This window comes from Chlamydotis macqueenii, chromosome 2 (genome assembly GCF_036417535.1).
Source record: "Chlamydotis macqueenii isolate bChlMac1 chromosome 2, bChlMac1.mat, whole genome shotgun sequence".
Lineage (NCBI taxonomy): Eukaryota > Metazoa > Chordata > Aves > Otidiformes > Otididae > Chlamydotis > Chlamydotis macqueenii.
The window spans coordinates 132,404,738-132,476,063 of NC_141557.1; the positions used below are offsets into that span (position 1 = coordinate 132,404,738).

The 71,326-nt window shown below is 40.0% G+C and overlaps 3 protein-coding genes across 7 annotated transcripts in view; 2 read left to right on the top strand and 1 right to left on the bottom strand.

Annotated features, from left to right (window-relative positions):
- Positions 1 to 7,455: 7,455 nt before the first annotated feature.
- On the top strand, positions 7,456 to 40,154 carry ZC2HC1A (zinc finger C2HC-type containing 1A). 2 transcript variants are annotated; one of them, XM_086740950.1, is made up of 10 exons: positions 7,456 to 7,506; positions 21,420 to 21,493; positions 21,876 to 21,992; positions 22,204 to 22,339; positions 26,164 to 26,312; positions 27,327 to 27,435; positions 28,365 to 28,473; positions 33,679 to 33,801; positions 38,673 to 38,780; positions 39,198 to 40,154. In XM_086740950.1, exons 1-10 carry the CDS (start codon positions 7,491 to 7,493, stop codon positions 39,382 to 39,384), a joined length of 1,128 nt encoding a protein of 375 aa, XP_086597076.1. In that variant the 5' UTR covers positions 7,456 to 7,490; the 3' UTR covers positions 39,385 to 40,154. The 2 variants fall into 2 exon arrangements, with proteins under 2 accessions (XP_086597076.1, XP_086597077.1); XM_086740951.1 differs by lacking the exon at positions 33,679 to 33,801.
- A 7,975-nt stretch (positions 40,155 to 48,129) lies between these two features.
- IL7 (interleukin 7) lies at positions 48,130 to 58,770 on the bottom strand. 3 transcript variants are annotated; one of them, XM_086742430.1, is made up of 5 exons: positions 58,639 to 58,770; positions 56,350 to 56,492; positions 51,546 to 51,632; positions 50,611 to 50,763; positions 48,130 to 49,159 (listed from the first exon to the last, which is right to left on the bottom strand). In XM_086742430.1, exons 1-5 carry the CDS (start codon positions 58,646 to 58,648, stop codon positions 49,007 to 49,009), a joined length of 546 nt encoding a protein of 181 aa, XP_086598556.1. In that variant the 5' UTR covers positions 58,649 to 58,770; the 3' UTR covers positions 48,130 to 49,006. The 3 variants fall into 3 exon arrangements, with proteins under 3 accessions (XP_086598556.1, XP_086598558.1, XP_086598557.1); XM_086742432.1 differs by lacking the exon at positions 58,639 to 58,770 and adding an exon at positions 58,398 to 58,456; XM_086742431.1 differs by lacking the exon at positions 58,639 to 58,770 and adding an exon at positions 56,606 to 56,886.
- Positions 58,092 to 71,326, top strand: part of LOC147601830 (uncharacterized) — a 22,555-nt gene continuing 9,320 nt past the window's right edge. The window contains exon 1 of one of the 2 annotated variants that reach the window (XR_015257868.1): positions 58,092 to 58,493. Coding sequence is in view for 1 of the 2 variants with exons in the window: in XM_086742433.1 (XP_086598559.1) it covers positions 58,696 to 58,892 (197 nt within the window). In the remaining variant the exon portion in view is untranslated. Of the gene's footprint in view, positions 58,494 to 58,695; positions 58,893 to 71,326 lie in introns of those variants that run through there. The other variant, XM_086742433.1, reaches the window with a different exon arrangement.

Here is a 71,326-nt window from a genome sequence, read left to right on the forward strand (position 1 = left end):
CCCTGTACTCTGGGCAGTATGAGGTATTTCGAGGAGTGGAAAACAGGTGTTAGGAGAACATCTGGCAGAAGCAGAAGCAATTTGGGAAACCAACTTCTCCAGAAGTTCCCACTGTTCTAACAGTTTAGCATTTTTCATAGCTGCTATTTTAGGCCAGTCTCTAAACATTTATCTATCCGGGGGAGCAACATGTCAGAATTTTTTGAAAACACAAGGAAGAAGAAAGGGTAACATCCAACAGTTTGTATTTCAGCCAAACTGAAAAGGAACAAACAGGAATGCCTGTTTTTCTCATTTTGTCCTTTCTGTTTTTGAAATGGCTGCTACAAAACCATGAAAGGATTTGAGCTCATTTAAGTAATAAAAAAATTTACTTCTCTGAGACTTGTTTAATGGACCTGTTAGGGTTTCATATAGCACCTTAGAGAGAGCACAACCCCATCCTACACACAGGGCTGTATGTCAAGTGCTGAGGTTTTTGTGCTTTTGGATCAGAAAAAAAACATGAGGCATTTTAATGGGCACGGGATATTTAAAAAAAAAAAAAGCACAACAAAATCAGAGATCAGGAAGGCTATTTAACATCAGAGGTGGGAGATTAGAAACTCACAGTCTTTTCACAAATCCCCAGGCTTATTGCTGGAGAAAAACCTTCACATTTTGTCATTGTCTCCAACAGGCTGACCCCCAGTGACTCTCAGTTTTATCTGCTTTTTAAACTAACACAATCTACCAATGGAAGTGCCAGTTCTGTCTTGTCCAAAGACTGGCTACCCATTCTGGTTTTGATGCAGACACCTTTCCCTGTCCTGGCACAGCTGTTCATATAGCTGGCAAGATGCACAGATTGGATAGGGGGGTGTTGGAGCTGGGTAGATTCCCAAACCACCTGAGCACGTGAACATCTGGGTCAGCACAAGGAGGAGGACAAGGAGGTGAGAGTTTAGAGCTGAGAAACTATGGTCATTGGAGAAGGACAACTGGTTTCGGTGGCAACAATGGTTTACTGATCATGAAGGTACGGCATTACTCCAGCAATAGCGTGTCCAATGGAAAAAAATAAGTCTTTATTTTGTTGTTTTCTATCCAATTGAAGAATTACAGCCTCAGATTAAGTCACAGTCCCTGGCCTCCTTCTATTACTGGCTATTTGCTTGAGAAAATATACCTACAAGCATGGGATCCTAGAATTCAAACTCTTTTTTTTTAATTTGTGTTTTGGGCATTATTACATCTAATTTGCTCTACTACTTCCAGTTTAGACTCAGATTTATAAATTGAACAATTTGTGTTTGGAGAGAGCAAAAGCTGTTCACTCCAGCACTACTCACCAATTCTCATTGTGGCCTCTGGTCTTGTTCTGTCTAATCTGGGAGACCCACAGCAAACAAAACTATAAAAGTGTACTGAAAAAAAACCTGGATTGCTAAAAAGATTGATCGCAAAATCACAATACTCTAATCCTGAATATAAATTGGAACTACAACCCACAAAAGAACAAAAGCCACTCTTGTAGTAATTCAATTGAGGAATTATTTTAGAAGAAGAGTAATCATTCTTGTCTGTAGTCCTCAATAAGTCTTAATTGTAAGAAAAAGCTTATTAGGAATATTTAAATTGTAAAGTCCCCCTGTGTGAGCATATCTGAATTCCCAGAAGCTAGTTATAGTGCAAAGTGTATTAATTAAAATGCCACTTTGGGAAATCCTTCTTTATTATGTTCATTATTAACATGAAAGATAGTGAACAGGTTTTGATTTTCTAGAAAGATTTTAGTCATTGTGACAGGGATTCAAATGGTGAAGGAGCATTTGAAATGTTAAGGAAATTCTGATTATTTTACAGAACTTAGTCCCTTTATGACACTTCTGCCCCAAATGAAGGATTTGCACAGCTTTGCAAAGATCCAGGGCAATGCATTGTCAAATTCTAGATCCCAGAGTCACTTTCGAGAGTGACTAAAGATTTAGAGCGCTTCAGTTTAGGGCTTTTTCTATACTGACACATACAGTAAGCCGTATTTATTCCACAGCTGCTATTGGCCTGTTTAAACTGTTTATAAGCCTCATAGCCCATTTCCTGCAGCAGCCCTCCTTACCTAAGTTGACTGTTGGCCATATGAATATTTCTAAATGCCAGAATCCTCTCCCCATTGCATTTTACTAAATATATCCTGTGACCAACATGTGCCTTTCAGACGTTCAAAATCCAGGTATTTCTGTCACATGAGGAGCTGCATGACAAAGAGGGCTTACACAGAAGAGATGGCTTGAGTTTACTGTGTGACCAGCAAGCTCTGCCAACCATCATGTCCAGAGAAAGAGACAACCTTACGTATCAGTAATACACCTAGGACCTGTGGGTCCTCCAGTTCTTCTGCAAGAGGCCTTGACAAATTCTGGCAGAAATATCTGGTATCACTGCTTCCCTGCATTTTGAAATTCAGGACACTTTCAAACTTTAGACTGCAATTTCACTTCTCTAGACAATTTTGAAGATGATGTCTTATGCAACCAAAGATCCAGACTAATCTGTAACTTATATTTATGCCCACAAACCATAGGGAAAATGGGTCTTTGTAATTTATCACCAACTCATAACTTATCATTCACAACTTATCTCTGTGGGCAGACTCCTCTTTTTTACCAACAGAAAGTGAAAAATCATTTCTTTACTGACCAGCAGAAAAAGACCTAAGTCTTTCCGGAAACTGTGTCATCTCTATACTCCTGCCTAATGTCTGTGCTTACCACAGATTACCTTTTACCTCTTCTTCGGAATTCCTTCTGGGATTTGGTGATAGGTAGTCATGTTTTTGTTAGTGTTTGTATTTCAATTCTTTAAAACAAGTCTGAGCAAGGAAGATGTGACTTTTGCATTTAGGGACACATTTTCTTGGTCCTTCTCAGAGATGCTGAAGATTCTGAACAGAAGGTATTCAGACTGTATTACTCCTTAGAGGCAAAAATTCCTATCACCATTGCTGCCTCTGCAAAACACCTGAATGGAAAATGAGCTAAATGTATACTGGTGCCTGCAAGCTTACCAGAACATAGCAAATGTAACCTAAGATGCATTAGTAGAAATATTCCCAGCAGAGGCAAAAAACTGTAAGTGATGCAGTAAGATCACCCCTCAGGGACAGTTTAAGATTCTGATCATGTATGAAGTATGAACTAACACATAACACGTGCAAATAAAGGCTACAGAAATGGAAAGCATAGTTTCTGAGGATAGTGCAGAAGAGCTTTATTTTGTTTAGGCTAACAAGCCAAATACTGAAACAGAATGCATGCTTATTGCCTATAAATACACCAAAGAGATAAATAATAAGGAAAATATTTAAGCCAGAAATCAATGTTGGCACAAGCATACATGGTGCAAACTAGCAATTAATAAATTTAGCACAGAATTTGGAAAAAAATAATCCTAAATGTTTTAGGAATGTCATTGCAGAACAGACTTGCATTTGGAGTAGCAGGTCTACAGCAGAATAAAACAGGCTTAGGTTGTTTTTCAGTATGGAGCTATGCTAAATTTATAAAGGCATTCATGTAGCAAAATGGCTATGGTAACAGAGGACTAGTCCACTGTTTCCCATATGGACACCACAATTAAAAGACAGCTACTTTTCAGCATCAGCAGTCTTTTAAGGTATGCTGTCCACATGCATTGTTACGCAATTGAATATTCACACAACGGTCACAAAAGCCAGGAAAACTTTTTAGCTTTGCAGAATGGCCGCTTGCCTATTCATTTTATAAGCCAGCTCTTATTTCTTTCACTTCTCAGATGAGTAATGGGATGACAAAGTCAATCAATGGCATCTTCGCAGAGCAAAACTCAGCAATATGTCTTTTCAGTACAGGATTCAGCCTGAAGAAAGTTAGAGTAGGATTTGACTCCTGTAATGTGAGTGTTGAATATTACCTGTCTCTGATCCTGAAAAAGGTGCTACATTTGGCAGATTAAGTACCCTCAAGCTTGTAGACTATATTAACTACAGTGACAAATCTCTATAGACTGTATCAGGGAACTTGACAGGTAGCTCAGATGTGCGCACCACATTGTAGGCTCTTGAAGACAGGTGAGCTGAAGTTCATAGAACCATTTAGGTTGGAAAACACCTTTAAGATCATTGAGTCCAAACAGAAGCCTAACACTGCCAAGTCTCACTTATCTTTTATTTTAGTTTTTAACAAAAATAACCACAAATTTCAAAGAGAAACAACAAAGCAAACAAAATGCTCCTCTAATTTGAAATCCTTCAGTAAACTGATAAAAAGATAAAAAATATGTGTATGTTTTTGTTATAAAGGATTTGCCTGCTGCGAGATGAAATGATCCTAGGCCTCTGCAAAGCAGTGAATGTTTGATATTCTACCCTGATGGGTTAGGTCAATGTAATAGTTTAGCCCTGCTCGCAAGCAAGCTACATAGTTTTTCACTCACTCTCCCCACCCTGTGAGAGAATGGAGGAGAGAAAATATAACAAAAAGCTTGAGGTTTGAGATAAGGACAGGGAGAGATCATTGAAGTTACTGTTACAGACAAAACAGACTCCACTTGGGGAAAACTATTTATTTATTATTAACAAAACAAATCAGGATGATGAGAAAGAGAACAAAAAACAACATCCCCCACCCCTCCCTCTTCCCAGGCTTAACTTAACTTCAAATTATCTCTACCTCCTCCCCACTCCCTGAGCGGCACAAGGTGGGAACAGGGAATGGTGGTTGCAGTCAGTTCATTACATGTTTTTTTCTGTCACTTCTTCCTCCTCGGGGGAAGAACTCCTCACATTCCTCCCCTGCTCTGACATGGAGTCCCTCTGGAACAGCTGCCTCCACGGGCTACAGTCCCCTTTGGCTGCATCCGCCTGCCCCGGCGTGGGGTCCTCCAAGGGCTGCAGGTGGATCTCTGCTCCACTGTGGACCTCCATGGGCTGCAGGAGGACAACCTGCTCCACCATGGTCATCACCACAGGCTGCAGGGGAATCTTGGCCAGGAGCTGCATTGTTCCTCCCCCTCTTTCTTCACTGACCTTGGCATCTGCAGCCGTTCCTCTCGCAAGAAATTCTTCACAATCAGCCTCAGGCAGACGCCCCTCAGGTTCTCTTCACATCTCATCTCCTCTCCACTTCTTGCAGCCGGGCCGGGCTGAGCTGGGCCCAGTCAGCCGCCCAGCGAGAGGCCAGAGGGTGAGGGCTGCAAGGCCCACAAGACTCGTGTCTCCCCCTCTCTGCCCCTACTTCTGCTACTTCACTCCTTTTTTTTTTTTTGTAAATTTATTTTATTTTCCCCTTCTTAAATACGTTATCACAGAGGCGTTATCACTGCTACCAATTGGCTTGGCCCTGGCCACTGGCATGTCAGCCCTAGGCCCAGCCGAGCCTACGAGACAGAGAAGAAACTTCTGGCAGCTTCTTGCAGAAGCTGCCACTGTAGTGTTCACCCCCCGACCCCGAACCAGGATAGTGAACAGCAAATGTTTGCCAGATACAGGCTCATTTAAGTTTCATGTTAAAGATTTAATGGATAATTTGCAAAGTTTAGGACTCTGCAACATGGTGGCAAACTAGTTCCTTCTGGCATGGCCTGTAATTTTATAAGCATAAGCTCTATAGATCACAAGCAAATCTGAAATATATTTTTAGTATGGTTCTAAACTACCTAGAAAAACTGCAGCTAGAATAGCATATATATTCAGGCTTTTGGTCTCAAAGTATGATTTTAACAATATATTAATCATGATTTACATGCTGGCTATTTGGCATGCAGCATCTGGATCTTTGTCCCATGCTAAGGAGATGCAGAAAGACAACACAATCATAACCTCCAATTTAATTTAGGTTTTATGTATTTATTTCGCTTTCTTTGAGTTGCTGTGTTTGGGAGAGTAACTGTGATTCTATGGACAAGGAAATCTGTATCAACAAATTTGTCTAGAACAAGAAAAGAAATTATTTGCATGTGTCTGTAAAGACAGTAGTAATTTCTGTAAGATTTATTGTAGCTTATATAGAAAAACTTTATTAATTGCTCACAGCATATTGACACAAGGAAGCAAATAAAAAATCTTAAGAATTAATTCTAAAATAATATATTGAAGAAAAAATCTGGAAATGCTTTTTTTTTGCTAAAAACATGGAGAACTCTTGTAAAAGGAACAGAAGAATTTCAAAATCTATCAGGCATTATTCAGATTCACTAGTCAACAGCAATTTAGTAGTACCATTTTCCAAAAACATCCCTTACTCAAAAGGTATCCTGTAGCAAGAGATATCCTCAGAGATTAATTTCATATTAGTATCTCCTTCAGTTAAGAAAATAACAGGAGTAAAAAAGCAGAAAGCATTCGTTGCCTGCAATTATTTTCAGGACATGAACCTGAAACCCATTTTTTGTGTTTTTCCTTTGATTGTCCACAGTTTTCCTGCAAGCAAGGGGGCCCTGAAAAGGCACACGCTGCGCTGCACGCCAGCACCCCTCTTTTTGGCTCACTGGCACTGAGGGCAACAGGCTGCTGGCACCATCTCAGTTGCTGCCCATGTCCACCCAGAGACTGACAGCTCTGTAACTTTTTCAACGGCACAATTATTTTTTCCCACTTGGTTTACTTTGTACTTCATATAAAGCACTACTCATGGAAGAAAAAGATCCTGATCATAGCATAACCTCAATGTATGGACTGTACATGTCAGATTGTACTGGAGTTGGACTAAGACAGTAATGACTTTAAACTGGAAGAGGGTAGGTTTAGATTACACATAAGCCAGAAATTCTTTACTGTGAGGGTGGTGGAACACTGGCACAGGTTGCCCAGAGAGGTGGTGGATGCCCCATCACTGGAAACATTCAAGGCCAGGCTGGACTGGGCCCTGAGGCACCGGTCTAGTGGAAGGTGCCTCTGCGTGGGGGTTGGAACTGGATCATCTTTCAGGTCCCTTCCAACCCAAACCGGTTTGTGATTCTATGATTCTAAGACTGGGTTTTGCAGGAAGACGCTCAGACCTGGTGCCCTTCTCCCCGAAGGGCGGGCGGCACCACCCAGGCCTGGCGGGGCGCAGCAGGCCTCGGAGCTCCCCGCAAGGGCCCAGGTCGGTAAAGTGGGGTGGGGCAGGCTCGGGGCCGGGGCGCTGAAGCAAAGCGGGCAGGGAGGAAGGCTCGGAGGGCAGCGAAGCAGCGGCTGTGGGCACTGAGGCAAAGCGGGCAGGGAGGAAGGCTCGGAGGGCAGCGAAGCAGCGGCTGTGGGCACTGAGGCAAAGCGGGCAGGGAGGAAGGCTCGGAGGGCAGCGAAGCAGCGCCTGTGGGCGCTGACCGTGGGCGGGGCCGGTCCGCCCGCCGCGGGGCTGTGCCCGTGAGGGGCCGCTCGGGCCCGCCCGCACGCGCCGCCCGGCCAATGGGAGCGGCGGTTGTTAGCGGGCCGGGAGGTGGCGGCGTTGCCACAGCAGCAGCGGCGGGGCCGGAGCTGGTGGTCGGCGTTCGTCATGGAGGTGCTGGAAGGTGAGGGGCGGCGGCGAGGGGTTTCCTCTTCGCCAGGGGCAGCCGGTGGGCGTCTGGGCCGCCCCGCGGCTTTGTGTTGTGGCGGGGCGTGTTTGGGCGGCGTCGGCGGGAGCGGGAGCTGTGGCCCAGGCGCCCCTTTCCCTGTTAGTGGAGCCCCCGGAGGCGGCGCGGCGGCCTCGCCTCGCTCCGCGGCCGGGAGTGCTGGGGGGCGACGGGGCGGAGGTGGGGCAGTGCCGCAGGAGCGGGGCGGCGAACAAAGGCGGGCGGCAGCGGGGCCCGTGCACGGAGCCCGGCGGGCCGGGCCGGGCCGGGCGGGGCAGGCCCCGCTGCGCCGCGCCCTGTGCCGGGCTCTGATCGGCTCTCGCAGCCGAGCCGCGGGTTTGTGGCCGTTCCCCGCCGGCCTCTCCCTCCCGCTGCCGAACTCGAAGGACGGGGAGCCTGCTCGGTGATCCGCCGCTGGCGGGGGGTGCCCTGGAGGGAGGGTGCGGCACCGAGTCGTGCGGGCGTCTTTGCCAGGCATCCTTTTTTTTGCAAGCAGATGGCTAAGGTGGGTGTTAGGATACGCTTATAATGCCAAGGAAGTGTTCAGCGCAGGGAAGACTCGGTGTGTATTTGCTGAACAGAGTATTTGCAACTTTATCCTGTGGCGGTTGCATTAATGAAGATATCATTACCCCACAGAGTATCCATCATAGCGCAGATATCAGCTTGGAATTCATGAAGTTACAGCTTGCTATCTGAGCATTTGGGGAGGCTTACCATTACTATTTTGCAAGCTCCTTAAAACATATTACTTAAGAAATAACCCAGACCTATTCTGAGTAGCTATCACAAAACAGTAATTTAGCCTTCATGCTTTGCTTCACCAGAGGTAACTGAGTGCTTACATAGGAGTGAGCACAAACTAACCTCTGTTCTTTATCCCTTCTAGCACAGTTGAAGAACAGATTTAATTCTTACTGAATACCTGTCTTTAGTAGATTTTACAGTCATCAGACACTGTTCTTAAGCTTAGTGACTTCATCAAAATGATAAATTTGGCTATGATTTGGCATTAAAATCCCAGGAGGTTCTCTTTTATTTGATTTACTCATTATACTTTGCTGACATTTAATGTCTTTTAAATTTGAAAGCTGGTGTCCAGTGTTTATCAAATAATGCTTTATCAGTTGCTCTGACTCTCATGGCAATCCTGTGAATCCTATGTTGCCTGTTCAGAAAGGGAAAACTTGCTTTTATTTTGAGTAAGCTATGTGTTTGACTGCAGTTGGGACTGCATATCATCTGCAACCCATCCATCAATTTATTTGTCTGTGAGCTAACTTACCAAGGCCAGCTGTGCCAGCTGTGTTGTATAAGCCCTAGCACCTTCATAACAGAGGGTGGGAAGAAAATAGATCTACAGATAACAGCAGAAGCCTGGAAAAAATGTGTAATTTTTGCAGTAGAATTTGTTCGGCTTCTGACCTTGCTGGAAATGGTTTACGTTTTGTTTCTATTGCAGTAAGTACTGGGAGTGGTGGGAGGAAGAGCTGCTAAATCATAGCCGAAATCTCATGTTTACTCTGTGAACCTTTTTATTGAAAGTATTTTCAAAAGCTGGAGCTTATCAAAGCATTTTTCCATAGTGTGAAATGTTCCTTCAGAACACTTGAGATTAATTTGAGAATAGCATGGGTAGTAAGCCATTTCTAAACTTCAGTTGTCCTTGCTTTGTGAACGCTCATATCCCACACTGTTATCCAGGATCCTTGAATGCTAAAGTTCTTGAAACTGAAGAATATATTATTTTGTATTTTTGTGGGTAACTTTGTGCTGTGTTTTTCTTTCTCTAAACAAATTACCACAACATAAAATACTTCCTTTTTTTTGCCTGAGGACACTTGAAGCAAGTGGTTTTGCTTTTATTTGCAGTTTTTCAGTTTAAGATGTTTCTTGATGGACATTAGGTTAGGCTCAAATGAAGTTTCTGTAGAAAGGTGGCCCTAAGATAGAAAAAATGTAGGCAAAACCAATAACAATAATACATTAGTTCATTGGGTATTATGCTTTTTTTCCAGTTGTTGCTCCACTGACAACTTGGAAGAACGTTGCTGCTTGCCATTTTAGATTAAATTTGTGTTTAGAAGCATAGTCGTATCCATCCAATGTGGAAGTATGGGCTGCTTCTGAAATCTGGCTCAGCTGCTGCCTCTCTGTATTAGTGCTTAGCAAAATCATTTCCCAGAGCTGGTTTGTACCGCAGGTCCTGGCAATTGTGTGTGTGGGGGACGTGATTATGGTGGAGGGCAGGACTTTGTCTTTTGGCAGCAGTCTGTTGGTGTGTTTTTATGACTATGGAAGATCCTCTCAGGCTCAGATTGCTTGGCCTTGACTTTCCACCCTCAGAAGCTGGTGCTTTGCTTTTCTGAAACTCAGCATTATAGATGCAAGATCTTTTTTATTTCTGTTTTTTTTTTAAGCATGCTATTAATAAGGAATAACTCTACTCAATTTATAATAATTCCTTCCATAATGTGGAGAGTTGAGTGTGTATTAGTTAGCTTGTGGAGCTGCATTAGTGACCTTTAAAAAGCTAAATAATATTTCTAGTGTTGCAGTTGCATTTTCTCACTGTGTGCAAGTTTAAATGTTCAGTGAAATGACAAAGTAGGTTTCTGTGTGAATTAAATGTTTCTTTTAAAATGTACTTTTGTTACTTTAAGTCTGTTGCTTTATTATTTTATTTGTATATCTATATTACTAGATTTTTTTACTGTAAGTCAAATTTATAACTTTCAAGTTTTGCAGAAGTGTGCACTTACATCATTACAAGTGACAAATTTGATGTATACTTTGGAAGTTAAATCTAAAGTCGCTAGCTCAGCATTTGTTACTTTGCAGCCTGTGTGCTGTTTGGCTGTTATTCTATTTTCATTTAATTTACTGGTGAAAATACTGAGCGCAATGGACTGTCTGTGCCTCAAACTGTAGTGATCTTTAAGATGAGTTTAAAAATCTTTTCCTGACAGTCAACTGTGTGCTGAATCTCAGGACTGTTTTCGAAGGGTTTAACATGTGCTGGTTGTTTTCACTGCTGGATGGCAAGAAAAAAGCTGTCACATTGGCATGTGTGTTGCTCTCTGTTTTGCTGAAGGAGATGGAGGAGGGGATCCAAGCATTGAATTCCTGACATCATTTTAGCTGGAGCAGTCCAATGGTGGCATTTGATCGGCTTCTCTCCAGTCTGTTGTTTTTTTCTGGGAGGATGCCGGCAACAGCTGCTTGAGCCAACTGAGTGCCGCTTCCCACACTTGTTCACAGCCCATTCCAGCTGGTCGGGACTGCTGCTGCCTGAGGAGTAAAGGGCAGAGGGGCAGCTGTGTTTGAGGGCAGAAGTCCAGCTCTCTGTGGTAGGTAATGGCAGCGCTTACCCAGCCCCAGCGTTCTCCTTCAGCTTGTGCTCTAGCAGCCCGGGAAGGCTGGTTGTGGTTGGAAAGGGATGGGTGGCTGCTTGCTCAGGAAATAGCCTGCAGTCTCAAACCCAGAGCTTTCACTTGCAGATGCCAAGTAAGAACTGCTGTGATTAAGCATTTAGAGTCTGAGCAATCTGGGTGTGCCCTCCAGGTCTCCTAAGAATAAGGCTCACTGTAGAGCATCTTCTGAGAGCTGAGATATGTGCTGTAATAGTGTTTGTCTGTGGCCCCTTCACTGGCACCGATAATGTCTGAGACACTCCACCCCAAACAGTGCAAGCATTCGAGTTTTAGGTTTTGTATTAGTAACCTGACTGTTGAAAGCAAGTGCTTATACTTGTTCTGACAGAATTTCTGAATAAGCTAATAACCAGTCTTTTTTCCCCCCTGATGGTATAGGATGTTATTTCTGGTTTGGGGAAAAAAATGTTAATGTGAGTCTTCCTTTCCCTTTACTGTTCGTCTTTGTCTTGCCTCACTGGATACATGCAGGAGCTTCCTTACTTTGGCAGCCATTTTCTTAAGCTCCATTTGAGAGACTCCTGCCTTTTTGTAACACTTCAGCTTTTGTTGTTTTCCCCAGCTATCTTTGTCTGTCCAACAGAAGGAAGAAGTAGTTTGATGGTAGTGTTCTTAAATCAACAAGTTGGAAACTATTGAAGATTGAAATGCAAAACTAATATTAATATATATTGTTTTTAATAAGTTGTTTTTCTCTGGTAGCCATTAAAACACAATGATAAATATGAGTTTGTGTTGAACTGCTGTGTTTCACTAGGCACACTCACACCTCTGTTAAGTGATCTGTTTTTGACATTTAAAACACTGGATAATTGTGGTAACATGTTTGCTTTTTCTAAAGCAGTTATGCTGTTATTTTTTTATTAATGCTTATGTTTTGGGGAAGAAATTGAAATTAAATGTTTTACTGAAGGAGAAATTCTGAAAACTATGTTTAGGCTGATACGATAGGGGAAGTACACTATCAATATGCTTCAAGTAATATGTGTAGACAGGAATTTGAGTGTGTCGGATTACTTTCTTCAGCGTGTTAGGACAAACAGATTTTACTCCCCTTTCTACAGCTTTTGTAGAATTCTTGCATTTTTAACTTGTATTGCAGAAACTAGACTGATCTAGTAAATGAATTCAGTTGGTTGAATATAGTGGAAAGATGAATGTATTTTACCTGCACACACACTTAATGTCATTATTATCAAAAGCAGTTGTTGCATTTCAGTAAAATCTGGTTCCAGGAGTCTGTTAAACAGTTGACTAGGGGGTGAGGAGTTGTCTGTCTTTGTAAAGAAATGCTGGCGTGAGAGAGCAAACTAAGTATCAATATATTATAAATGAAGTTTATTACCAGAGTTGTTTTTAACACATTATTTTATTGTTAGCCAAGTAATGTTCTGATACATTTGGGTAGTAGAGTATATAAGTTCAGGAATTGCTTTGGGGGTCAGTGATGCAAAGCAGTCTTGGTTTAAGGCAAGTGTGAGAAGGCTAATCTTCGCTTGACTGCCTGCTTACAGTCATCGTGGTGCCTGTAGCCTAATACAGAAGAATAGGGAGGTTATGATGCTAAAACAAGATTGTGTAACGTGTACATAGATTTTTGCAGGTCACATACTTCCTAGTGGTTTGAGCTGGTCTTAAAGCTGATTAATAGAAGATCAGGTAACGTATTGGGAAGTCAAATCGATCAAATAGCGCTGCGTATTTGCCTTTGGTTTTGTTGTGTTTCCGTATGCATTACAGGAGGAAGCTTTCGTAGGTTTTTCTGGATAGTCATCACGACTGAGTGCTTTTCTGAAGTGCCTGTACATTAACACTCACAATATGGGAACAAATGGGAGGAACTGGAGGTCTGCACGTAGTTGCAGAGCTCCGATCTTGTTGAAATCACGCTTAAGTGGTAGGACAGCTCACAGGACTGCAGTGTTGTGGTGGATTAATACAGACTTTTCAGGAAGAACCAGCTGGACGGCAAGAGAGGAAGTTGCCCTTTATGTGGGAGAGCAGCAGGAAAGCATGGAGCTGTGGAGCCACCTGGCAACTTACGGATCAGGGTTAGCAGGCAGACCAATGTGGGAAATGTTGTGGGTGTCTGCTACAAGCCACCTGATCAGGAAGAAGATGAGGCCTCCTTCAAATAATTGGAGGAGCCTTGTATTCAGAGGCCCTGGTTCTCAGGAGGGATTTTAGCTACCCCAATACCTGCTGGAGGGAAGAGTCAGGAAGGCACAAGCAATCTAGGAGGCTTCTGGTATGCGTTGATGGCAAATTCCTGACCCAGGTGATTGAGGAGCTGACAAGGAGGGGTGCTCATGCTGGACTTCATGCCTACAAACATGTGAGATGTGAAGGGCAGGAGCAGCTTTACCTGCAGTCACCATGGCATGACTGAATTCAGGATTGTGAGAGGAGGGGGCTGGGCAAGTAGCAGGATCTCAGCCCTGGACTTCAGGAAAGCAGACTTGGGCTTGTTTAGGGATCTGCTTGGAAGAACGCCATGAGATACGGCCCTAGAGAGGAGCCCAGGAGAGGTGGTTGTTTTTAACAATGTCTAGTGTGACTTTGGCATGTTTTCACATTAGAAGTTACACTTCATATGAGGAAGGGAAGAAAGAAGGACGGACAGTTATAGAAAAGGGGAGGACACCATGATGCGAATTGTGCATATGCTGCTATTACAACTGTTCTTGACTGTATGCGATTTATTTCTCAGTCACAAAAAAAAAAATCCTCCTCCAGGTTGTCACTTTGAGGCAGTGGTACTCTCCTTGATATGTTATTTTCAAGGAAGTAATACCAAACTCGCCATCATGGAACTCATGTTCAATGCAATAACAGTAATTTTGAGAAATATAATGCATTTTCATTGTCAGGCTGGAGAGCTGATACAAAAACATGCAGAGCTACTATGAAAGTCTTACTGAAGCTTTTCAGCTTGAAGGAATGGAAGTTATGCTGCTCTTTATCTTTTGGAAGCAAAAGTGACAGGTTTATACAAGATTAGACTGCTTTGTCAATACAGAAGTAGAAAAGAATTCATGAGGCTTTCCTCTAAAATTAGGGGTAGATAGATAAAAGTAGATTTGTTTGCTATTAGTTACACCAATGTGAATAACCTAATTGTAGAAAAAATTCAAAGTATGCAAATGATTGAATGTGGAGAGAAAGAGCTTACTATGATTTCGTCTTCCTTTCTCTAACTCTTCCTGCAAACTGCTGAATAGCATAGGTGAGAAGGAATTTGCTTGGCGGGGTAAATCATGCACGTCGTCAGTTATCAAGCAAACTTTGATAAAGTTCGGCAAGTACTGCCTGTTGTTAAGCAGTATGGTGTATTTGTCTGACTTTTATTTGCATTTCAGAATTCATTTTGGCAAAACAAAGAAAACTTGCAAAACTTACACCATGTTTTTTCAGTCATTGGTATACTTTTTTTTCTAGTTTTGTATGTTCATCTTTTCATTATGTTATTTAATGCTTTTTAAAAATTAATGCTCTGAATTGTATTTGACTATTCAAAAAAGTGTTCCCTACCTATGTCATTGCATCAGTTTCATTTTTAGGTGACTCTTGTTTATGCTATTTGTCATTAGTCTTTTCAGACTGTTGTTAGTTAACGTGTTGATTAAAAAAATATAACCTGGTCAGTATTGATTAGTGGACATACATTGAAAGAACTAGATGTTGTGGCTCAATGATGTAGTATCCAGTTAATGTGGGGAATGCACTGCATTTGTTTCAAACCTGAAGTATATGGAACTCTTAAGTGGAAAATACCTTGCTTTTGGAGATGAGAGAGGAGTTATGCTAAAAGCAGTAAGTACAATTTTGCGGGAGAGGTATTTGGCAAGCATTGTTGAAGTAACAACTTTAAACAGTTGTAGATGACTTACTGGTTTCGAATTGGTACCTAGTCTCAAGGCTGGAAATACTAAGAGTGTTTCTGTAAGTTTGAATTCGGTGAGGCTTGGTGGTTCTAATTATCACAGTTATCTGGCCAAAGTTGTTTAGTACTGTCACTGCTGCAAATAATTAAAAGGTTTTGAAGGGTAGTCAGTCAGATTTTACAACATGATTAAATACTGTCACTAAATGCAGTCTTGTTTCTTTGAAGTATTCTGTACTTTATATCTAAGTGCAGACACATATCTGGGTATACGAAGATCTCCAAAAGAGAAAACTGTACTAAAACTTCAATTAATAGCTGTTTAGCAGTACTGAAAAGTTCTGCTCCCTCCAGGTGTGGAGTCTGTTTACATGACTGCTTAATTTGTGAACATGACAGCACATTGTGACTGTGTCAGATTGAACTTGTATTGATGGGTCCACACATTGTACTGAGAAAAATCTGCGAACTGTCAGCTTGCACTCTCCACTGTAAATCGCTTAGTGTATTTGAACACAGAATCATAGAATGGTTAGGGTTGGAAGGGACCTTCAAAGGTCATCCAGTCCAACCCTCTTGCAAGGAGCAGGGACATCCCCGACTAGATCAGGTTACTCAGAGCCTCATCCAGCCTGGCCTTGAACGTTTCCAGGGATGGGGCCTCCACCACCTCTCTGGGCAACCTGTTCCAGTGTTCCATCACGCTCATTGTGAAAATTTTTTTCCTAATACCTAATCTGAATCTACCTCCCTCCTAGTTTAAAACCATTACCCCTGTCACAACAAGCCCTGCTAAAGAGTTTCTCCCCATCTTTCTTGTAGGCCCCCTTGAGGTACTGGAAGACCGCTATAAGGTCTCCCTGGAGCCTCCTCTTCTCCAGGCTGAACAGCCGCAACTCTCTCAGCCTGTCCTCATAGGAAAGGTGCTCCAGCCCTCTGGAGCCCTCTTTGTGGCCCTCCTCTGGACCTTCTCCAACTGGTCCATGTCCTTCTATGTTGGGGCTCCAGAACTGGACACAGTACTCCAGGTGGGGTCTCACCAGGGCAGAGTAGATGGGAAGAATCACCTCCCTCGATCTGCTGGCCACGCTCCTCTTGATGCAGCCCAGGATGCATTGGCCTTCTGGGCTGCAAGGGTACATTGCCAGCTCATGTTGAGCTTCTCATCCACCAGCACTCCCAAGTCCTCCTCAGGGCTGCTCTCAATCCATTCTCCACCCAGCCTGTATTTGTGCCTGGGATTGCCATGACCCACATGCAGGACCTTGCACTTGGCCTGATTGAACTTCATGAGGCTGGCATGGGCCCACCTCTCCAGCCTGTCAAGGTCCCTCTGGATGGCATCCCTCCCCTCCAGCATGTCGATAGCACCACACAGCTTGGTGTCAATGGCAAACTTGCTGAGGGTGCAGTCTATCCCACTGTCCATGTCACCAACAAAGATGTTGAACAGGGCCATGCCCAACATGGACCCCTGAGGAATGCCACTTGTCGCTAGTCTCCACTTGGGCATCGAGCTGTTGACCACTAGTCTCTGAGTGTGGCCATCCAGCCAATTCCTTATCCACTGAGTGGTCTGTCCATCAAACCCATGTCTCTCCAGTTTAGAGAGAAGGATGTTGTGTGGGACATTGTCAAAAGCTTTGCACAAGTCCAGGTAGATGATGTCATTTGCTCATCTCTTGTCCACCGATGCTGTAACCCCATCATAGAAGGCCACCAAATTGGACAGGCATGATCTGCTCCTGGTGAAGCCATGTTGGCTGTCACCAACCACCTCCTTGCTCTCCATGTGCCTTAGCATGGTTTCCAGGAGAATCTGCTCCATGACCTTGCCAGGCATAGAGCCCTGTAGTTGCTCGGGTCTTCCTTGTTCCCCTTTTTAAAAAGTGGGGTTATGTTCCCTCTCTTCCAGTCATTGGGGACCTCACTAGACTGCCATGATTTCTCAAATACGATAGCCAGCGCCTTGGCAACTTCCTCTGCCAGTTCCCTCAGGACACATGGATGGATCTCATCAGGTCCCATGGACTTGTGCACCTTCAGGTTCCTCAGATGTTCCCAAACCTGCTCTTCTGCTATAGTGGGCAGTTCTTCATTCTCGCAGTCCCTTCCACAACTTGGGTGGTGCGACAAGAGGCCTCACCAGTGAAGACTGAGGCAAAAAAGTTGTTAAGCATCTCAGCCTTCTCCATGTCCCGGGTAACCAGGCCACTCATTTCCTTCCAGAGGGGGTCTACATTGTCCCTGGAACTTCTGTCTCCGACATATCCGTAGAAGCCTTTCTTGTTGCTTTTGACATCCGTGGCCAGATTCAATTCTGTCAGGCTTTAGCCTTCCTCACCTGATCCCTGGCCACTCTCACAGCCTGTCTGTAATCCTTCCAGGCTACCTGACTCCGCTTCCACCCTCTATAGGCCTTCTTCACTTTCAGTTGGTCCAGGAGCTCCTTGCTCATCCACGCTGGCCTCCTGTCCCTTTTGCCCAACTTGTTCTTCATCGGGATGCACCTCTGCTGATCTTGGAGGAGATGCTTCTTGAATATGGACCAACTTTCCTGGGCCCCTCTTCCCTCCAGGGCCGCCTCCAATGGCACTTTACCCATCAGGTCCCTGAAGAGGCTGAAGTCTGCCCTCCTGAAGTCTGGGGCGTGAGAGGAGAGAAAGAAAAAAAAAGTTGTTCCCTGGAAATCTAGGTTTCCAAGAAGTCTAAACTTATCTGTAAGAGTATTGAAAGCACTGCTACATCTGGGAGGCTGACCGTACAACTATGCTGTCAGACTTTGAGGTCCACCCAGACTTTACAGCTGAAGTTCAACTTCAAGAACAGAAAGTATAGGTAACTAGACTGTAGCCATATTCAAAAGTAACATGTACAATAACTTATGTGTAGGTAGAAAAAAATAATGTGGAAGCTGGTTGTACTATGGAAGTATCTGACAGGGACAGTTTAGAAACACAAATGATGAGATTATTGTAGTGCTGCTAATAAAGCTTCCAGCCTAGTTGTTTAATTCAGATACCCAGCATCTTACTAGGTTAAACTGTTTTTGCTTGAGACCTCGTCTCAGGCAGACAGTAGGTGAATATGGTGTAGAGCTGTATATCGTGGTTTTGGCATCATTTCAATTGAAATACTACTTCTTTTAGTATTCACATAACCATTTTGAACATATTTCTCTTTTCCCCAAGTGTGTTTAGATTAGATAAACAGTAATAATTATGTCCATCCTTTTCCAAGTTAACTATGTTCATTCATGTTTAATACAGGCATGTAAACTACTGGTGAACAGTGGTATTAAAGATAGTAAAAGGAAAAAAGAAGTGTAGCTGCTGAATCTTTGGGTCTTCTATGGTTGTGTAACCAAAATTAGGGTAATCCCTGCATTGTTGCTAGACTTAAAGAAGACTGAAGAAAATTGCTACGACACGATCTTACTGTTCTCAGTTCTCGGACTCATTTACCAAGCATATCCTTCTTCTGTTTCTTGATATGAGTGTTGACTTTTTTAACCTTCCCCGCCCCCTTTCCAATAAATCCCAATTTAACAGCCGTTTCTGTTAACTTTTGTTCAGGAAAAAAATCAGTCAATCCATGACTGAGTGCATTAGATATCAAGCATGAATGTCTTAAAAACAACAACAAAACAAAACCAACTCTTTTCCAACTTTCATAATTTTATACCCCAATTCTTAAATTATCAGATTTAATGTTGATGACATTTCTAACCCCTCTGTAAGGGCATGCTCATGGGCTCCGAGGGAGAAATGTTAAGGTTTTGTGAGTTTTGTTTTGTTTTTTGGTTGGGTTTTTTTGTTTGTTTGTTTGTTTGTGGTTTTTTTTTATTGTGAGGTTTTTTTTTTTGTGGTTTGGGTGGGGGCAGTTGTTCGGTGTTTTAGGATTTGGTTTTCTTACTTTAAAGGTGAGGAAAATCACAGAGGAATGATTAAAACATTGAAGGGATAAGTGTACAAATTTGAAGGACTGTAGGCTTCTAATTTTCAACAAAACTTTAGGAACTTTAATTTTAAAAATAACTTCCTTTTGTGTTTTGGGTCAGTGATTTCTATTATGGGAAGGAGGTGTTGTCAGTAGAAATTGCTCTTGGCAAATGTGGTTGAGTACCTGCCAGTAGCGAAGGAGGGTAGAAATGCTCTCAGGAAGTCAGCTCAGTAACTGTAGCTGCAGTGAGTGCTAATTGGCATTTGTTATGCATTGGAATGTCGTATGTAAACACTACTCAATCAGGTGAGCATCTATGAAGTCTGCTTCTTGTAAAGCTGAATTTAAACACAAGCTCGAATTCCAGACTTCAGTGAACAGAAAAAAATGGTGGCAGGTGGAGCTTTTCTTCTTTTATTAAGCCAGATGCTTGAAAGAATTCTTCTCTTGGTCAAATCCTTAATCTTATACTATACACCTGATTTCAAGATCACTAATTCTGATTTATTTCAGCTAACTTCTTAAAGATGCAAACAATGTCACTTTTTATTTCCATGAAATGCCTCTCACTTGTTTCTGCAAAGCTGAGGGTTGTACTAGGTTAATGTGACAGAAGGAAGTTGAACTCTTTAGCAGAACTAAGTTTGCAGTGATGTCTGTTAGCATTATTAGGAGTGCTGAGAACACTGAAGAATGAGGTAATGAAACAAAAAAACAAAGTAAGTTTGTGCATACCTTGTATTTTTGAGTGGGAGAATTGAGAAAAGCTTACAACTGTTGCTTCTTGCCCTTGAGGAAAATGGTGAGGGCATGTTCCAGCCATCTAAGCTATCTATGACCAGTGTGCACGTTATTACTTGTGATTAATGTTATGCTGAGGCTTGTGGATTTAAGAAAACAAGCCTATGGTAAAATTTTCAGACATGATTGTTTAAAGTAGAGATTAAAGAAATACAGCTAACAATAAAAATCAGTTCATAGTAAGTATTGATAACGTACAAGTAAAATTCAGATGCAAGAATAGAAGAAAACAAGATTTACACGCATGTTTTCTATCTTTCCTACACTCTCCTGCCTATGTACATCTAAACACACAAACATTTAGATGACACAGAAAGAAGCTTGATTGACTTCAGTTGTAACAGTTGGTTAATGTCAGTACAGTACTGCTGTGCTGTGACAAGGGCCTGTTCATGTCTACATGGAACAGGTATATAAATTAATTAAACATATTAATCTACATGTTTTAAACTGCAGAACACTTCATATGATTTCTGATTCTTAAAATGGATTATGCTTTGTAGTATATTAATACAATTAATATGTTATACATAGTTACATACTGATGATGAATTTCATTCAAGTAATTGAAAAAGGTAGAAATAGACCTAATAGTTACATATTGATATTAGAAATCTCACTCAATTTTAGTTTTTACATTTGGAAAAAATGGTTTTTGGTGGGAACCATGACTGCTTGAATCTACATTTGTTTGCCATGAAACACTTTGTCAAATTACCCATTTTCTTTAGGACTGGCCCTACAGTTACTTGACAAGTATGTATGTTTAGATGGAAAATTGTTTTCCACTGGAGAACTGGGAACAAAAACTTGTCAAATCATTGAATATTGCTATGTTCATAACTTTTTTAGATTAAGCCACGGGTTTGCCTAAAGTACAAGTCAATTCAAAGTGGGTTTGTTTTAACTTTGTATAAATAGAGGGAGCTGCATTGTCTGCAATAGTCAAGCTGAATACAGAGAAAGCAATTATTAAGTCTCAAACTTAACCTGAACTTACTTCCTCTTTATTGATATATATGTGATATAAAAATATCCCTCTATCTCAGGTTCAGTATTAAATGTAATAGTTGCCTGTTATTGGGAAGCCTTGTGGAGTTTTTAGTCTCTGCCGTGTCTCCATTGCATAATGTGTACTGTATGAATGTATTTGTTTGCATAAGCTTGGATACTTTGATTTGTTGGTCTTTTGTCTGGTTCTGTAAGTCTGTTTTATGTCAAGTATACCATTTACATTTTTGTTACCAGTGCTTGAGTAGTAACATCAGAAATGCTTTTGTAAATGGTCAGCAATAATCCGAATAAAATATATAGTAAAAACAGTATTAAAGATTTTTTTTTCTTTGCAAGAGCAAGTGGACTAGTTTAACTTAGTAGAGAAAAATAAGTGATGGAATGTGACTTATATTCGATACTATAACAAATGATTCTATTCCAAAGACAGTTCTATCCACTAAGTACCCCCTAAGTCATTATTCTTGGTGTGTGTTTGGGATGTCATTGTGACTTACAGTGAATCTGTCATTTGTACGTTGACCTACAGACATCCTTTTAAAGGTGCAGTTTTATATTGTAAATTATCAGACACGTTACTGAGCCTGTCTGCTTCCAAAGCTACATAAGGACTTGTGTATCATCATTTCCTTTCTGATACTTACGGTCTCTGCACAATTCAAAGATCATACGCTTTTACAGTAACAGCTGTTACTATTGCTAAGTATATGAGATAAGCAATCTAGGAAGAAATATTTGTCATGACATTAAACAAATTTTCTTATAGAAGGTTGTTTTTTTTTTTTTTTTTTTTTAAGGTGAGGTTACAGTGCAAACTGGAGATCTGTTGCCATGTAGGATTTGTGGAAGGACTTTCTTTCCAGCAGCACTGGTAAGTAGTATGAGCACTGTTGGTGTGTCCTTAAATATGAACACAGATCTTGGACCTCCGATTTGTCTTGCCACTCCATGCAAATGCAGCCTACCTACAATCGATTTTTTTATTTGCAAGGAGCAAATACAGGTGCCTCCTATTTTTCTTGTTCATCTCACAAGTTTTTGTAACCATGTATATGGATTTGTGGATTCATAAAGTTCCATTCTAAAAGTAGTGACTGGTGTAAATGTTTGAGTAAAAGCAGTCTGATCTTAGTCATTGAGAATTGGGCCTTGTTTACTGATTGGCATTTCAAGAAAGAGGAAAGAACATGTCAATGACTTACGTTTTCAAAACTAAGTTCTGTATTCTGCTTTTGTTCTTCTTCTGCTTGTAGAAAAAGCATGGACCCATTTGCCAAAAAACTTCTGCCAAGAAAAGGAAGACATTTGATTCCAGCCGACAGAGAGCAGAAGGAACTGACATTCCCACAGTAAAACCTCTTAAGCCGCGGGTATGTTATAATTTACTCTGCATATGAACATTTTAGGCAAACTATATGTGCATTATAATAAGGCTTATTTCTGCTGGCAATTTGTGGTAATTAGATCGACTGGGATCTGGAAGAAATCTAAATATAATATTGTCTGCTAAAATAAGGCATGTACTTAGCTTGAAGTAGGAGCTTCAAATGTATAAAACTCCTTCTTTTTTTGACTTCTTAGCCAGAACCACCCAAAAAACCTTCCAATTGGAGACGAAAACATGAGGAATTTATAGCAACTATACGAGCAGCCAAAGGACTTAATCTTAAAGATGGTGGAAAACTCCCTCCACCACCTCCACCATCCTATGACCCTGGTATGTATAACAGCTAAGCGCTTTAGAATTTTTTTTTTAACTTAATTTGTAAAAATTTAAATTGGAAAGGAATTTGTTGGAATGCAGTGTTGACAATTTCTTGAAGATGACTGTCTGATTATCCCTCTTCAGATGTTGGTTTGTGACTGTGCATCTGGCTGGCTAGCATCCTGTGTAGCTTTTGATGCCCAATACTTCGGTTTTAATGTATCAAAAAGTAGTTGTAGCCAACTTGCAGATTGCTACCATGTTGTAAACCGTAGGTTGGACAAACTGTTTCAAAACATTGGTTTTGTCCACAGCACCAGAACTACGCAGAAAGGGCAGACTACCTTTTAAATTAGCTGCCGATGCTGGACACTGACAGCCTATGTACGTTGTAGGAATGCACGTCGACTACGTTCTTCAAATGTAGTCCCTCTCATTTCTTGCTGAATTCACATTTAGTTTCAGGTATGCAGTGTATCCTCTAGAATGCATGTTATCCTTCCTCATGTAGTGGGAGTACTTGAGTTTTGGGTATGTGAAATACTTGGGATTTGTATTAAAAAGGGACTGACAGTCCTTAGATGCCTTCAGAACTGAGGCTGGGTAAAGTGTTGAAGCAGTCTGTTTTGAGTGAAAAGGAAACAGACTTTTCAGTTAACTTCTGTGGTGTGATAATATGTTGGGCAATATATTTCTTCCTCTTGTCCTACGAGCTAAACCATTTGATCAGCTCAGTGGCTATTTTCAGAAAGATCAGGGAAAAATGGAAAAAAATAATCTGTTTGCTGCTGCTTGTCAGTGGTTAAGTGAGGATGGGAGTGTTCCCTGCCTTGTTTCTTGACAGGAAACATGTTAGTCCAGTATTAGGATTGTAATTGTGCATTTACAGAAGGAAGTCAAGTTGTATTATTCAGCATTCAGTACACTCCAACTTGAAATGCTATATGCGTTTTAAAGTAAGGTAAAAACAATAGCTAACGCTGTGGATAAGAAACATAAGGCTTGATCAAGGAAAGGATCACTAATAATGTAGTTGTATAGGTTCTGAATTACAAGCAGAAGGGCCCAGAACTAAATCAAGCTTGGAAAAGCTACTAAAATGGTGTTCCCTTGGTTCCAGAGACTGCAAATGAGTTTCAAGCAAAGGAAGTAATTATTTAGCCCACTTGAAAGCAGATAGGAGGTGAGGGGAAGAGAAAGCCTCTGTTTCTCCTCTATTTTTTACTTTTTCCAAGCTGAATCTTACTGTCTGTAGTCTCTTGGTTTCATCCTTCTGCAGTATGTAAGACCTAGGAGGAGGCAACCAGGAATGAAAAGTTGCATGGATTGATCAGAGGATTTTCTTCTCACAAACAGAATGAAACAAAAATAAGAGCAGAGGCAGCTACTGGTGCTCTTTCCTACTTTATATGTAGGAGAAAGGGAGAATTATCCATGGTATCATGGAGTATATCCATCCTCTCCTACTCAGCTCTGCCTTTGGCATGCCTATTCCTAACTAGCTGCTAGTCTTTTTCCTTTTAAAAAAGGAGTTTTATATTAATATTTCATAGAATCATAGAATAGTTTGGGTTGGAAGGGACCTTCAAAGGTCACGTAGTCCAACCCCTCTGTAAGGAATGGGGAGATCTCCAACTAGATCAGGTTGCTCAGAGCATTGTTCAGACTGGCCTTGAATGTTTCCAGGGATGGGGCATCCACCACCTCTCTGGGCAGCCTATTCCAGTGTTCCATCACCCTCATAGTAAAAAAATCTTCCTTATGTCTAAATCTACCCTCTTTTAGTTTAAAACCATTGTCCCTTGTCCTATCACAACAGGCTAAAGAGTTTCTCCTCATCTTTCTTATAGGCCCCCTTTAAGTACTGAAAGGCCACAATAAGTTCTCCCTGGAGCCTCCTCTTCTCCAGGCTGAAGAACCCCAACTGTCCCTGCCTTCACAGGAGAGGTACTCCAGCCCTCTGATCATTTTTGTGACCCTCCTCTAAACTCGCTTCAACTGGTCTATGTCTTTCCTGCTTCATAGTTTGAGTTTGCAAACAAGCAGTTATTACTTGTTCTTTGATCTTTTGTTCTACCTTTTCCTCAGAAGTGCAGAATAGCCTCATGATATTAAGGACCTTTAGTCACCCAATTTGCTTTGAACTTGACTGCATGTGTGTGCTGCCCACTTAATTTGATTAGTTTGTGTTCTATAAAGCTTATATTGAATCCTAACAGTTCTTTTGGACAGTACAAACAGTACTTCCAGATAACCAGGTGGTGGACTTGTGAAGCCTTTTACAAAGGATAAAGATAAAATCCCTGATTCTTAAAAGAGTGTGCATTAATCCTCTACAGTCTGATCCATTTACTTTAGTGGGCTTTGAAAGTCTTTTGTGGGAACTGAGCTATGCCTCAGCTAGAAATGTATTTTCTTATTATCTAGGAGCTTTATTAATCTTTATTAAAAAAAAAATAAAAGGCTAAGTAGATTAACTTTGTTTGCGCCTATCTTGGTTTGACCATAGAGATATTATAGTTCTTTTTCTTCTGAGTTTCTCTTAAGGTATAGTTTATGTTTGAGTATTCTGACAGTAGTAGAGTTTATGTAAAATAAACAAATAAAAATTCATCATTGTTATCATATCAGATTCCCATGCTGTCACTTGTCTGAAGGATTCCTGTCTTCTTCCTGTGTCTTTTGCTCACACTTCTTGGGTCACAGTTTATCGTTTAGTGGCCACTACATCATTTGACGTACTCAAAATTGATTGTTAATTTAAAAGGATAACTTCTTAAGCCAGTTCTGCTGCATTTGGAGTAGGAACATGTCATCCAAATTTTAATTTGAATTATATAATATCTAACTATAATCTTGAAGGCAGTGACTGTTAGATCTTCCTTTTCTTCAATACATTTCTAAAATTACCTAGGAACAAACTAATTTAACCTGCTTTACCAGTGTCCAGCTCTTCTGAAGTAGATGTTTACATAGTTTTGAATATTGTAATCTGGGGAATACAGCATCCGTATATCTAGACATGAAAATGTCTGTCTGAAACTGCAGTACAAATATTTTACTTTCCAAGGGCAGTGTATCGTAAGGATTATATTTCAGCATACTAATGAGGAATTTTTTAGAGTTTTAAATGCTTAAAATAGCCTTTCTATTTTTTTCACCAATGTAAGTAATATTTCCTACAAGTAGTGTTGTTTGTAATGTGACTAAATTAATCTTGAAAAATAATATAGGCACCAATTACTCTGACTTGCATGGCTTTATACATAGCTCCTAATTTTGGCTGGATTTCTTCTGGTTGTTTTTTTGTTGTTGTTGTTGGTGGTTTTTTTTTAAAAATTTCCATTGTTTTTTTTCTTTTGGGTTTTTTTTTTGTTAGTGATAATTTTCAGTATTGCAGTTAGTATTTCTCAGTCCTTTCAAAATTGCCAGACGAAACAGATTTTGTTGTCTTTTGCTATTTTTATGGGGAAGGTTTTAATGCATTTTCGTATCTTGAAAAAACTGAACTGTGTGTTGTTTACCCTCTTCTCCACTTCCTTCCAGCTGATATCCCTACCATGTCCGTATACCTCTTTGGCCACCTTCTCTGCTGAATATCATCTCTCAAAGTGTTTCTGATTTCATTTAGGTTATTTCTGATCCTCAACCACTCTTCTCATTCTTATCCGTCAAACAAGAAACATCTTTTATGTTACATGTGGACAATATTCTATTTTCAGATTCAAGAAGCCTTAATTTTCTCTGGAGCTGGGGCTGGGGCTGGTCTTTAAAGGACTGTAAAGCACTTCATTTTTTAAATCATGTTAGTAAAGTTAGGTTTTTATGTTTTAAAGATTACATTCAGTGTCCATATTGTCAGAGGAGATTTAATGAAAATGCAGCTGACAGACACATCAATTTCTGTAAGGAGCAAGCAGCGCGTATTACTAATAAGGGGAAGTTGGCAGCTGATACCAAAGGGAAGCTTCCTACTCGACCACAGGTGAACTATAACATTTTTCTTAACTTGTAACTTGTGTTTGACATCAAATCAAGCTTGTTAATGTGTGTGTTGCTCTTAAGTAGAATTAACTATTTTATTCTGTAATTTTATTATTTATGTTAGATGGAAATTAGACACTAAGCATGGAAGAGATTTTTTGCTTTCTTATGACAGTTTCAGAGATCCATAAATCAGATGGCACCAGTTGCAAAGCCAAAAGCAGTCATAAATGTAATTCAGAGATTTGTGGAAATGACAGGTAAGGGTAGCAGCAGGAAGTAGAGATGCAATGTTTGTAAAAAAAGTTGGATTTGTTGTGCAAGTCTTCTGAATCCAATTCAAGACTTTTCCTTAAGTGGGCAAATAAAAGTAGTTGACTACAGGGCAACTGACAGCAATATTTTGGCTAATTAGAGGCTTAAAGGAATTCAAGTGTATTAAGGTAAGCACTGTAGTAGTTAACTTATGATGGAAACAAATGAAGGATTAAAGTGTGTATGTGTGTGTGTGTGTTTTTATTTGGTGGTAATGCTCTTTTTTTCTGGAACCTGTGAAGACCTAAACAGACACAACCAGTTACCTAGTGGTTCTTGCACTGTATTCCAGATTAGTGCTGGGACTGGTCCAGAGTATAGAGGTGAAAGTAGGATTTGAAAGACAAATGTGATCCTGACCTTGAGTATTCTTTTTAAAGTTAGCTGGTAAAGAGATGATAATGTTAATCTCATGAGATAGCTATGGAAAAAAATGAGGAAAGCTGTAGAAAAGCAGATGTACAGTTAAACGAAACAAACAAAACCACTGAGTAAAGTTATATAATCTTTCCTACTAGCGTCATCTGTATGTATAAGAAAGCAGACTAGCGGAAACTATTTGCATGATCCTGTACCAGAAACAGTTTACCTAATAGGTAATCATAGTCTGTTTTCCCACAGTACCTCAGATAACTACCTATGGTGTTATATAGATAGTTTGATTTAATTGCTTAAATTTCTAGGTTGTATTTTGTTACAGTGCAAACCTGCTGCAGTTAAGAAGATGCCTTCTGTAGGATCAGCAGCACCATCATCATCATTATCATCACGCTTACCACAGCCAAGTGGTGTTAGCAAAACTGTTGTAGGTATGAAATGAATGTTATGAATTTTCCACTTCCTTTCTATATTAGTTCTCAAACTATGCAGTAAAAGTAGTATAATTTTAATAGCTGAAAGGATTTCTACAGCATTGCCTAGTTATTTAAACTGATGAAGTAAAGAAATCCATAGGAGTTCAGTGTTACATGAGTAGATAAGATGGTGTCTGTTTTTCATAATACAATTGTTTATCAATGTTTATGTGACTTGATTTTTTTATTTTTTTTTTTACTTACATATGTGATGGCTATGTACTTTATTGTTGAAATTGATATAGTAGTTCATAAAAACTCATTTAAAGTAAAGGTGGAAGGGACACTGATTGTCATCTGTCCCACAAGACTCTTGAGCACACAGGATTCTCTTCTGTTTTGTATATCAAGTCCATTTTTTTTTTTTCTGAATTGAACCTGCAAAATCATTCTGGGTAGTAAGGTGTAATTTTATCTAATACTGATCTCTCACCTGAGGTTTTTCTGTTGCTTAATTCTGTAATTAATTTGTATGCTGAATATTACAATGAGTTGGTGAAAATACATAGTCAAGCCATGTATATAATAATTATGCAAACACTGGTCTTACTCTGATTTCAGATATCATCAGATATCTGAAACATGTTCTGTTTGTACATACTTTGACATTCCAGACTTCTTTTCTTTCCTTTTCTTTCTGAAGAAAGTAAATGAGATCCAGTATTTTTATTAGAATAGAACATTATGTCCCAATTATGTATTTTATGTAAATTTCTGGAAACATACTTGCTTTTTCCTCATATCTGGGCATTTGTTCATATCTTGATATTTCTAAAACTCTTGTTTTGAATTTTACAATTAAAAATAAACGTAACGAATTGTATCGTTCCAGCAGGAAAATTTTACGTTTTCTTATATTTCCATGCTTGCTTTGTACATGCAAGGTACCTCTTCAAATAAAGCACTATCTTTGTCTGGATCCAGTGGGAGCAAAATTCGGACACTATCACCAGCTCATAAAAACTCATCGGGAATGGTGAACCCGCAAGCAGGGTAAGTTTGCATTTAATATTGTCATTTTATGCTTTATTTCATATTTATGTTGTGCTGGTTCTAAAGTCTTTGGTCTTTTTCACTTGTGTGTTTGTTTTTTGTTTTTTTTTTTTTTTTTCCTCTGAGCTTCAGAAGTGCAGTATTTTGAATTTATCCTTTATTTATAAACAAAATTAATGTTTAAGGAGCATTGGAGTAGGCAGTTTTCCATTTCCTCTTCCGAAGCTTGGAGAAAGAACTGTGATGTGACTGAGCCAAATAGCAGTTAATATATGGAGAGATGTTTGCACAGGTTCTTTCTGTTCACACATGCTGCTAACCACAAATAGATGACTTCTGATTGGCATGGCTCTCAGATAATGATCCTTGCTGAGACGCGGTGAATGTTAGCGTGGCTTATAACCTCATTTAATTGCCTGCACAATTTCAATTTTTAAAAATATGGATGTGATGAGAGTGTTTATGCCTTCTCACTTCTCTGTTCTAAAAAAACTTGTTCTCTTCTTGTCTCTGACAACCACTTGTTATGATTTCTTGCTAGTCATGCTAACCAGTCTTCTCACAGATGGCTCTTAAATGTGTCTCTTTCAGCCTGAGACCTAGCAATTCTTTTTTTCCTTTGACTACTTTGTGTTCACTTCTGAGAACAAATTTGTTAGGAGTTACGTTGAAGCAAGGAGTTGTAGGAGCAGTTAAAAGATGGAAGAGTTGTATGCCTCAGATTGGTCACTAGTGACAATTTTTGCCTTATTAATCTCTGCCTTAGTATTGGAGTGTGAGGGGTAAATATGTAGGGCTCTGTTGAAATACCTACAAAACTATACCAGAGCAGGAACTGAGACACCAACAGTCAACATCTGAAGTCAGAGGGTGAGGTCTGTCTCTGTAGTGACACAGATTTTAAACATTAAAACATCTTATAATTTAGGCTGTAGAGAAGGCTCTTGGGAGACCTTATAGCGGCCTTCCTATATCTAAAGGGGGCCTGCAGGGAAGACCAGGAAAAACTCTTCAGTAGGGCCTGTTGTGATAAGATGAGGGGTAATGGTTTTAAAATAGAGGGAAGCAGATTCAGATTAGATATTACGGAAAAAAAAAATTACCATGGGAGTGGTAGAACACTGGCACAGGTTGCCCAGAGAGGCAGTGGATGCCCTATCCCTGGAAACATTCAAGGCCAAGTTGGACAGGGCTCTGAGCAACCTGATGTAGTTGGGGATGTCCCTGCTTCTTGCAGGGGGGTTGGACTAGATGATCTTTCAAGGGCCCTTCCAACTCTAACCATTCTATGATTCTATGATTCTAGTTGCAGCTAGAATTATTTTATAAAATGAAAGCACTTTTAAAATTGAGTTGTTAGTGAACTGATTTACCAGGCGCAGTGTTGCACATGTATTGTTTTCAGAGCAGTCTTTCAAGTGGAACATTAAGAGATACGTCTTTTTTTTTTCTCCCTCTCCGACCTTGGCAAATATTTAAGAGCCTACATACTTTTTTTTTCACCAGGTTAAATTCCAGTTTTTGCTGTAAAAAACAAGCTCCTGCAGTTTTTCCTTAGGCAAACTGTAATTTTTTTTGTGTTTTTTACATATTAGTTAAGTGGAACCTTCCATTTTTGCATAGATTGTTGTAATTCCAGATTTGGCAGAGAAGTATTGAGGCTTAATAGTAGAGTTACAATTATATTGTGCAATATAAAGGATGAATTATATGGATATTGGAGGGGGGCAGTTTAATCAGACACTTCTTCTTTCTGTAGAATCTTGGTACCTGTTCTCTGTGATGAATATGTAAAGTGGCAAGAAACTACTATCTGCTGGCTAGTGTAACAGCCAGAAGTGATTAAAATATACAGGCATGCAGTTTCCTTCTTGCTCTTTAGGTGGCACTCTTGAACTGCTGCCTGAAACTATTGTGACAGGCACATGAAGCTGATTTGTGCTTTTTTGTTACAGGTAGAGGCTAAAATGAACTATATCTCTAAGGTGTTTAGTTCTGTAAACGAAAGATTCTTGAACTTCATTTCATATAAAGTTCAACTTCAGTATCACAGTATAAATTTTTATTTAGTATGAGCAAAAATGCAGTAGAATTTTATGAACTCCCTTATTTTAAGTATTTTTTGCTATACTAATTCTTTTTTAAATTTGAATTCTCTTCTTGTGCTCACCAAGCAACAGACTACTGAGAGATCACACCACAGCATCATCAGCATAGGTTAGTGTTAGTGAGGCTTACTGTGTTCACATAGATCAGGCTGTGTCAGCTGAGCTCTGCTCTGAGTTTTGTTTTTCTGCCTGGACAGAGTAAGAGCACAGCCAGTTATAAGCATGAATGTAAATGTAGCATAAGGGCATCATTTCTGAGTCCTAGAGAAGCAAGAGTGGAGTGTGACTCTGTATTGGAGTCAATAGGAAAAGCTTCATTCCTTTACCTGAAAATAGGGTTTCATCTTTTTGATGCTGAGGAACTGGGAAAAGGAAAACTAATTCTACAGAAATTGCAGTTAGGCCTAAATTTTGATAGTGAATCATGTTAAGATCCTAATTTTAACATGTATTTTGTCAGCGTACAGAGTTTAGCACAGTTTTACATTTCTTGGTGGGTAGGGCAGTTCTAGTAAGCTGTAGATCTTCAGGAGAAAAAAAAAAAGGGTGAGTGGTTCTTCCTATCCTAAGGCTAAGCAAACTCCACTCCCACATGCAAACTGGTTTGCGTAGCAGAACGCTATTTGTGGCCAGCCAGAAATCTTTTGCATGTACTGAGTAATTGTCTATGCATGTTTCATTTATGAAACATATTTTATTTTTTTTTTTACTGGAACTTGGAAAATTATGTGATGTTTTTCAGTATAGCAAATGAACCTTTAGAAATTACTTTGTAATTTTTATTTTATTTTGAGGATAAAACATACTATTTAACATTAAGCTGATCAAAGTTACGCCTTCTGGGAATCATGTCTGTTAGTGACACATCCAGTACTGTCTTATGGCTGAAATGCAATATGAATGGCACACCTAACCAATATCAGTAAATTTTAAATTCCACATATATTTGCCATACAGCCTTTAAAAACATTGTATTTTTGAAATAGCTTGTTCCTTTCATTAAGACTATAGCTTACACAGCTTTGTTCAATGAAATCAAGGTAAATAAGAAGTTGTCTTGGTGGTCTTTGCATTCCAGAAGATTTTTATGATTTGGCTCTTTTTCATTAGTACATGAAAGGGCTGTCCACTGTGGGGTTTTTTTTTTGTTTTGTTTAAGTGTGGAAGAATACTGTAGTTCTTTATTTTGGCAGTATCATGACTGCTGCTAGTTTATTGTCTTTGAGAATCTAAGCTGCAGGTGCTTGGAGTTCTCAGATTATGTTGATAAATTGGTAAAGGTTCAGAAATGAGCTAAGAAAATCATGGGTTGGAATGTGTCTTGCAGTGTCAAAGACTTCCGTCTTGCTTCTCAGTTCTTGGCAAATATGTAAAGAGTATGTTTTTGGTCCAACAGGAATTGATTAAGCATTTCCTGAGTTAATTAGTTTGAACTACAACATCTGTTTAGGGGGAGGAGTGGGAAGAGGAACTTATGTTACAGCCTGTGGTATTTGGAGCTGAGTTGTTAATACTAAAATCTCCATGTTTCCTGCTGACTTTGTAATGAAATAATATCATATAGTGTTGTTGAAATTCTGTTCCTTATGGGGAGATTTCCTTTGATGCTTTACAGATGTAATGTAGATTGCAAGATTCACACCAGAAGCTTCCCAAAAAAACAAATTATGTCGCAAACTTTATAGGTTCTGTGCCTTTTAATAGAGGGTATCATAGGAGGAGTATGAAAAGTAGTATGATATAGGTGTTGGAGATATAAAGTATCTTCAAAAAGCTCTTGTATATGTATTAAAAGCTATATCAATAATAATATACTTCCTTGACAGCAATTAGCTGTTTAGTAATTTTTCTGGCATTGTACGTTATTAAGATTGTATGACAAGAATCAGAAAACCATACAGTAATTTTAAAAAGAAATTTATTTCTGTGTGGGGATGTGTTTTGTTGGTTTTCCTTGTTTGGTTTTTTCCTTATGATGTCCCTTTAGGGATGGGAAGCTTACAGAAGAGCTAACCTTCAGCTAGCCAGACATTTCTTGCTTGGTTTGTTTCTTTATAGTTCTTTAATTTCAGAAAGATCAATGAAAATACTTTGCCATCATTTTCCACTTAAGACATAAGTTACTAGGCTTTTTTGAGAATAAGAAGAAACTTCTGTTATATTATTGAGGTAGGGGTGGAGATATAATGGGCTTCTTGCAGCTTTTACCCTGTGATTTTAAGATAATAAAAATGCAGAACTTTACTTGAAGACCTAATTTTTCTAATACAAATTGTGATCTATCAAAAGCTACTGTTCTCTTTATGTTGATATATGGGAAGGAGGGGTGGTGATGTGTTTTTATTTTGGTGTGGGTTTTTAAAATTATTATTTAATTAATATGTTTACGGTTTGGATTTTGGTTTATTCTTTTTGGTTTGGAAATGTTATTGTAATAGTAAAAAAAAAAAGTATTAAAGTATTGCCTGTGTGTATAGTACAGTCTGTTGTGAGTGGGGTTTTTTTAAAATATTAAAAAAAAAGCTGGTTTTGTTTCAGGCTTTCCTTTTTTCTCATCACCATTAAAGAAAAGAGAATGGAAGACCTCTTATTCTCTCTGGGCACAATGTTCATCCTTTACAAAAAAAAAAAGTGGAAAAAGAAAAATTTTCCTGCTTACTAATTCTTAAATTAAGGAGGCTTGTACTTACATTATTTTCTAACCTCTTAATAAAGCTACTGTCACTTGTAATTATGAGCCCTCTTTTGCAGATGTGATAAGTTTGACATTATGAAAGCTATTTTTAAAAGAAAAAAGGTCAAATGTGAGTGCATTGTGCAGATTGTGAGGATAACTGGCACTGGTTTTTTTGTTTTGTTTAAAAAAGAATTAAAAAAAATGCATTGGAAACCTAATGCAAATATAAATCTAGGAAATGCTCTCCTCTTTAAAGAACCACCGTTCTGTTTGCTGGGTTACTAAAGTCTGATTTGCACATTTTTATAATGGTATTCTTTGGGAATATAAGTATTTAATTGTGAATACTTTTTTTTTTTTTGCTATAACTTAAATAGCAATCTAGCAATCTCCTTATGAGTACTCCTTTATATATTTTAGTAGTCAGATGGACAAGTTAGGCCCACCACTGCAAACTGGAAGAGATGTGCAAAGGTTTTATGACACTGATACAAAAACAGACAGTACCGTCAAAAGACCAAATGAGTTGTTGCCTATGAAGAAGTAAGTATTACAAATCAGCGTGGGTTATCTGTTTTGCAGAAATGTTGCTCCAAAGCATTGGAATAGTAAAAGTGTGATCTTGACAGACATCTGAAGTGTGTCTTCAATATAAATGCTGTGGGAGAAGAGTATAGAATATAATTAGTATAATTAGTATATATAGGCTGTTCAGTAGGGCCTGTTGTGATAGGACAAGGAGTAATGGTTTTAAAATAGAGGGAGGTAGATTTAGATTGGATATTAGGAAAAATTTTTTTACAATGCGAGTGGTGGAACACTGGAACAGGTTGCCCGGAGAGGTGGTGGAAGCCCCATCCCTGGAAACGTTCAAGGCCAGGCTGGATGAGGCTCTGAGCAACCTTATCTGATTGGGGATGTCCCTGCTCCTTGCAGGGGGGTTGGACTAGATGACCTTTGAAGGCCCCTTCCAACCCTAACCATTCTATGATTCTATGATTCTATAAGTGTCTGTTGCATGCTAGGTAAACAGCTTCATAGTAGCACAGGAAAGGTGAAGGCTTTTCTCAGATTTTATTTTTTCTGCCACTTACTGGTTATGTACTAAGTGTAATGAACTTCTGTCTTGGTAAACCTGAGATAAAACTGAATTTGTGATGTAAACCTGAAGTAAGCATTTAAGCCTGACAACTCTAAGAGAAGAAAATTACTTTGTCATAAAATATTTGCCTGTAAGGCAGATATTTGTAAAGTCAAGTATTTATTTCCTACTTATATAAGGTAGCTGTGGTGGTCTAAGAATGTAAGCAAGGCAGACTTTATGATGAGAGGTGAAGTCTTTTATTTAGTCCAACTTATCTCATGTAAAGACTTCTAAATATTCAGCAAATTTAAGATCTAAGTTTGGAAGAAAGGGTATTCTGATCTTTTAAAAAGAGAACAGATACTGTATTGTAGTTAACCATTTGGTATAATCTGGAAGATGCCAAATTCAGATGAACTGATTCTTCATAAGCAATACCTTAAAGCATATTGCAAAAGAGAAATTAGTAGTGAATTGTGTGGCATATACATGGAATGCAATGCTTTAAATAGTAGAAATACGTCTAAATCTCCTAATGCTGTTTTAGTGTTGTAACCAAAGCTGAAGTATCTTTGAGATAGGGCCAGGATATTTTAACTTGAGTTTCTAATTGAAGGAGCAAAAGGAATGAAGAGGGGGGTAAGCTCTCTTTAGACAAACAGATTTTTTTTTTTTTTTTGTTATTGTTACCTTGCATACTTGGTTAGAGCTATAAATCCTGTGCATTATCAAAAATTAGATTAGTTTTTCATTTTATAATACATTACCAAGATGTTTAAAATCTGGCTTAGTGAGTTACTAAACATGCTTACAGTAGCCCCTATCCGTAGAGCAGTGATTTGATTTTTCTTCTTGAGACAACTTCTTTAAGAGTACAGTCGTTTATTCTGCTCTCCATGTTTTTATTCAAATGTCCACTGGGTTCATAAATAAAATTTACCTTCCTTTGTAGGAAGTTTTTCAATGTTGTGTGCCAACAGTACTGGACAAATGTGAATAGCTACTAGCCCAATATTGTTAAATTCAGCATAGCAATGTGGATGGTTATAGTTTATGGCAAAGGTTTCTGGACTTTGGCATGCATGCTGTTAGTCAGAAGGAACGTATTCATAATTTTCCACAGAAGTATGAGCTGTTGTGGGTGACTGATAGCTGCTGAGAATATCTCAAAACACCCTGTCTTGGAAGCAAGCTTGATACTTCAGTGTTCTGTAGCAAAATCCAGCCACATGGTGAATGAGTAAATAGAAAAAGGCAAGCTTCTTGTAAAAATTTCTTTCAATTTTTAATTTTGCAAGCAGTGGTAATTCAACTAGATGTACAACATGAGCTGCTTTAGGAAGGGAGGTCCCCTACAATCTTATTTCTTTTGAAACTGAGAATGGATAATAAACATCTTTAAAGGTATGTCAAGATTTTAAGAGTGCCAATTGGCATTGGTACACAGCCTCATCTGCTGTCAGGCTCCATTAACACTGCACATGATACAACTTAGAACAGAGATTTATATACTTTTGCAAAAAGAAAACAAACAAAAAAATCCAACCAAACAGGTCAAAACAACAGAACTGGACAAGTATATAGAAATGGCAGAGGTCGAACAGATCGGAACAGACCAAGCTGCGGTGATACAAGTTCAGATAATCAAGAATGTCTGACTTTGTTGGAAGATATGTGTCTCTAGAGACCACATTGCAACTTAAGGATGCAATTTCAAGATTTGTCATCAAATATACATGAAACATGATGCTAATTACATGTCTAGATCTGGGATGAATAAAGTTGTAGACAGTGGCAGCCTGCTACTTCTGTTGATTTACTCATCAAAATGGCAGAAATCATTGCAGTTAATTTTAAGGCTCATATTAAAGTTTCTAGTCTGAAAATAGATGTGAGGTTTTTTTCTGCATTTTTAGAAAACTAACTGGGAAAAAGTCTACAGAAATTATGCAAAATGCTAGATTTAAACACTTCAGAATTAAGATGTCCTGTTAAACCTTTAATGAGTGATGATGTTATCTGTTCATGGGACTCTGCCTCCCTTAATAGACTAGGTGGACAGTGCACTTTCAATGTGGCTTTTCAATATTTTGTGGGGCTTTTTTCTGTGTTGGTTAAATCAGTGGCCTCTATGTTGTACTAGACACCATATAAATAATGTTTTTAAGACACTGCTTTCTGGGAAATTTCTGTAGTATACACTTAGTGTTAAAGCATCAGGTGACTTTTCAGAGTACCTAGCAGGATGAGGGTATATTATACATATTTTAGAGAATGGAACAGTTGAAATACAAGAAAGAATGGTAGACAATTTTTCATGTTAATTTCTTTCAAATATCTAGAACTCTTAGCATTATGTTCAAAAACAATTGATTCAAAGTACACCCTGAAGAGACTTCAGTTTAAGAAATGAATGCTGTTAGTTTTGAAAAATTAGTATGTTGGTCCCAAGTTGAAGAAACAGACAAAACTGAGTCAGTAATACTTTTGAAAAATTTGTTTTAAATTACTTGGAGTTGTCTGAACAGGAATTGAGCCACAATTCTGTTCTTTACATCATTGTGTGGTCATCCCTGATCCATGATGATCCATACCATTTCTGTGTCTACCGCTGAGTTTTTCATTATATGCTTTCCTAGCTTCCATAACAAGTAAAGTAACAGTCCAATATGTTCTTTCTGCTATTGAGCTCTCATGAATTTTACTCAATTATAAGGAAAGGGCTCTCTTCAGTGTAAAATGAGATGAGGGAAATAACACAAGGTAATTTAGTATCTGTGCATTATATGCACTGTTGTGCATATTTGTAAGAGTGTAATTTAGGTTACGTTTAGAACTTTTATGCTGGAATTCTGAAACCTCTGACATAACTTTTAATAGGTTTTAATTCTGATATAACTTGCTGTGCAGACTGAAAAGCACTACACTTTTTTTTTTTTTTAATAAAACCATCTTTAGAATCTCCTTGCTAAATGAGAGGGCAGATAGGAAAGCTAACAGAGAAGATTGGTGTTCTGCCCAGTGAGGCAGAATCTTTGATGGTTCCACTCTACCTGTTGCCTGTAGAAGCCATTCTTGTTAAACTTGAATACTTTACTTAAATTACATCAAGTGGAATTATATCTTAAGTTTAGTTCCTGATTTCCACTTTTGTGCTTAATCTTTTGATCACTTTTCCACTGAAGTGTTTAAGTGATGGAAGGAGCTGAAAAGCCATCTTTAGTCTATGTTCATAGCATGAAGGAAGAAATGTTTTATGTAACATGTTTAAAATGCAGGAGTTACTACGTTGTTCCTCAGTTGTGTCAGTGTTGCTTTTTGAAGTCACTGGAGTTGAACACATTTGCTGATACAGTCTTGGTTTGGTTTTCAAAGTATAAGTTGTTTATAATTCTGAAGGGAGCAGTTAGGTTCATCTGAAGAGAAGAAAAAAAAAATCACTTTTGGGTTTTTGTTGCTGATTGGGCTCTTGGTGACTAATTTTTTAAATGGAGTCTTGTTTTAATTTTTTTTTAATGTCCATGAGCCAGTCCCAAATTAAATTTCATTTATGCATCTGTGTTCAAGAACAAGAACAGAAAAACTTTGTGGGTCATGCACAAGATGTCATAGTCACTGAAGTCTTGCCAAAGAACCAGAAATCATGGTGAATGATAATTCTTTTGAGTAATGAAGAAAAATTCTGTCCTTAGTCATTGCTCATAAAAGGGTGTCCCTTCCTATCTCTTTCTTAGTGTTTCTCATATTTTTCAGGGGATTATGATGTTTCTCTACTCACCAAAGCAAGCAGTGAGAATATTCTATATGTTTAGGATGTTCTATTCATTGCAGACTGGCTTCTCATAAACCGATGAGTCTTGACGAAAGTAGTTTTCACAGCGATGTAGTCATAGTGTTGAAGCCAACTTTAAGAACACTGTGACAGGCTAGAAAAAAAAATAGGCCCTAATGCCCAGCTAGATTGACTTTTCCCTCTGCCAGTCCTAAAAAGGGACTTGCAGTCTGTCAAGGTAGACGTTAGAACATGCTACAACAACTAGCAGTGCAGGAGCTGCCTGTATTTTGGTAGCGATAGCAGGTGAAACACATGAACAGGAAGGGACTGGCTGTTCCATTTAGCTTGTCACTCTAATAATCAAGTCATACACAGTCCAAAGTATGTGAGTTCATGTCAAAGCTCTTCTGTCTGCTCTTGGTAGGAAATAAGTTATATTTTTCATACAATTAATTGATGTGTAGATTATTGAACTAATTTTTAATAAATCTGTAAATGCATATTCTTGGCTATATTTCTGTGCAGATAATTAATCAGATATTTATTCTGTTTTAGAGGCACAACAAAAACACGGACTTCGACCCCTCCTAGTGTGGCAAGAACAATGAGCACGGGTGCTCTAACAAACAAAAGAAAAACTAGCAATTCAGACAGTTGCTCAAGGTAACTTTTAACTTTGTCAGCAATAGAACCTTCATTAAAGGGGAGTACTTATTACAAAAGAAGTTGGGGAAAATACTGTTCTCTGCAGTAAATAGATAACCTCATGGTCAATATTGTTTGATATGTTTGAGATACTCAATATATTTTGCATACTATCATCTAACAGAACACCTTTGTCATCAGCTCTCTCAGATGTGCTACTAAAATTGGGGCATTTTGTGTTTTCTTGCAGGGAAGGGAAGGTGGTATCTGGAGATAAGTAGGGGAGTCTGGGTAGATCTATAAGGTATAAATAGGAAATGTAAGCATGAAAATTACAATAAAAATAGCAGTAATTCACTGCAAGGATTAAAATAATTTTGCATCAAGTTATACTGAAGAGAGTTCAGAGAATGTTCTTTATCTGGGGATTTCCAGGTCTGATGGCAGAATTGGGTATGACAGTGGAGACTGCCCATCCTCAGTCAATGGAGGAAGTTCAAAAAGCAGCGAAGGCAATTCACCTGTGCAGTTATCAAAATTCTGCCATGAATGTGGAACAAAATATCCAGTGGAATGGGCAAAGTTTTGCTGTGAGTGTGGAATTCGAAGAATGATTGTGTGAACGCATTCTTAAAACCAAAAAGAAAATGATAAATTGGAAGCATATGCTGTGTACTGCTGCATGGAAAGCTAGAGCATTCCTTCCAGTTAGACTTCATGCTGCAAACATGTTGAAACATCTTATTTTGATTTTCTGAGTGCAATCTTCTGGTTACACAATTATTTATAAACAATATATATATACTGTATATAAAAATAGCAGGTACCTAAAACTGTGCCATTCAAGGAAATACTCTTTAATCTCAGTTGGAAATATTTAAAATTAAGGTAAAAATGTGTTAAGTAACTTAGGTAGTAGAAGTAGTTCAATGTTATTTTTCCTGTAAATCCTGTTAGATGAAGGATTATTTAAATCGCTTATGTAGGATAGTACAGACGCATAGGGAACTAGCCATGAAGAACCTGGGCTTCAAAAGTTTCTCTGTGGAGGCATTTCCTTCATATGTGACAGTAACTTAGATGCTATGTTTGAAGTGAAAACAACATGAGCAACTCCTAATAAATTCCTAGTTAAAAGTACGAAATGTCTGGATCTCTTTAAACTCTTTAACTGTAATGTTCTAATTGGACTTTCCAGTTAACTTCCTAGGATTTTTTTAGAGAGTCGAAGTGGAAAAACTACCTGAGAACTCGGTTCACATGTAAGAAAAGCAACATTTTTGTTTGTGGCTTTCTGTATTCTGTTTCCCAGTAAGAACTTGTTAATATTTTTATGTATTTATAAGGACAAATGTGGTATTGTCATTTTATTAAGTTCCTTTTGTTCAGAAATACTTGTCTTCCTCGTCCTCTGTTCCACCATGACTAGCACATCTAAAAGTTTTGTGCTTTTTGTCTTAAAGGTTTCCAAAGGTCCCGCTCCTTTTTCTCTTTCCTCATTTCCTGAAGGAGAGACAAAGTCTATGCTTATCCTGCTTAAATGTTGAACTCTTATTTTGAAAACAGCCTTCTTGATGTATCCAGTACAACAAAAAGAGTTCCATGAAAATGTATGTCATTAGAACGGTAGAACTTGATGTAAGTAGTCATTGTTTTTTATTCCTGTGCAAATAGCACAGCTCACATATGAGTGCATAATGGAGTAACTGTGCTCCATAGGTTTATGTTTTAATACCTTACATGGTTTTTTTGCAATCTTTTATATTCTTTGGCTCTGAACAGCAGCCTCTTAAAGTTAGTAACGGGCTTTGTGTTAATTCATTGGAAAGAAGGGTAAGGCCCTGGAAGTAGCCGTTGTTTGTTTTTTTGGGGTTTTTTTTTAAATAAATTATACAGGTTATTAAAACCATTCACAAGCTGAGTCACTTAACTTGTACCTGAATGTAGTAATTTGTTTTGTGAAGTTTTGCTTTGAAGCACTGGCACCATCTTAGTTACGTGTGAAAGAACAACCTGAAATAACTTAATTGTGCCTTTCCCATAATAAATACACTCTTTTTGTCAAAAATGGTTACTTCCAGCTCACAAATGCTATTAGGATCAATTTATATAATTTTCTTTGTAGCTTATGCAAAATATAATGTAGTGTTCTACAATAGTATTATGATCATTGTTTGCATTTTCAAAACTTGTGATTACTATCAATGGGGCCAATTTTGAAGAAAACATGATTGAAGAAAAGCATTTCCAAAGCAGGTACCAGTCTTGGAAGATGAGAGATTTAAACGACTTGATGTAGTCATGTTGCAGGCCACGAACTATTAATGTTTTAGAATTAGTTCAATGGAATGAAATTGTCTTACACTTTTTATAAAAAATTATTTTTAGAAATTATCCTGCATTCAGTGTAGGCTTGTTTTATTATAATTTGTGTAAGCTGGCTACTGAGCACGGCAAGGTGGATGACTGGTAAAGACAGTGAGAACTGACAAATCTTAGCCAAGTTATGTTCTAGGTAGTTTAGGTTCTAGGATGCATATTTTGGCTCATTTGTTTCTGTACTTGGAAAAAATGGAATCCTGCCTCCTTTGCATAAATAAGCCTGCTTTAGAAAATCTACCCTGCACTTGGGCCATGGAGGTCTGCAGACTGAATTATTGCAAGCTGAGTGTCCATCAGCAAAGATACAACTCCAGAATAGGTTTCACCAGTTGGTGAATCTACTGAGGGATTAATTCCTTTGTCTGACTTGATGAATTTCCAGTTCTTGTTTCTGCTGGAAAAATGCATTTTACCATTTATTGAAAATGCTTTCTACAAAGGGATAGGTTTGTAAGGGAATAAATATCTTCTAGGTTTTCCAGGATTGTTGTAACTGTAGAAAAAAAAAAATATTGATTGTTCCTCCTTTGAATTGTAGGTGGCAGATTTCCTAGTTTTAAGTCAATCTATATACAGTTACCATAATTTCTGCTTTTTGAGCTGTTTGTGTAACTCTTTGCTTCCAGTGCAGCATTTAGTAAATTACTCAAGTGACACATCATTTACTTTATTTACACTTCTATGATTTATAGCAAGGACTAGACATGGGATTAACCTGAACTGAAATACAAATTTTAGAGAGATTTCCTAAACTTTTAATTTGGCCTTACAAGAAGGTCTATTGGAACATTGACATTCTATTGAAGGTCTATTGAAACATAAATGACTGTTGGCAGTAACATTGGATAATGTGCATGTGTTTAAATCTACAATAAGTATAAGCAGACAATGAAAATATAATTGACTATGCAGTTTATTACTGCAGAGTGAGACTATCAGAGCCCTACTATGTTTCCCCTTTATCAACTGATTTTGTTACTGAATGACCTAAGTTTCTAAAGTCTTTGATGTTACAGACCGTAGACTGTATTACACAGTTTATCAGCACAGATCACTGTGATTTCCAAATAAACAAATCTACTACTTCCTAATAAACATTTATTAGGATATAGTAGATTTGTTTTCATAATGCTCCTGCAGAACTGAATATGGGAAACAAATTTGTTATATTTAAAAAAAAAATAAACTGTTAAGGGAGATAGACTCTGAATTTTTAATCTTTAGGTACATTGCATGTGTCAGAATGTTCCCAAATTTAATTTATTAATGGCCTAGGTCCAAACCCTCTTGCCCTGGTCTTCCCCCTTGCCTTGGTTTTCATGGGAGGAAAAAAGATGGATACATATACTGAAAGGAGAATGTTCCAAAATATCTGAAGAATCAAAATATTGATAGTTGTGAAGACAAAACCCCTAGATGAACTATGCACTGCTGGTGCACTGGACTGATGAGTCTAAACTTAGCTAGTGTCAACTCCTGGATGCCTTGTTGACAGATACTTAACTTAAAAGCCTAAATTCCTTAAGAGTTCATGTGTAAGATTAGGATGATATGATTACTCCATTGAGCATCTGTCTTTCCAGTTCTCTGTATTTATGTGTGTACATATATATATATAGGCTGTGCACATGAGTACACACGTGTATTTTGTGAGAACTCATTATTTATACAAATGTAAAAAGTTGTTTTGTTAAAGCAAAGTTGATTCAAAAGAGGGGTGAATGCTACTGGAGGATTGTGAAGCCTCAAGACAGTAGACTAATGTAGTTACTGTCCATTTAAAGTTAAATTTACTGATGTGATTATTTTAATGATTTCTACAGCAATGTCTGACCCTATGACAAATTTTCTTCTACTATCTGCCACTATATCATTCTAATGTGCTTACTAAGGTTCTTCCAGTCAACTTAAAAAATCAAAAGTATCAAAGGTAGAACTCCATCTAAAGAAATAAGGAGAATGCTGGTTTTGAGGTCTGACCTGAAGGTGTTTGCATTCCCATTCTGCTTTTGTGAATATCTGTTGTACAAGGGACATCTCTGTGCCAGAAAGGAGTGCAGCATCATTGGAGCTATACTGATACAAGTGCAATGGAGTTATGAAAAATACCAGCTTCAGTAGTAAAAACAGCATAGCATAAGGCTTAATCTTTATATGATGTATCTTACACAGGTTTATATTTATGCATGATACTCGCGCCCTAGGTAGTTTCAGGACTGGAATCTCTAAATATACAACAACTTGAGTGTATGGTTATGTGGATAATTAAGCCCTCAGTCTTACATGCCACTCCTAGGAAGTGGGCATGGGGAGGTGCTTTACCACCATTTCAGCTTGTCCCTGTGAAATGAACATTTAGGCAGAACTTTTTGGATTTACCAAAGAGACTCGAGGAGCCATTGAACTCTCCTGAATGGATTTGAAGAGCTCAACCCAAAGGGTTCCTTGCTCGGGAGCTCTCCGTGGTGCTCCAGGTGCTGAACCCGTTCTTGCGGTGCTGCGGGCAGCGGCTGCTCAAGCTCTTCCACGTGTGCCGCAGGTAGTGAGGTTCATAGGCTTGTAACTCCAAAATGTATTTTAAGACCTGACCCAGTCTTCATGCGTCATGGAGGTTCTCTGTCACTGAGAGAGACTAGCTCATAATTCACCATTGCAACTGAGAGTTAGTGCCTGAAATGCAGTGTGCAAAGAGAACAGTTTCATGATGCACACTTATCAAATCAGTGGAAGGAGGTAGGGTTGCAGTAGTTTAAATGCTAGTAAACAAGACACGTAGCAGTGCACACTGATGTAGGCTATGTAATTAGTCTGAGTGTAAAAAGAAATGGTATTGTCTCTGTATTGCAAGGTTCTCAAGAAGTGCTAGTTTCCATCACATAGACTTTGTGTATGTGCAAAGAACAAATTTGTTACAAGTTTATATTTAAACTTGGCTGACAAATTTGTTTTGTAAGAGCACTTTTTGCAACCTTAATTCTTTTCAGTTTGACTAAGCTATGAATAATTATATGGATTAAATGACAAGGTAGAATTTTCATCTTTGGTGAAATTGGTTTTGGTGACTCTGGTGGAAATAGTTTTATTGCCATTCAAGTACAGCTCGTTCCAACTTGTGATGGTTTTGTTGCTGGTTGTTTTTGTTGTTTTTTTTTTGTTTTGTTTTGTATTCCAACTTGCTGAGTAATATTTGATTTGCCTAATTGTGGTGTTGGAAGAAATGTTAGGTAAAAGATTCTCTAGCTGTATTCAGCAGTTACTTGATTGATGTTTTCTTTCCAATGTTCACAATATAAGAGATTACTCTTGCATACTAGTTTGTTTGGTGGAGGTTTTTTTGGTTATGTCATTCCAGAATACATATTTTTGGAGGATCCTACTTAGCCCCGTTCCATTTCGCCTTGCCAGAAAACAGCCTATTCAGATTTTCTTTTAAATAATTAGTGTCTCTTCTTTACAAAAATAATCAATAGGGAAATCATATTTCTCCAATGTGAACATTAGCTTCTGAATCAGCAAATCAAATATTTAGTTTAATATAGCCGAATATTGAACTTAAGTTCTAAATTATAGTGCATGGTTTACCATAATTCTATATTTGTATTTGGGTTTCTGGCAGAAGCATGAATGGATTTGGGTCTGATCTGTAAAGTGCTGAGTATTCTATAACTGTTACAATACCTACTTTACATTGATTACTCTAACTCTTGGTGTTCATCCTTCATATGATACTTAGTATGTATCTTCATAAGTTTATTTATTGATGTTCCATGTTTTTAAATGAAGTGTTCATTCATGCCTTTGAGATGATCAATTTTGTCAGCATTTCATTTATTATGTTTGCCTTACCCCTCAGTATGTGGAATACTTGTGTTTGTGACCATCCAGTGGTTTTTTGGTTTGGTTTTGTTTTGTTTTTTCAGAATTCTTGGGTTTGTTTGCATCTTATTTGGTATATTATTTTAAAGTGTCAGTTGTTTTAATTAATAAGTGTAAATCGTCACCTAATGCTAATTTGCCACTTGTTAACAATAAAGCAAATATGCCAATAAAACTTCTTGTGATGCACACATTTTGTAGCCAATTGTGAAATTGTCTTAAATAAAATAACATAGGGATAGGTAACATCATTTCAGCCTTATGAATACTGTGATGTCTTTGGTCTCAAGTACACCAGATCTGTTGTGAGGACCATCCACTCTCTTCTCCTAGTTGAAGGGAGAGAATCCCTTAGTTATTTCTGAAGGATAGGTGTAGTTGACTTACGAGATGAGATTTGGATTCCTCAGTCACCTTGAAAAATACTCTAGACCAGATATTTAAGTCAGTGTGATCAGCTTATATAAAGTTAACTCTGTATCTCTTATTTTTCCCAACTCTGAGCAACCTGATCTAGTCAGGGATGTCCCTGCTCCTTGCAGGGGGTTGGACTAGATGACCTTTGAAGGTCCCTTCCAACTCTAACCATTCTATGATTCTATATGGAGAGTATAGTTTATATGAAGCCTATCATTGTGATACCTGTAGTAAATTTATTTTTTTTTTTAACTGAGGTTGTAAGGTATGATATATAACCTAAGCTTGATCTTTGTTCTCCTTCCTGAGGTTAGAGCACTGTTTTGCTGATTAAATGATTAAGCAGGAAAAAAGCGGACTTTTTTTTTTCTTCCTCCTGTGAAGCTCACTTATGTGAGTAGAACTTGCAATAAGGGTTTAGGTTCCTGATTTTTTTTGCTAAATACAGATGAGTAGAGACCAATTCCTCTTTTCTTTCCTCTTTTTAGGGGAAAGTTAATCCTTCTGGGCTCTTTTGTTTACTTCACCACACCCTCTTCAGAGGAAGGCAGATATGTTTTCCCCTTAATTCTAGATGAACTTGATTTATGTGCCAAGAGTCTGCAAAATCATGTCATTGCTGAGATTCCATGACAGCCCTTATGCTGGCTTCCTCTTTATTCTAGTTCACCATGAACAATTCAAAACAGATAGCAGGAGAAAACAAACAAACAAAAAAACTTAACAAAAACCTAAGTAGCTGCTGAATGAAACGTATCATAAAACCAACATCTTTTTTGCTCAGCACACAGCTGAAGCAGTGGAACTGGAAAGAAACATATACCCAGCCTGGAGACGTTTACATCTTTAGCTGAAGAACTTCAGCGGTAAAGATGTTTGATGGTGCAAACTGAGATTTGAACATTCTCTTCCACTGACCTTCCTTGACCTGGCTTCCTAAACACCAGAAATTCTTCTCGTTATAAACCACAGAGCACCTAACTCATTCTTCCCGCTAGAAATGTGCAACATCATTATCTTGCCCACAGGGGTTAGTCACCTCTTTCTACTTTCTTATAATGCCTTGCAACAATAGTGCTAAAATTCTTTTTGCTAACTTAAATACCTAAATTGTCTTCCTTTGCCACGTTCCCATAAATTTAATGTATTTCTAGATCATGGTTTTGACCTACTCATGTTCCTTTGCAGTGGCCAAATAAATAAATAGATGAAAGTGGCAGAGAGGTGTAGGCGTAGTGGTGATACCCTGCAAGGTTTTCATTCCTTCACCAGTTCCTGCAGAGCAGTTTATTGTTGTCACGTTTGTAATTTCAGGAGAGACTTGAAGAAGGTTCTCAAATGGAAGGAACAATGGAAGGAGCACAAGTCACTGCGTTTAGCAGTTACCACTTACATGCAAAGACTAACTCAGGAAATTTGGCAAGAAGAATGAGGCAGGCAGGATATTTATTAAGAGAAGCAATCAGAAAAACCCCACAGTCTCATAATCACTCAATTTAAATTTCTGCTCTGGATCTAACCTTGGTCTTTCCCCAGGATAGGCCTGAAATTGCTTGATTTGCCTCAAGATTTAAGTTGTGGGCAGCTGCTAAAGTCATTTAAGCTGACTGAACTTTCAGTTTTGTAGTAGCTAACATTGCATCTGTGTGTTTCTTTTAATTCCCACTGACCTTTCCTTGCCAAGTGGTTATTAGGAAATAAATCTTGGCTTTTAACCATTTGTGCATTTCAAATAAAAGCAAAACTGTTTTTCAGTTGCAGAGACAGATTTAATCCCCAGTCTCCTGAAACTTCCTTCAGTAGAAGCAATTTCCAGAGAAGTCCTTACAATAGTGGTTACAGTCTCTTATCTCAAGCATAATACTGGGAAATCAGTTTCCCTTTTCTATTACACAGAAGAGTTATGGGTTTGGTTTGGGGTTTTTTCAGTGTTTGCAGTTAAAGTTACAATCTGTTGCATCAAGAGCTAAAGAGAATATGTGAAGGTCTCAGTCACAGTTCTACAAAGATACTACCTGAAGAAATCTCCTCACCATAAATAGATGGGAGGTTGGAGGGTGTGTATGGCAGGAAAGCATAACAGTATTTTTGCTTTGGGCTTAACTTCCCCCCTCACCATTAGCAGTAGGGCACACTGGGTTTCATGGATTCAGTACAGCAGATCTTACTCCAGTCGAAGGAGATCTGTACAGTTCTTTGAAGCACATCCCACCATTTTTTCGGGTCTTTGTTCTGAATACGAAAAGATTTTCAGAGTAGTTCCACAGAAAAATTATTTTAGCACACATAAAACAATGTATGTTACCTTACTCTGAACCAGGAAACAACAGGCTGACTTCACTAAAGATTTCCCAAAATGGGAATCTGCCTTAGTCCAAGGCAGATACCTGGTATGGAAATATCTACCTAAATTGGCCAAGTTATAAGCAATTAAGAAATAAGTATTTTATAATGGGAAGTCCCAAGTGGCTGGAGGTTACCCTATCAGCTATGCTTTTAATGACTAGCTGTGAAAAAAAGCTAAAAAAGGAGTTAGGACACTCAAAAAGTCAACAGTCCAATTCCATAGAAGGTAAATATTTTATTACCAAAGGAGTTATAATATCAAAGTAAGAAACTGCAAAAGAGTTATAAACAACTATAAAAATACTTCTATTTATCCAAAATTAAATATGAACACTTTATTAGTTAAATGCCAATATATTATTCTCTGAAAATATTCACACATTTTAAGTCACGTTTGTCTAACTTGTTGAACACGTTATATAAAATAATTGCATATGAGAAATCACAATCTGAAGGTAAGAAATTCTAGCTCCTCCTGGAGCTAAGTCTAAGATAACCAAATACGTAAGGCTAGTGTGCTTTCCAGTCAGCTGAACAAGCTTACATTCAGGCATCTCCTCTTTCGCCTTCCATAGGTCTCACTGTCTTGCCTCTACTTCGGCCAGTAGGTGTGTGCTACATCGCTCAACAACCAGTACCCTCCCTTAAGTTTTTCAAAAGGTAAACCTATTCCCTATTTTTCCAAACCTAAATTAGTTTGCCGACCTGTTAGATGACCACGCTGAAAACACTATTGCATCAGCAGAACCGACCCAAGATCAGCTGCTTTTTTGGTAAGTTGTTCCTTTTAGTCCTTGATGCGTTTTATACAGCTATAAAGAAACCAGCTACTTTTCCATACTGTTTTCTTCACCTGGATCTTGTAAGATGTTTTTATAAGTTGCAGTAGACATGTAAGTAGACGGCTTTCATATGACAGTATTACAAAGTCAGTCAAAAGATCAGAAAATTCAGTCATTTCCAGAGCATAAAGGTGGGACACAGCCCTCTGCAGAGTTCTTTGTTTCAAATGCTGGTCTTTTACTTCCACTTCTTGGAATTCAGCAGCTTGGTTTAGCCATTTCTGTTTATTCCATCTCCAGGAACAAGGTACGGTAGCTTTCCATCAGAATTCTGGCATAAAGTGTTTGTATCAGCGAGCAGAGTTACTCAATGAATGCCTATAAAATGCAAAGACACCAAGTAATGCCACTTTGAAAGAAAAGAGCAGGATTCACCTGGAATCACCTGGAAATTACTTTTTCAAATTTATTCCAGCAGGATCGAAGGCTAGATATATTTTCTTTCAGTTCACAAAATTCTTGGTTACATTTCTTTTTGGACTGTTCACCTGTTTCTGTATCTTCTTTATTAAGCGTATTTACCTGCGTGCAAACCTGAAAAATAACAGTTTGTATTGTTAATTGGGAAGCACTTATTCTTTTAATACAGACATATTTTAATAGCAAACTAATTCCACTATATCTCAATAAATAATGGTAATTAAGCCAGAAAGCTGGGCTACTCACAAAGCATGCTGTGGTGAAACACAACCTGCATCAGTTCTTGCTCTGAGCACAACCCTGCTGCCGCCCCTGCCCGCCAGACTGGGAGCATGCAGCTTTAGCACACAGCAAATATGGCCATCTGAAGCCAGTGCGTGCAACTGAGAACGTGTACATCCTCTGCCAGTGGCTTAACATTTATCCTCCATTATTTGAAGGACTGGAAAAATAAAGCAAGTTCAATTGGGAGCCAAACTTCAAAAGGTATGAATACATGTGTGGTACCTTGAGACTGGTGGAACACACAAACCTATTCCCAGGGGTTGGTGTTGTGGCCTAGTGTTCACGGTCTCACCCAGAGACAAGAAGACCATAGTTCTTGTCCATATTCAGTGACTGTTCATTATTTTTACCAAATGACTTTAATTGTTCTTTAACTAAAACCAAGCATCCACAATGTTAGGCAGCAGTTTCAAGGGTGACACTCTGACTTCTATGACTTAACTGGGGTATGTTTTATGGTAAGGCAAACATTGGGATTCACCACAGGTAGCTAAGCAAAATATAGACACATTACTTTGAAGATCTGGTCCTGGATTATAAGAGTTTCTGCATTTCAAGGAGAAAAAGCATGAGTTCAGTGCAGCCTCCAATCCAACTATTTAAGCCAGTCATAAAGAATGATATCCTTTGGTGCCTATGGGGAGGCTTTTTGATGTTGGTCAGTATTTTTGTGTTCAATAGGTAACTGGGAGCCACACTTAGAAGAATGCTTTTCCTTTGCTATGGTAGTCTGTAGATCATTGTGCTAGATTTGAGTGACACATCAAAAAGCAGATTCTGTCAATGACTAAAAATCCTAATATTTTCCTATCTAACTGTTCTTGTTGAGTTTGAGATATTGTGGTTAAAATAAAGATCAAAGCAATTATGGAAAGGAGAGAAACTCCCACTAATTGTTCATTGAAACAAACCAAATTAAGCATTTATCTTAAAGTAGAACTCCAGTGAGAAGTAATCACTATGATTTTATACACTAGAGAAATTAAAGGCCTTCTTCACCCAAGTGTGGTCTTTGTCTTTTACTGAAGAATTAACTTGGGTATTGCAGTACTGAACCAGAGTACGTATCTTCACTGTAGACTTCCAGATCATTTCTTAGTCTTTGCACTGGGCTTAATGTCTATTACAAGACATATGCTATACAGAGCAAAACTGGTCATGTGTATAATGTGCATGATAGTTGTACCTCTGAGAGGTAGATATGATGTTGTCTGTGTTGAAGAGCTCTAAGGAATAAGTCACATATTTGCAATAAACTGCAGACCATCACTACCACTCACCTTTTCTTTTCTATACCTTTCACATTTGCACTGTAGAATCTGTAATGTCCCACATGAGACTAATGCTGCTTTCCATCTGAAGTCTATCCTGATTTTTTGCCTATGAAAGAATCTGAGCATGTTGCATGCCATACTCTGTAGTGATTCTATTTCCTGTAAAGAGAAAAAGAAAAATGTGTCCTGAAAAGTCTGTGCACCATTAATTCTTTATAACATTGGTGTGTTTTAAAACAAAAGCTCCATCAGTTACCATTAGTTTCTTTTGCTTTCGTGGTGTCAATCTTTTCCAATAAACCACATGACTAATCTGACCTACTTGTCATCTCTTAAAAATATTTAAAGTAACAATTTGTACTAGTAATAATAATAGTGTAAGGATGTTAGGGAGAAATCATAGCTGTAATGAAATCAGCCAAATCAGTCAGGAAAACAATAAATGATTTTTGGAGTCAGTCCTTTTATCAACTCATGATAAAATTTGCAGCAACAGCTGATAATTGTGCTTTCCATCATTTGAGATCTGCCCAAACTATTACTGTTAAAGCTTTTCAGATCTGAAGTGAAAAGCTTAGCTAATACAATTTTCAGTATAAAAATGAAAACAGATGTGTGGAAATTTTTATGTTTACTTCCATTGGCAAAATAAAATAAGGTTTCTGTACTATTTGGATTTAAAATACAAGAGAATCTTTACAGTAGGAAAAAATTATTTCTTGAATATGGAATTGCTTAATATTTTAATTTTTAAAATATCAATTTACTTAACAAATTGTGTGATTCCAAATTCAAAAAACGAACAATCCTAAATATTATAATTAGACTATTAAAAGGTAATATTAGTTGCTATCACAACATGTTATTCAGGGACTGGACTGTACAAAGAACCCATTTGGGTTCATTTTCTCTAAAGTAAATTCTGAGAAGTTAGATTTTACCTGAGTATCGTTGCAGAAAAACACTTTGCTATTTTCATGTTTTTTATTCCTGCAGCACCGGTCACGATACTCCGTAGACATATTTACCTGTAAAATATAATATGTATTTAATCATGGAAGTACTTTTAATCAAGTGAGCCAAGTTTCTCACTAACAGCTGGCAACATCAACACTAAACTGTTCTGTAGGATCTCCTCGAGTGTAGCATGGGCGGTGTACAATTTGGAGCTTTTGCTTGGCAAGCAGGCAAAGAAAACCTCAATCCAGCTACAATTTCTGAAGGTATTCACAGAATCACACAGAATCACAGAATGGTTGAGGTTGGAAGGGACTTCTGGAGGTCATTCTGCCTTGCTCAAGCAGGGCCACCTAGAGCTGGCTGCCCAAGACAGTGTCCAGATGGCTTTTCAATATCTCCAAGGGTGGAGACTCCACAACCTCTCTGGGCAACCTGTGCCAGTTCTCGGTCACTCTCAGAGTAAAAAAGTGTTTCCTGATGTTCAGAGGAAAACTCCTGTGTTTCAGTATGTGCCTATTGCCTCTGGTCCTGTCACTGGGCACCACTGAGAAGAACCTGGCTCTGTCCTCTTTGCACCCTCCCTTCAGGTATTTATAGATATTAATGAGATCCCCCCAAGCGTTCTTTTCTCCAGGCTGAACATTTCTAGGTCTCTCAGCCTTTCCTCAAAGGAGGGATGCTCCAGTCCTTTCATCATCTTTGTAGCCCTTTGCTGGACTCCGTCAAGTAGCTCCATATCTCTCTCTTACTGATGAGCTCAGAACTGGACACAAATCTACTCATTATAAACCTTTGTATTCTACTGAATTACTTGGTTCTTTGGCATTTTAAAGCACACAGGAATATTTAAATCTTACACAGACATAAAATACAATATTTGTCAATGTTTGTCTCCACAAATACATGCCCCAGGCATCTAAATGGATTGTAGCACTCACTTTGCATATGCACTAAGAGAAGATGTCCTGAACAGAATCACTTGCCCCCTTTGTGTGACTGTAATCTTCTATCAATTATTTATGCCCTGTTTTTTTTTCTCTTCTATTTTCATGTGTGTCATCAAGATGGCAACTGAACCCAACTCAACAAAATTCCTTTGTTTTCTTCTTCAGCCTGTATCCAGATAACCTAAAACAACCAGAAGGGCTTTAAAAAAGGCAGGTGATGGCAATATTGTGTTATATCTCCCCACTTAGGCATGTATATGAACACAATAGACAGCTTAAAGTTTTCCTGCAGATTTTTTGTGTAATGTTGCCTGTATTTCAGAAGCTCACTCAAAATGAACAGAACTTCAACCAGGAAGTGTTTTCAAAACCAAGAGTTTAGGGAGTCAGATATTCATTGACAAAAAAAAAAAAAAACAAAAAAACAAAAAAAAAACCCCAACCCTTTGAAAGATAATACACAACTCTGCTTGTGCCACAACAGAACAAAGTTTTGCTGCAGTCACACAGCACAAAGCTTTATAAATAAATAAATAAATGATCATCCTAAAACCTATGTGTCTGTGGCTCCAGTTGCTAACTGCCAAGGGATTTACCCATTCTCACTGACTTCCTCAGATCATCTTTAGTATAACATGCAGTAACCATTTCTGAAGGCAGTTTATTGGCTGTAGCTAAAGCAACCTAAAGGAAATCTTGGCCTCAGAAAAGGCATTAATAAAAACCAGATTAACTTATGGAGGTCTAGTATATAACCCACTAATCATCTCCACAACTGCCTCCAAACATCAGGCTGTTATGGACTGTGGCTCTGCGATTGCAGGAAAGCATCTAGTGGGCCGTTGCTATCACCCAAACAGCACTGTCTGTAATATTTGCTGTTAAGTTATAGTGAGGAGACTACACTGATTTTACATAGAAGACAACTGAGTCTCTCCTAAACTGGGAAAAATAAAGGCAGGAAAATGAAGAACTGTGCACAGTAGTTGTTTGTGCATGCCTGTTCTAGGAAGCGAAAGCTTCAGAGTTCAGTACCCTCCCATTACCTTTCACAAACATTAATTCACTAAGGATTTATTTATTTATTTGTTTGTTTGTTTATTTGGATAACAGTTTTAGTGCTCATACAGTCTCCTAAAAAACTCTATCACCTAAAAAACTCTACAATATTTATTACAATAATAATAAAAAAAAAGATAAAGACTTTCAAAGTATATCTGGAAGAATGGCATTGGTCCACTGAAATCCTTGATGGCACCCTCGAACACCGAGTGCATCAAGCTTCATCCTGCAATTGGGCAGTGGCAAGGCATTGCCACCTCCATCTTGGGACACTTCCCTGACCTTGCAGCTCCAGCAGAGCTGGGATGCACCTCATGGCTCTCCACCACAGGAATACAGCAGGATTTGCCTCCCAGAGGCTGTTATTCCTGTCGTATTGTTTTCTCTTATAGGTCAGCTATCTTACAACTGCTCACCAAGAGGTTTATTTTTGTTCGCTAGGAAGCACTTGCCTTTGTCAGAAATAAGATGACAAACTAAAGGGGCTACTTATCTGTTCTAATATGGCCATGAATATTTTCCTTAACTTTGGTGCCTTGTTCTAGACAAGGTAATTTATCTATGGAGAAGTACCTTTCTCTCTTCATAATCTCAACAAAGACAACATGATCGGAATGTTGCTGAAAATTAAATGATCGTTCCTTGACCCTAAAGGTATTTTGTTTCCAGCTGGGGGAGGATGTGTCTTGGCAGAGAAAGGTTGGAAAACACTGGCATAATGCTCTGAAGGACAGTGGTGTAAGAGTAAAGAGTAAGTGTGAAGAAATACAATGGCTCCTGATTTCACCTTTGGAAAAGCTGTATATCACTGTATATCACTGTATATCATGTATCTTTCATGCAAACAGATTTTAATTTAAGACTGCAACAGAATGGAAAGTTCTTGTTAAGTGATGAACTGTTAGAAAATCCCATTTTATAGAAACGCCTCTACTAATCTAACTGTGGAAAATGCTTTCGTCCATGAAAGTGTTCTTGATGATGAATTTAATTCTTAATAATTATAGAATCATAGAATCATAGAATGGTTAGAGTTGGAAGGGCCCTTGAAAGATCATCCAGTCCAACACCCCTGCAAGGAACAGGGACACCTCTGACCAGATCAGGTTGCTCAGAGCCATGACCAACCTGGCCTTGAACGTTTCCAGGGATGGAGCATCCACCTCCTCTCTGGGCAACCTGTTCCAGTGTTCCACCACTTGCATTGTAAAAAGTTTTTTACTAATATCCAATCTAAATCTACCTCCCTCTATTTTAAAACCATTACCCCTCGTCCTATCACAACAGGCCCTGCTAAACAGCCTCTCCCCATCTTTCTTGTAGGCCCCCTTGAGGTACTGGAAGACTGCTATCAGGTCTCCCCGGAGCCTCCTCTTCTCCAAGCTGAACAGCCCCAACTCTCTCAGCCTGTCCTAATAGGGGAGGTGCTCCAGCCCTCTGATCATCTTCATGGCCCTCCTCTGGACCCTCTCCAACTGGTCCATGTCCTTCTTATGTTGGGAGCTCCAGAACTGGACACAGTACTCCAGGTGGGGTCTCACCAGGGCAGAGTAGAGGGGGAGAATGACCTCCCTCGACCTGCTGGCCACGCTCCTCTTGATGCAGCCCAGGATGCGGTTGGCCTTCTGGGCCACAAGGGCACATTGCTGGCTCATGTTGAGCTTCTCATCTACCAGCACTCCCAAGTCTTTCTCTTCAGGGCTGCTCTTGATCCATTCCCCGCCCAGCCTGTATTTGTGCCTGGGATTGCCACGACCCAGGTGCAGGACCTTGCACTTGGCCTGGCTGAACTTCATGAGGTTGGGACGGGCCCATCTCTCCAGCCTGTCAAGGTCCCTCTGGATGGCATCCCTCCCTTCCAGCGTGTCGATGGTACCACACAATAATTCATAATTCATTATGAAGAGTTGGAAGGTAGGTTTTGAGCATGTATTGGTAAACTGTTATGATACTCTTTTTGCAAAGCTGCAATAAATCTGTCTGATAAAGCCATAATGGAGATTTGCAACTGAGAAAGTTAAGTTTTTCTCTGTTACCATCCAGAAAAGAGGATTCTTTGTTGGCTAAGCAAGGCATATTAATAGGTAAAACAAAGAAACTGTCACTGTTGAATGAATTTTGTGCCTCTGTGCATTTGTATTCAATGGACAACATAAAACTTCAGCCACAAAGTCTACAATCAGTAGAACAAATGACAGGTTGTGTAATGCTTTCTTCTCCTAATCATAGAATCATAGAATCATAGAATGGTTAGGGTTGGAAGGGACCTTCAAAGGTCATCTAGTCCAACCCCCCTGCAAGGAGCAGGGACATCCCTGACTAGATCAGGTTGCTCAGAGCCTCATCCAGCCTGGCCTTGAACGTTTCCAGGGATGGGGCTTCCACCACCTTTCTGGGCAACCTGTTCCAGTGTTCTATAATAAGAAGATACAAACAGAACTAGTCATGAAACTTCTTCAGAAAAGAGTACTTCTTAGTATAATATATTATACTACTTAGGGTCAAATGGGACATGTGCTTAACTACACGGTGCACAGGCACAAATACCTGTATCACAGTATTTGTACGTGCAAATAGGCAGCATCCACAGATTTCAGAGATTTTAAAGAAACTGAATTGTCGCACGTCCTCAAATAAAGCCACCATTCCAGGATAATGTGTGGTTTTAAATTGGTCTTTTATTGTATTTTAACATTAGAGGGTTTTTTTAATTATTATTATTTTCTATCATCTAAAAATATCAACATTTTCTGAAAGTCCAAGAGCTATTACCTACCAGCTCATCAATGTCGTGGCTTAGTATATTCTCATACTTCACACGGATTTCAGTTGTTTTATTTCCCATTGCACAACTGGATGAATTCACTGGAGACAGAACAAGGAGCAGCGGCAGAACCCGAAAGATAGATCTAAAAAAGGCTGAATTACAACAAGAGCAGTTAAGTACATATTAAATGCCACAGGGCATTTGTCCTATTAAAAAATTCATCCTGTAATCTGTTAAAATCTTTGTACAACCAAATGACTCGTACCTTGAGGGAAGGATTCAGCTCCAGATTAAGACACTATTTGGGTGTCTAAACTCCCTCATGCTCAAGGATGATTCAGCCAATGCGGTTAAGAGCCTACAGCTATTGAGCTGAGCCGCCACTTGGTGTCTACTAGGGCTGAATTCACCTCCAGGCTTCACTGCGAGCGTTGACAAGGTCTCTCCATTGACCGTAACTGGACCATAACCACCTAGTACATATGTAGACAAGTGTCTTAGATGAGTGTAGACATTTAAGTGTCTTAATCTGCAGCTGAATCCCATCCTAATTATCAATTTTCCATATGATAAATTCTACAAACACCCATAAACATGTCTTTACAACAAAAGTGTGTTTAAACACATTTTTGGGCTGACCAAATATACAAATCCATACTAGTGGCCATTACATGAGATAAGACAGCAATACACCCTTCCGTGCAAACTTTTTGCAATCTTATGAAGCAAATCTCACTGCCCCTCACTGTTTCTCTCTTCAATGGACCATCCTGGTCTTCAGTCCTTGCATGACACCCAGGAAAAATATCAGTTCTGTGAGGATGTGCAGAAAGAAAAGACAAAAATATCTAAAGAGCCTGAAGGGACTGACAGGGTAGCTGGAGGCTGCAAGTGACTGTCCTGATGCTGAGGAGGAAAACTAGGTACAGGATTAGATTGTGATTACAAAGCTAATAATTGGACTCTGGTCTACAGCTAGAGTGGCTAAGATGATGCTTAAGTGAAAGGTTTTGGAAAAAAAAAAACAGAGCTAGAAACTTAGCATGGAGGATTAGCAAAGATCACAGCAGGTTCCTGGGCTAACATGAGCTGTTTCTGCCCATCTCTGCTACTCAGTGAGAACAATTCCCCACAGAGCTACTGTGGGATTGCAGTACAAAAGGCAGAAGGGATGCCCTGACCCTAATGGCTATTTTCCCTCCTCTCTGGCAAGGATGAGAGCATCAGGATGTCTCTGAACTTGGTCTTCAGTAGTAAATCCCAGCCTCAGACAGAAATCTTGGATAACTAAGAAGAAAGCAAAAAAAAACCTTGACCATAATCTTTACTGAGCCACCTAACCTCTGCGACACAAGAGCAGCAGTCATGCCACATGCTCGCCTGCCATTCAGAGGAAATAATACCCTATCCTTTCAGTAAACTCCCAAAAACATTTAAGTCGTGTCTGGAAAGCCCCAAAAATTTCTCCCAGAAAAGCCAAGAAGAGTTAACATTCCCGTATTTCCAAATGTAAAAAAGTCCCTCTTGGTTTTTCTATCAAAATAAAACCAAAACCCCTCCTGTGCACCCAGCCTGGACGCGGCACTCCAGGCGCGCCCGCCCCTGAGGCGCGCTCCCGGCCGCCGCCTGCCTGCCGGGTCCCCCCTCTCCCCCCAACAAAACCACCCGCTCCTCCGCGGCCGGCACCCCCTGCCCCCCTGCCCCGGCCGCCCAGCCCCGCTCCGCAGCCCGCAGTCCCAGCGGGAAGCGGTTGTAGCAGCCGGTTGTCTTCCCTCCGCCTCGCCGAACCCGCGCAAAGGTGCGGACGGGCGTTCCGCGGCTCCGCCGGTGGCTCCCGCCGGCCTCCGGCGGGCCAGGCCACTCCAGGAGACCCCAGCACCCGCTCCGCGGGGCAGCGCAGAGGGGCGCGGAGCTACCCTCCCCCCCCGCCCCGCACCGCCGCACTGCCTCCGCCGCTCCCGGGCCCCGCTTCCCGGCAGCGGGCGTGATGGGAACCGGGCGCTTTTACTTTCATTCTAAGGGGAAAAGGGAATTAAAAAGAAAGGCGGTAAGCAAACCTGGGAATTTCCCCGGCCGTCACCGCGGGTTTAAAAGGGCACCGGGCGGCACCGCGCCGTCACAGCGGGGCCGGGAGCACGGAGGCAGCAGAGCCGGTGAGCAGCCAGCGCAGTCGGGGGCGCGGAGCGGCGCGGAGTCCAGCCCAGAGCAGCCCACCGCAGGTGGAGCGGGGCGCCCCGCGCGGCTCTGTCCGCCGTGCGGTGCGGTGCTGTGCGGTGCGGTGCGGTGCGCGCTCCTTACCATGGAACATGGTCCGCGGGGGGGGCGGCAGGGAGCTGTGCCGGCGGCTCCGCGGTCATGGTGGCGGCGCCGTCCGGGCCATGGCGTCCGCGGGGTGCCGCGCAGAGCCGGGCGGGGGGCAAGAGGAGCCGCGGCGGCCGGGCGGGCTCAGCAGCCCCTAGCCGCCCACCTGCCCGGGGGGGCCGCGGTGTTGCGAGACGCTGCTGCGGAGCGGCCAGGCTCCGCTTTTCCCATGGGGCTTCCGCCGGCGACAGGTACTTTCACTTTCTGCTGCGGCGGCAGCCGCGGTGCTCCGCGGCCTCAGCGCGGCGTGGCCAGTGCTGGCGGCTGACCGGCCGCCGGGGGAGGAGGCATCCCCACTCTGGTACCGCGGAAGGGCGCGGAGGCTGTGGGGGGGGTGGTGTCGGCAGGCGTCCCGGGTCGGGCGGAGGGGCCGAGGGGGGTGAGATCTCCGCGGGCGGCCCGGAGTGGCTGTGGCGGGGCCGGGCCGTGCCGGCGGGGGTTACATAGAGCCCCGGCTACACGCCCAGTGCCGAGTGCGCGGCCAGGGAGGGAAGGATGGACCTTGGCAGCGCGCGTGGAAAGAGCCGCTCATCCACGGGGAGGAAATCCTGGGGAAAAAAAAAAAAAAAAAAAAAAAAGAGAGAGGGTGGGAAAAACAAAAACCAAACACAACAAACCACCAACCGTGTTCTGGAGTCACTCTTCTGGAGGAGAGAGACTGGGTTTGCGAGCAGCTCCGCTGCGCCCCGTCGCTGGCCCGGTCGTCCCGGGGTGGGCGGTGGGAGGCGGGGCTGCCAAACAGGCTCCCGCGGGAGGGGCAGGGCTACCCCGGGCTGCCTGCCGCCCCCGGGCAGGGCTCCCCACTCCTGTAGCTCATCCTGAGACATCTAAGAGGGTTAAGAAAAGAGGGTGAAGGGCTCAGAGAGGTGTTTTGGTGTAGAAGAAACGCAAGTTCTGGAAGATAGAGCTGTAGCCGGATGTGTTTTTCTGGGTAAATTCAGAATGCAAAAATTAACGGTTAGGTGCGGATGAAAAGACTTGGAATAGAATAGGGTATGAAATGTCTTTGCAGCATCCCCTTCACATCTCCTCCTGCCCAACATACTTTTTGAGCTTTGAGTTCTGTATCACTTTTCCTGCTCCCCATGAGCACAGAGAGCTGATTCCGTAACCCCTCTCATCAGGGTGCTCATGTAAGGAGGGGGGATAGATACTGGGGTGTGAATATCAAGGAGCGTTGGCTCCTTGATATTCATGGCGTTGGCTAAGGTGTAGACTGCTTGGGATGGTTTCTTCCTGTTCTCTCCTGCTGGAATTGTGCCACTTCATTCACGTACAAGTTGGTACTTAGCCCTCTTTCCTTGTCTCTGGACTACACTTTGCTTTGGATTGGGTATGCGTTTCTCATTAGTTTTTTTCTTCTTTGGAAAAACGTGGAATCAATCCTTCTTCAGAAATATTCTGACAAGATTCAAGCGTGAGGCTGTTTTCCACCCCTTCAGCACTGAGCAGGTTGACTTTAGTAACCGTGTCACATCACTACTGTACTTTTTGGGCAAGGGACACTGATCCATATCAACACAGCTCCATACAAAGAGCAAGCATCTGTCCTTCCTTGTGCCCTTCATGTGTGCCAGGCTGGATGTGATGGATGGCTCAGATCTAGAATCTGGACAAGGATTTTGCCTCACTAATAGCTACATGATCTAATTCTTAGGTCTGCTTTAAGTTGTCACTCTTTTAAATTTTTTTCTTCTTTTCCCTTTTCTGCCAAATATTGTCAGAAAATATCCCTCCATGCACACTTGAATTTGCTGGTGTGTGCAGGTCAGAGAATGCCACAGGACCCTTCTTTTTGGGGGGAACAGTACCTGGTGTAATGCAAGCTCACTTGTGACTAGCTGCTCCTAGGATCTGGCACTTTCAAAACTTAAAGGTTTTGAAAAAGCTGCACTGTAAAGCTCCAATCATGCAAAACCACGTCCACAAGATCAACTTTCCTCCTATTCTGATTTTTACAATAGTACCTGTGTGCTCAAAAATTAAGGTGTTTTATGCAGATGCTAGTAAATTGTCAGGGTGTAAAATATAAAGCAGAAGTTCTTTAACTGCTTTGGTTATGCTAGTTTTCTGGCTGGAACATCAGGAAGAGTGATAATAGCTTCAAATTATTATTTTTTTTTAAATAATGTGTTTGTTGGAAGGAGTCAGCATAATAGCTTCACCTGTGAGTGGGAACATGACTCTGAGAGGCAATGCTGGAGTGTTAATAGGAGTTTTGCTCTTTTTGTCAGTAGTGGCAATGTCTTGTCTGCTTTTTAAGACGATGAATAGTTTGTCCGTTGAAATGTATGTGGAACTTTTTCTTTAATCAAAGGGACAAATAGGTGGTACGGTTTGTACTTTGCCCCTAATCATTTATTTAGATCCCAATCAAGCCCAGTTACGTGACCTAACCCTGGACTGTGGCATACGCTCACGATATAGATGTTATTTGATGTATTTGTGTGTACAGGGTGCTTAAATATTCAATCTTTGACTGTAACTTTTATGTGCTTTTTAAAATATTTTGAATCATTATATGCACTTTGTTTTCAAAGTACTTCTTTTAGTGATTTAGCAATGATTTTTTTTTTCTGAAAAGATTACGTGTAGAAGAATGAAATGCAAGTCTTCAGAAGACTCTGTTCAGCAAATGTCATTGCCTATTTTTTAAAGAAGGAACAGACACCAACCAGTTTAAATATTAAAAGAAAGAATTTAAGAATGATTATATGAATATCATCTGAACAGCCCATTTTATTCAAGAACTCATGAAAGGAGCCTTGAAAGTATAAAATTTTATCTCATCTGAGACTTACCTAATCTCAATGACTGATACCGGTTTGCTCATTTTGTGAAATGCAGTTGGTGCCGAGCCGTAAATAGAGAGCTCTCCCTCTGGAGCTGAATTAAGCTGTGGCTTGACTGTGGCTGTGGGTAAAACCTTCGGGGAGAGAATAAAACTGAAATATTTCTGTAGAATTTCTCGGACCTTAGATGCCCCGCTTCTTTTTAGTACATTGATGATTTGTAGGGCTGTCTGTTTTAATATGAGATGTATTAGCTTTACTATGTAAATGATTTTGCTAAGCAAAATTACAAGTAAGTGACTTCTGGAAAGATGTAGTCTAATGAAGGACATTAGTGCAAATGCGTGCAATTTTCTCTTTCACCAGCCTTTCAAAAATATTGTGAAAGAAGGTGCTGCAAATTACATAGCTAACGACTGAAAGGCACCAGTAATTTTATCAGTTTATGGATGAACGTATTCCATGATTCTTGTCGGTGCATTTTCTGAGGATAGTTTCTCCAAACAAGTTTAAATTTGAAGATCCAATTATCTTCTAACCTGGTAAAATTTATTCTTAGAAAAGCAATTACTTTGGCATTACATATTAACGTCTACTGAAATACTAGTATTTCTGTTGGCTACGTGATTGCAAAGCACATGATTTCTTGTTAAGATTCAGTTCTCGAAAGACTAAGCACTTCTGGGAATGTCACTGTCTTTCTGCAGCTGTTGCTTGTCAGCTTGAAAAGATCTTTTGCTCATGACTTTACATCTGACTTTAGGATGCTTGCCACTTACAGTACCATTAGCGAATGGTTGTATTATTGGATAAAAATAGTTGAAAAGTTATAAATATTTTATTTTATTTTGGAGTAAAATGTAAGTGCTGCAGTTGTCACAAACTGGTGGAACTCAAGAAAGCGTGGCCACTGTTACTGATGCTCTTGTTTTTAAGAATAAATGTGTCTGGTGCTCACCAGATACTCACCAATTATTCTCATCTAACTAAGGGGGATGGGGAGAAGAAGAGACATATTCCCTCCTATCCCTCCCTCCAAAAGGATGTCTACTTAACTGGGATTCAGAGTTAAGTTTATTGTGCACTGAAAAACCCCACTGATACTTGGGTCTGGGAAGTTCTAACCTTCTGTCGTGTTTAAGCAAGATCAAAGGACTGAATTTTATTGTTATGCCAGAACACCCATTTTGTTGAATTACCAGTGCTACTTTTTCTGCACAAATCATTTGTCTTGTCATTGGAGTGTGTGCTGGAAAAAACATGAACTGACTAATAGACTGGATTTTAATGCAGAATGATATTTTATGTTCACTGGAATGTAATGTATCTATCTATCTTTTTTTTTTGTGAGAATTCAGAGTAATTTTCTCAGTGGAGGTTAGGAAAGAAAAAATATTTATAGAAACCTGTTAAGATAAGAATTGTGGAAATATGGGAAGCTCACAGGAAATTTTTGTTGTCAAGCTTGGAAAAGCTTATTCCTTCAATAGAAAGTGGTAATTATTTTGTTTTCCTGTCTTGCTGTCCAGGAAGATGCCAATAAAGATTTTATCAGGAACAACATGCCAAATAAAGGGGTTTTGATAAACCGCCACTGGGAAGCGGGAGTTTCTGAAGAGCAGAACTACCGATGTTGAGGAGATGCTGTGGTGTAAGGCAGTAGGAATGGGAATCAGGCTCCTCGCTTCTGGCTGCCAGGGGCATTACCCACGTTTCTAGCCATCAACCCACCCCGGAGCCAGGTGCCTAAGTCAGGCTTTGCCCATGCCGGTCTGGCAGTGTGAAGAGGCTGGTACCCTTCTGGGCTTTCAGCCTGCAGGTCAGCACGCGCAACCCGAGGAGAAAGCCCCTTGCCACCGCCTTCTGGGCTCTCACTGCCCCTCCTGTTAAAGCTCTCCTGCGTGATGCTGAGTTATTGTAACTGAGGTTTGATTGCAGGTAGAAAGCACAGTCCTAGTCCAGTTCACCGAGGAGAAGGCTCGGTTTCCAAATTGCACTCTCAAACATCTGTCTTCATTTAAACTTAATTTAAGATGCAGAGCAGCCTTGACAATATCTCCAAGAGTCTGCTGGGGTGGCAGACTGCACGCGAGCCCGGCAATCGCTGGGCACTGAGCACAGGACATGGCCCTCCTCTTCCTCCCGGCGATGCTGTGGGCGAGGCATTGGGCTGGCACCTGGAAAGTGTCCATCAGGCATGAGAACCATTTCGGGTCTCCATTTGTTGGCACCTGAGGTGTGCCCGCAATCCTGCCCTTACTGTGCCCATGGGTCATGTCAGCTGCTCACATTGACTCCACGGCAATGAGAGGCTTTAGTGGAGTTGTCCTCTTCATCAAGTGGAGGTTTTCGAGCTGGTTATTGTCTGCTTCGGTGCCTCGGAGGAGACTCTCGAATGTGGGAGAAATGAATATTTCAGCCAAGACAAATTATGAAAATCCTGCTTCTGCTTTAGTGGGCCACAGAAGAAAGAAGAGATTGGGAGGGGGGGGTGGGGGGCAGTGTCTGTCAATACATTTTGTCTTGCTTTTCCTACTTTTGAAAGTGCAGTTTCAGGGAGGGAGGGAGGCTTGGTAGCAGCAATGGTCTTTGCAGATATTCACCCTTATTGAAATTATGAAAATTTCATTGCATTTCAGGATCTTGGAGGTCTATTTGGTTTTGGTGTTGTGCTTTTAAGAGTGTTTTTCCAGAATGAGAATCAATTATGTTTTATGATGTGTGTGAACTTACATGTCTTTTAGTGGTGGCTCTTTTTTACAATATTACATATAAAAGTACAAAAAGGCATTTATTGAACTTTTCTTTTTAATTCTTTCCTCCCCTTTCCTTCATTGCTCATTTTTTGATCTTGAGAAAATGTAGTTGGTGAGTAATATCCGTGGCAAACTGTCCTTGAAATATTACGCCTTTTCTTTCTTTTCCTTTTTCCTTTTTTCTTTTTTTTTTTTTTTTTTTTTTAAGAGAACTGAGAGTCTTTCTCCTGGTTTTAAAAGCAGACAGAAGGTTGCACTGAAAAGTGACAGTAACCTTGATGGAGTCACTGTGCCAGGGAGTAAAACAAAAGGTTGCACTGAAAAGTGACAGTAACCTTGATGGAGTCACTGTGCCAGGGAGTAAAACAAAATAACTTCAATTTTAGAGAACCAGAATCTACCTGAGGAGTAAGTTTCAGGTCTTAAATCTTAAAAATATACTGTAAGGTGTTATTGGTTATTTTCTCTTTGCTTTGGATGTACATTAATAAATGTATGTGTCCCATCACAACCATTCTGATGGAGGATTTAGGTGTGTTACTAAATTCATTGAAAGACTTTTTTTTTCCATCTGAAAGATTTTTTTTTTTTTTTTGTAAAATAACTTCTCTGAATAAATGCTTATTTTAGGAAAGGATATTCTGTGTCTTTCATACATAACAAAAAGCTGACTAACTTCTCCAAGTGTGAAAACAAACGTAAATGGGATGATTGCTGTGAACTTCAGAGTTTTTTTTTCTTTTGCTACCCATGCCTTTCTAGTCCTGACAACTTTTACTTGACTTATTTTGTCCAGCAACGTGTTTAAATCCATGCACATAAGGAATGCAGCTCCTTGGTAGTGAAGAGTGCATTTCATAGGATTCTTTATGTACTGGTAGAGTTGCCATTATTTCTTTGTATTGATTGATTAAAAAAAAAATCAATTTTAAGAACAAAAATTCCTCTTCAAGATATTTTTTTTTTCAGTAGTAAACTATCTTGAAGAGGAATTCTGTTCTTAAAATTGATTTTTTTAAAAAATCAATCCATACAAAGAAATCACTTCAAATAGAGATCACTTATTGTAAATGTGGACTTTGTGGGTTTAATCCTGTAAGCATGTGCCTGCTTAGCCCTGATTTCAGCATGCCTAACTTACATGCTTAGTTTTAAGCAAAAGATTATTTTGCAGATTTTAAGCCCAGCTGAAAACAGAGCATCTCCACTTTGAAGCTTTGACTTATTTATGACATTTATTTTGCTACTCTCTGGAGTTACCCTACAAGAATTCCAAACACAACTCTGTCTCTGAGGTGCCCCTTACAAATGTGCCTTTCTCCCTTGTTTGCAGTGATTGTGAGATCCATGCAGGGTCAAAGCAGGAGGTGGTGGTAAAGAAGGAAGCAAAATTACAATTAAAGTACAATGTGCTAATGCAATTTACCCAATAGACATCACTTGGCAGATCAAAACAGCTGGTGCATGCTGAGACTTGAATTAATTTTTTTACAGAGAAAGTGCACTTAAATATTCCATGAAGACCTACAAAATGTATTTCATAAGAACAGTATGCAGGTGCTATGGTTTTTGTTTTATCATAACCATTTTAAAGGGCTGGCTTTGAAGCAGTGAATGGATACGTGTGTGCCTGTTCTGTGGTGTTTGAGCCTTTCACTGGCTTTGATTTATGTTCTCCCCTTCAGCAGAGATAACAACACTGACTCTCAAAGATAGCAAGTGACTTGAAATGAAAATGGGTGAAGAGCTATAAATTGTTCTAACCTACAAAAATGGATCAAAAACCGATGTAAACTCTAAAACTAAAAGGAAGAAATGAGTGAGAGGTGAATAGCAGCTTTTTAAATTGTCTTAAATGATATTTAGAAATTGTTCTCAGACTATTAAAGTCACATTTTTTTAAAATGGTGGTGAGGGAGGAAAGCTCAATGCGATTGTCCAGACTCTCTTTGCCTTGCATCACAATTCTTACGGTTTAATTAGTCAGTCTTTAATAAGCTGTTGTGATTTCAGAAACATATTCTAGAATGCCCCGCTTTGCACTGAAGATTTGAGTCTCTTTCAAGGCAGATTCCTGTAAAAAAGCCATTTAATTTTGAAGGAACAACAGCAACAGCAGATGCAGCTAATGTACGTTAGTAAATCTATAGTAAAAGTTTCCTGACTCAGCAGGTTTTAGCCCCTACCTCTCTAGAAGTACTGAAGAAATATACCCCATACATCTCTTATTTCTTATCTCTGGCTTGTTTGTTTGATTTCTGGGTAATACAGTTTTGCAAGAAAAAATAACTTGCTAGTAATTCACAGGCCGTTTCGCAGGCAGAGTTTCATTTTGCCCCGTTTTATTTAATGTGTTTTTATATGGGTGCTGAGGAGCTGTGGCATTTTCTGTGTGTGTCACACCCAGCGTTGTCTGTTATCTTGTCTGACCCAGATGATACAATTTAGTGCCTTTTTTTCTGTGTATGGTTAAGATTAGGGCACGGCTGTGAGCAAGACAGTTAAAGATGTATCTAGGTAAGACTCTGTGACTAGGACGTTTAAGTGGAGGAATGGGGTTTGCAGAAGGGGAACAGGGGCCTCTTTAGGGGTGCTAGTCCATTACTGGCAACCTGGGCCACTAAATTAGGAGTGGTTTTATAAGGAGGTAGAACTGCCACATCTTCTTCCATGGAGGCACAGTCTTGCAGACGTTATGGCATCATGTACACTGTGTTCAGTTGCTTCTGAAGAACACCCTAGAAAGAGATCCCTGTGCCATAGTGTTCTCACATTTCTGTTATGATCCCTTAAGGCAATTTTGGTACTGCTGGTGCACCCGTACTTGAGGTACTCCTGGGCAAAACACCAGTCTCAAATCCATGTGCCATCCTTCCTGCACTTATCCTGTCTTAACTCAATATTCCTTGTCCCTTGCCCCGCTTAAAAGGGTCTTGTTTGAATGCAAACATTACCCAGTGATGCTCGTAACACAGCTTGCGAACCTGGGCAGAAAGTCTTCCCCAGTGCTTATTGGTGTACACACTAGCAGGTCAAAACCTCAAGCATTTGCTTCCATGGGTTCAGAGTGAGGCATTCAGGAGCTGTACGGACAGCTTCCTGTAGCTGCGGATCCTGGGGCACAAGCCAAAACTGCCATCCCCTCCATTTCCCTGGCACGTAGACACCTCCTCCTTACTGGGAACAGCCTCTAGGCAATAATTAGAGCTCCATGTTATTCTTTGTTTGGCAAGCAGAAGACATGGGGACTTCCTGGAGTTTTTGTGGTTTTAGGAAAAGAGGTACTAGGGGAGTGAGTATCTAGGAGACAAGATACAAAGAAACTGCCAAATGTTCTAATTCTCCTAAAAGAAAAACAGAAATCTTTACTGTTGTATAAACCGAAACACCTTGGCTCTTAGCACTTGGAGATGGTAAACAGAGAATGTACCCATAAAAAGTAGGATCGAGGTCTCGGTGTCGTATGGAGAACTCTGTTGGCCCCGCGGCAGCCAGTGACCACGAACCCCTTGACAGCAGGAGTCTCTCCTGCTGCCTCACCATAGCTGAGTAAAATAGCGGAAACAAACCTGTGCTACGGGAGCAGGTTGCAAAAGTGTTAAAAAGCCGAGTCTGTCTCACAAGCAGTATTTTAGATGATTACAGCACTGCTTGTGTGACTGCAAAGCTAACGTTATAAAAAGAGTTTGAACTGAAATACCAGGAGTATTTCCCCTTGAAACTGGATTACATAGAGAACAATATGAAGACATGGTGGTACTTGGGCACCACTGTCATCACCACCAGTTAGACTCTGTCTTCCAAGGACTGATCTCTCTTGGCCTGGGTTCTCAGTGCACTTTGGCATGTGGATATTCATGTGCATATAGGTTACCAGCAGTTGTCTAGTGTATGGGAAGTGCTAGCAATTATTAGCTTTTCCACTTTTCCTTCTTGAAAGATTGTCAGCCTTTTCCTGTTCTGTCCTTCCTGTTCACGCTGGTTGGAGTCCATGTGCGGCACAAGGCTGTGTTCCCCATGTAACAAATGTCTTCTGTTCATCTGGAAACCACCTAAGAAAGGATCCTGGAATAAGCTTTAACCAGGTGCTGGAATGAGGCTTAAGCTGCTGGAAACCTGCCTCTCACTGACTCTGTGGAAAGCTATCTTTGTAGCTATGGCCCTGCAAAGAAGCCCTGTGCTGTCAGTAACTTGCGGTAGGCAAATTACCTAGAAAAGTAAAAAGTGCTCAGAATTGTCACGGTTGGAGTCACCGCTACTAAGACCGGGAGCACAGCTTGGACAAGTGCCTTGGGAAGAACCAGGGGGAGCAGGCGAAAGCAGGACAGGGCCAGACCAACTGGTAAACCAACTTACTAATTACTCAGGGATTCCTTCCCTCCCTTTTCAGCCCTGCACCCAAGGTGTGCACCGGGGATGCACACCCCGGTGTACCAGCCTGAGAGTGCTGAGAAGGAACTGGCTCCATATGAATGGTAAGGTGACTGGTGTTTATGGGGAGCTGGGGGTGTGACAACCTTCCCTTCCCAGGCTGTCTGCATGATCTATGGGCACAGAGAAGTAGAGGGCTACAGCATTTGCCTTTCTCTCCAGAAACGCTTCATGAGAATACTTTGTGGTTATCTTGCCCCACCACAGATAGGAATTGAAGGTCATAAAAATGACAGATTGGTATTTCTTTTAAAATAATGTTTAAAAAACTCCCAAATAGTAAGAAGCTGAAGTGGGCATAACTCTCCCCATGCAACACTAATTATGAAAATGCTGGAGATCCTCTTTGAATAAACTCAAGGGCTAGCCTGTTCCTTTTTCCCTAGTCAGCTCTCCCCACTGTCCCTAGGAAGCCTGCCAGAACAAAATCAGCCTGGTGATAAACTCCCCCTGCAGAAGTAGCCTGAGACACAGGTGAGAGCCTGGCTGTGGTGGCAGGAGATGGGCTGATGGCTGGGTGGGACGGAGTCAGTTCATTACTTTCCTGTGCTGACAGCCCCAGGGGCAGCAGCTGGGATGAAGCTGACATTCTGGGCTATGTGTGCCTGTCAGGGACTGGGCCGCTGCTCAGCACCTTGACCTCTTAGAGTGTATTGGCATCACTGCACTCAGAGCAAACAAGGAAAGCAGTCGTTTGAGAATAAAATGACAAAAACATACATATGTGTGCTGTGCTAGCTGGCACCATGGGTGTCAGCCACAGCCAGCTCCCACGTTGGTCTTTGCTTGTTAAATTACATCAGCACACTTGACTGGTCCTGTTCTAACAGGGGCACCAGACAAATGTGAGGAAGAGGAGGAGGGGAAAAAAAGTGGGTAGGCTGGAAATCACCCTCATCTTTCACCCAGGCAGCTCTCTGCATGTTGCTCTGGACAGAGACAGGCTTTGACTGTGCTGCCTGTGAAGTGACTGCCCCATGCCATGTGTCGTTCCAGGAGAGTCAGCAGCTAAATAAACTGATAAGTCAGGTGTGAGATGTACCTGAAATAGCGGCAGGCTGGAAAGGGGTTCATTTCATGGACCACATGGAGATTTCTGGTACAAGGCTATAAGCTAGACAGTCTGGAAAAGCTAAAGGTGCAAGCAGGACTGCAGGATACTTTGTCCTCAAGAGAATGAAATTGCTTATAAAGCAATTGCTCATTAAGGGTGCTGCTGGTGCTCCCCGCAGTGTTCATGCTTTTAAAAATGAAATTCTCCATTTCTTACATATAACTTTTATTTTTTAATGTCTCTGTAATAAGTGCTGAAGAGTTACGAGATTAAACAAATTTACACAATACAAGTATGGGAAAAGTGAATAAAGCATGCTTCAGTGTCAGAAAGACATCTCTAGCTTCTCTTACTATCAGGATATTTCACAAATCAATCATTCTTTACTAAAAATATCTTCACCAAAAAAAAGGTTGAAGGTCTTTTTTTTTTCCCTTCCAAGGCTATTTGGAGGGGAGGAAGTGGGCTAGAGTAGAGTTTTTAAGCCGAAAAAAAGCCCCCAGGATGACTGTGATTCAACAGAAAATTTATGATCCAACAACTTCTTGTCTGCTGCTTTATTCTTCTGTCTCTTTACTTTTAAACTGAAGAAAGGCATGTCCGTTCCCAGCCTGACAATATTATTGATAGATTATTTTAGGAAAAGTTAAGTAAAAACAGGCTGACTGACTTCTGAAAGGAGGACAAGTACTAAAGAAAAATACTTGTTAAGATGCACATAATTTATTTACTCTAGCTGCCGATAAGCAGGAGAAAATTTGGCATGGCTCACACAAAGCATTCTTAATGTTCCAGTAAAAACTTGGTACGGTCTGTCAGCTGTAGCAATTGTTTGTGCTGGCTTTTGCAGAGATCTGTCGGTGTTTGCTGGCTCTGCCTGCGTGTGCTGATGTTAACCGGTGCCCTTTCCTCGCTGTCTGAGAGTGAGTGCAGTAGGATGGGAAAGAAGGTCCTCTGCTCTGGAGCAGTGTGGAAAGCACCTGACAAAGGCTCATGGAAAGCACTTCATTACTCCACATAAGCAGGGCCAAAATAAAAGGTGTTTGCATATGATGGAAACGTTGGCGTGCTGTTTTTATCCTTTAGCAAAAAGCAATCTGATTTCCCTTCCTGCATATCAATAAACAATGAAGATTTTGTTTATTTTCCCCTTTCTGTGCCTGTGTCTGTGAGACAATCATTTTTTTTGCCCTTGTAGGGGCGTGGATACAGGTTGATTTCAGAGCTACATACTTCTGAATAAAATAAGCAAAAAAAAAAAGTAGTATCAGTAGAAGTGCCAAGGCTGAAAGTTTATTTATTTTGTAGTGATAAACTGGTAAGTGTAATGCTAACTGAATCCAATGGCATGCACCACAGTGATTATTACGCAGTTAACTGCTTCTGCTAAGTGCCACTGTCACTCAATACTGTCCTTAACAATTAACATGCAGTTTACACACTCAAAACTACCACTACTAGGTGTCCTCCTGATCATTCCTTTGACATGGAAAAAGAAGCATGGAGATAGAACTATTTTTTATCTAATAGGTCACTTGCCTCTTGCCCTGAAAAAAATGACCCATTAGGTAGAAGTAATGCTCTAGAGTTTC

Excerpts from the sequence above, each read along its gene's own strand:
- IL7 (XM_086742430.1), bottom strand. Across the intron at positions 51,633-56,349 it reads GCCACGACATTGATGAGCTG|GTAAATATGTCTACGGAGTA; the intron begins GTAGGTAATAGC and ends TATATTTTACAG. Across the intron at positions 50,764-51,545 it reads TTTTCTGCAACGATACTCAG|GAAATAGAATCACTACAGAG; the intron begins GTAAAATCTAAC and ends TTCTCTTTACAG.
- ZC2HC1A (XM_086740950.1), top strand. Across the intron at positions 28,474-33,678 it reads ATGGTGAACCCGCAAGCAGG|TAGTCAGATGGACAAGTTAG; the intron begins GTAAGTTTGCAT and ends TATATATTTTAG. Across the intron at positions 33,802-38,672 it reads GAGTTGTTGCCTATGAAGAA|AGGCACAACAAAAACACGGA; the intron begins GTAAGTATTACA and ends ATTCTGTTTTAG.